This window comes from Phragmites australis, chromosome 21 (genome assembly GCF_958298935.1).
Source record: "Phragmites australis chromosome 21, lpPhrAust1.1, whole genome shotgun sequence".
Taxonomy (NCBI): domain Eukaryota; kingdom Viridiplantae; phylum Streptophyta; class Magnoliopsida; order Poales; family Poaceae; genus Phragmites; species Phragmites australis.
Window position 1 is genome coordinate 22,643,269 of NC_084941.1, and position 72,089 is coordinate 22,715,357.

General features: G+C 41.8%; 4 protein-coding genes across 8 annotated transcripts in view; 3 read left to right on the forward strand and 1 right to left on the reverse strand.

The window, feature by feature from the left end:
• The window catches only part of LOC133903099 (MDIS1-interacting receptor like kinase 2-like), a 3,577-nt gene extending 2,771 nt beyond the window's left edge, over positions 1 to 806 (forward strand). The window contains exons 1-3 of one of the 2 annotated variants that reach the window (XM_062344463.1): positions 1 to 101; positions 182 to 516; positions 602 to 803. The exon at positions 1 to 101 is cut by the window's left edge and continues 2,771 nt beyond it. In XM_062344463.1, the coding sequence (XP_062200447.1) occupies positions 1 to 101; positions 182 to 516 (436 nt within the window). In that variant the 3' untranslated portion in view covers positions 602 to 803. Of the gene's footprint in view, positions 102 to 181 lie in introns of both variants that reach the window. The other variant, XM_062344465.1, reaches the window with a different exon arrangement.
• A 6,895-nt stretch (positions 807 to 7,701) lies between these two features.
• LOC133903567 (NAD(P)H-quinone oxidoreductase subunit S, chloroplastic-like) lies at positions 7,702 to 8,669 on the reverse strand. The gene has a single exon (XM_062344985.1). The coding sequence runs from the start codon at positions 8,563 to 8,565 to the stop codon at positions 7,846 to 7,848; it is 720 nt and encodes a 239-aa protein (XP_062200969.1). The 5' UTR covers positions 8,566 to 8,669; the 3' UTR covers positions 7,702 to 7,845.
• A 21,064-nt stretch (positions 8,670 to 29,733) lies between these two features.
• On the forward strand, positions 29,734 to 38,415 carry LOC133903310 (uncharacterized ATP-dependent helicase C29A10.10c-like). 4 transcript variants are annotated; one of them, XM_062344616.1, is made up of 9 exons: positions 29,734 to 30,019; positions 31,888 to 32,119; positions 32,216 to 33,728; positions 34,230 to 34,418; positions 34,543 to 34,638; positions 34,783 to 34,951; positions 35,779 to 35,905; positions 35,987 to 37,762; positions 37,870 to 38,415. In XM_062344616.1, the coding sequence occupies exons 3-9, from the start codon at positions 32,333 to 32,335 to the stop codon at positions 38,263 to 38,265; spliced, it is 4,149 nt and encodes a 1,382-aa protein (XP_062200600.1). In that variant the 5' UTR covers positions 29,734 to 30,019; positions 31,888 to 32,119; positions 32,216 to 32,332; the 3' UTR covers positions 38,266 to 38,415. The 4 variants fall into 4 exon arrangements, with proteins under 4 accessions (XP_062200600.1, XP_062200601.1, XP_062200599.1 ...); XM_062344617.1 differs by having other exon boundaries at positions 31,888 to 32,017; XM_062344615.1 differs by lacking the exon at positions 31,888 to 32,119.
• Positions 38,416 to 40,035: 1,620 nt separating this feature from the next.
• Positions 40,036 to 41,881, forward strand: LOC133903246 (probable ascorbate-specific transmembrane electron transporter 1; the record flags this gene model as incomplete). The annotated part of the gene is made up of 3 exons (XM_062344553.1): positions 40,036 to 40,272; positions 40,338 to 40,386; positions 40,455 to 41,881. Coding segments are annotated over 3 exons (501 nt in total), but the record flags the coding sequence as incomplete, so codon positions are not given.
• Between the last annotated feature and the right edge of the window lie 30,208 nt (positions 41,882 to 72,089).

Here is a 72,089-nt window from a genome sequence, read left to right on the forward strand (position 1 = left end):
TTTCAAGGCTTATGTCTCGGATTTTGGCGCAGCAAGGATTTTGAAACCGGATTCATCAAACTGGAGTGCGCTAGCAGGCACTTATGGCTATATAGCTCCAGGTAATATATTTTTTCTCACAGCAGAAATATTTCTATATTTCTATAGTGATTCCTGATTATCATGTTATGTTTTGGTGCAGAGTTGTCCTACACATCTACTGTGACCGAGAAATGTGATGTTTATAGCTTTGGTGTGGTCGTGCTAGAGGTGATGATGGGGAAGCATCCGAGGGATCTTCTGGATCACCATGCATCATCAAGGGAGCATTATATGGAACTTAAGAAAATCCTGGATCAGCGACCAGCGGTACCAACCACAACAGAAGCGAAAGACGTAGTTCTCCTAATGAAGGTGGCATTTTCTTGTCTGCAAGCTTCTCCACAAGCAAGGCCAACAATGCAGGAGGCGTACCAAGCCCTTATCCATCAGCAGTCTTCCTGCTCTTCCCAAGACATTCCAGGAGAATCACACTAGGTGAGCTCTAGCACATAATCATGGGCTTTCAGCTTCAGAAAGCATTTCCGACTTCAGAAACCAACTCACTGTCACCCTTAAACAGCACATGCAACATTTGTCCAACAACAAGCAATCTGGTTTTCGGCTTTTTCCTTGCCTTCTTGAATTGCAAGTTTGGCATGAAGCCGTACCATTGAGGTGTCAGCAGACAGCCCTCCTTAACTGGAAGCCTACTCTCCACAGTTCCTCGGTACAGATGAGCTCTTGGCAGCACCATACCATCCCCTGCAATTCGACTGGCGTCATGTGTTGATAAATATCAACCAATCTTCAATTGTAACTCATTTCTACCATTATCATCAATCCATTGTCTTTCTTGCTTATCGTGCCAGGTTACAAAACTAGGTTTTTATTGCGCTTTGTACAGTATTGCATACAAAATGAGACCAGAAACATCCAAGAAACCAAAAAAAAAAATTCATATAACCTTTTAAAACTAAATGGAAATCATGGGGAATCAGCTATCCAGTAAGTGTAAATAACCAAAATACACACAACAGTTGCTTGTAAAGTACTATTGCATTTTTAAAGTCATTGCAGCAACAACAGAAAGCCTGAACATTTAGACAGTCTACATCCTTTAAAGATCATATAACTGTATTGAGAATTTGCAGCTCGATCTCTCACAGACATGGATACTGGCCATATGTCAGTGTGTAGCGAAAATAGCCCTATTAAGTTATGATTGTGATTTTAATGATTAATGATAATATAGTTATTAGGACTAACATACTTATCAAGTATATGCTTTAATAGGTCCCATAGATGCAACAAAAGAGAAGTCGCCGAAGCTGAAACAAAGAGATGAATGAATTAGACTTATTCCATGAATTTTGATATGATCAAATGGAATGGGTTTCTGTATAATCTTGTAGAGCTCTTCAAAAGATTTCCATAGAGCCAAATATCATCAACATCGAAGTTCGGAGTGAAAAGTTATACTCAAAATACATAACGTTGTTCTGCTGAAATTTGCCTGACCGGATAGTTTGGTGCTCACATAAAAATTAGTCTGGTGCTACATAGGATAGTCCAGTGAGTATAATGAAAAATAGTCCGGTGTTCACATAAAATTTGAAGCGGAATCTTTTGCCTCACCGGATGATCCGGTGTTCACAAAATGAACACACCGGACTATTATTTTCACAGAGCTCCAAAATGAAGATATGCATATAGGATAATCCGGTGAATTTATCCGGTATTCAATAAGTTATCGCAGGATAATCCGGTGTTCACAGATGAGTCTCAGTAGGTTCCAACGGCTAGTTTCTTCTGCTATACTCACCGGATGATCCGGTGTTCACAAAATGAACACACCGGACTATTATTTCTAAAGAGCATCAAAATAAACATATACACATAGGATAATCCCGTGCATTTTTCCGGTGTTCAATGAGTCATCACAGGACAATCCAATGTTCACAGAGGCTTGAGTGGGGTTCTAACGGCTAGTTTGTGAGAGTGTACTCACCGGATGATCCGGTGTTAGTATTACTGTTCTCACGGGATCATCCGGTGTTACTAGCTTTTTAGAGCCATTGGATTAATGGCTACTGCGTGAATTTAAGGCTATAAATACCCCTCCACTCGGTCATTTGAGCATGCTAAAGTTCAGAGAAGTTAATATACACCTAAGAATATATCCAAGCCACCAAGTGCTTAAAGTGATCATACAAGACGATTAAGCACAAGATTAGTAAGTGATTAGTGCTTATAGGCCTAGAGAGTGAGTTGCTAGGTGATTGCTGCCTAGAGAGTGGATCAAGGAGTGATCCAACAGTGTACCTCTGTGAAAGTGCATCTAGGCCTCCTAAGTGGGTTTTGGATTATTGATGATAAAACGATTAAGGAACTAATATGTTTATCGAAGTCATAAATAGATCTTAGTCTCAATTGTGAAGACTTACGACGATTGATGCCCCTCAAAAAGAAAAGAGAAGCAATGAGTAGTACTCAATAGGATTTAAATTATTTTATCTTTGAAATTGAGTCTAGGGTAACCGTACTATTAAGAGGGTTGCATTTGTTTGCTGTTATGGTGTCTCAATGCTCAAGATAACCATTAGAACCAATAAGTTGAGAGACACATTCACCCACGGACACCGTTATATTGGCAGAAGTTTACTGAGTCTGGAGTCTCCGGGGTTCACCGGATACTTCGGTCCTCAGTATTTAAGCCGGAGTCTCCGAGATAGACTCCGCCAGAAGAGGCTCAGTTCTGAATTTTTATTTGTCCAGAGTATCCGGTGTTCACCGAACACTCCAGTAGTTGGTGAGTTTTCAGGCCGGAGTCTCCGAGGGAGACTCCACCAGAGATCACTCGGTTAAGCATTTATTTTTGAAAGAAAAAGGCCGGAGTCTCTGGTGTTCACTGGATACTCCGGTAGGAAAAATGTTTCTGGCCGGAGTCTCTGAGAGAGACTCCGCCAAGGGTCGCTCGGTTAGTATTTATTCTTTTATAAAAAAGGAGACCGGAGTCTCCGGTGTTCACCGGATACTCCGGTACCTGGAGAAGCCGGAGAGTTCGGCAAGTCTCCGGACCTTGTCTCTGTGGTAGCTAAGTCTGGGCTGGAGACTTCGGCAGTTTAACAGAACCGTAACGGCTAGTTCTAACGCAGTTCTGTGACCGTTCTGATGCCGTTTTAGATTTTAGGCCGGAGACTCCTGTGTTCACCGAATACTACAGGGTAAGTGTATCAGAACAGCAACAGCTAGTTTTTAAGATTGAGCTATATATACTCCCACACCCCCAAGCATTAAAGACTTGCTGTTGCTACTGAGCTCCACATTCATAAAGCCTTCCAAGAGCATTTAAAAGCCCTCCAAACATCTCTGGTGCTTAGTTTTGTGCCAATTTTGTGAGATTGTATTTGGAGTGAAGTTGAGACATTTGAGCATTGAGTTCATCATCAAGCATTCGTTGTGATCATTTCTCTTAGAGCACCCAATCATTATGGAGCGCTATGGAAAGTTTGTAATCGAATCATCTTGAGTAAGGAAATTCTAGCTTGATCTTTATGGTCGTTAGAAGAGGATAGGGTTGGAAAAGACCCGGTTCTTTGTGAGCTCCTCAACGGAGACGTAGGCACTTCTTTGTGAGGTGGCCGAACTCCGGGATAATCCCTTGTCTCATCATTTGTGCAATTTCATTTAGTTGTGTAGTTTTGGGATTTTTCGCGTACAATTAGTTTTTGTGATCATCTTGCTAGTGTCTATTGTTGTTTAAGCTTTGTGTTGTTATTAGATCTAGTATCACCTTTTAGACTCTAGCTGTTCCTATTTATTTTTAGTTGTTCTCGAGTTCCTATATAGACCGGAGACTCCGGACTAGACCGGATACTCCGGACAGACTAGAGTATCTGACCTTCACCGGAATATCCGGCATCTGTTTAATCCGCTGGTTAGTTTTAATTTTTAGAAAAGCCTATTCACCCCCCCCCCCCAATCTAGGAACTTTTAAGTACATTCAATTGGTATCAAAGCCTAACCTCCTACAAGGCTTCACCGCTTGGAGGAAATCAATATGTCGACATCCGGAAGTCCGAGGGGTTTAAAAGATGATCCGTCGAAGAATGATGATGGTAATGGTAAGGGAAAGGGGAGTGAAATTCCTTTTAATTATGATTATTTAAATTCTTTGAGTAATTATATCTCCGTGCCATCCGGGCGTGCACCATTCTTTGATGGTACACATTATGCCGCCTGGAGGCACAAAATAAAAATGCATTTAATCTCTCTTCATCCAAGTATTTGGAAGATTATTTGCACAGGCTTTGATTTGCCGGATGAAGATCAAGAGCTCACATCAAATGAAGAGCAAAATATGCACTGCAATGCTCAAGCTACAAGTGTATTGCTTAGTGCCTTGAGTCCGGAGGAATTCAATAAAGTGGATGGACTCGAGGAGGCTAAGCAAATTTGGAACACTCTCTAAGTTGCTCATGAAGGGACAACAAGCATGAGAGAATCCAAGATAGAGCTACTTGAGGGTAAGGTAGGAAGATTCGTAATAGAAGATCATGAAACTCATCAAGTCATGTATGATCGGATGATGGTACTTGTAAACAAGTTAAGAGGGCTCGGGAGTGAGGACATTGATGATCACAAAGTGGTGAAAAGATTGCTTAGAGCTTTTGCTCCTAGAAATCCCACTTTGGTGACACTCCTCCGAAAGAGAAGAGACTACAAAAGGCTTACACCAAGCGATGTGCTTAGAAGGATACTTGCTCATGAGCTCATGGAAGAAGAAGCAAATGAAGTGAAAATTCATGTCAAACAAAGCTCAACCTCCAAGAATAAGGAGGTTGCATTCAAGGCAAGCAAAAGCAAACAAACTCAAGAATCAAGTACAAGTGAAGAGGAAAGCTCCAAAGATAAAGAGATGGCCTTCTTTGTGAAAATATTCAAAAAATTCATGAGAAAGGGAGGCTACTCCAAATACAAGAGAGACATGCCAAAAAAAGAACATCTAGAAGGGCATGCTATGAATGTGGCGAAATTGGTCAATTCATAGCCGATTGTCCGAACAAGAAGAAAGGAAATGACAAGAAGATAATAAAATCAAGCCATACAAGAAAGACAAAAACAAGACCCACAAGAAGAAATACTCGAATCAAGCATACATTGGAGAAGAGTGGGATTCAAATTCTGACTCCGACTCCGATGATGAAGGGATCGCCACCATTGCCATCCGCGAGTCAACACCAAGAAAATCACTCTTAATGAGTAATGATGACTCCCCCAAGTGCTTCATGGCTAAAAGCCGCAATGTAAAATCTCAATCCAAGCTCCTAGATAGCGATAGTGAATATGATAGTGATTGTGATAGCTTGTTTAAAGGCTTGAATAAAAATGTCATGGCTAAAATAAAGAAGCTAATGAATACAATAGATAGTCATGAGAAGACCCTCGAGAGACAACAGGACTTGCTCATCCTTGAAAAGGAGAGAAACCTTAAACTCGAGGAGCTCTTTGCTAAAGAGAAGGAGAAAGTTGAGAAATTATCAAATAATTGTGATTTGGCCAATTCCTCAATAGCCGATCTTAAGAGTAACAATTCTATACTTCAAGAGAAATTATCATGCTTGGATAAAAATTATAAAACTCTTGAAATGCAAATTGATACCCTTAAAAGTGGATCATCCAACTATAATGAAGCTAACTTACTATCCAGTGCATCCACTAGCAATGGATGCTCTCGTTATTTCAATGTTGATATAAATACTTGTATAACTAATGTTGAATCCTTGCAAGCGTTACAAAAGGATAATGAAAGGCTAAATGCTTTGGTCAAATATGGATGCATTAAAACCTATAAATCAAAAGATGCACTCTACAAGACCATCCAAGCCAAAGACAACAAGCTAAAGAGAGGTCTTAGATTTGACCAATACACGAGCAAGCCAAATAGTTGTGTGATATTGAATAGAGTGGAATGCCTCAAGTTTGTCAAAGGAGGCAAGTAAGTTGATCATACGGTTCAAGCAAAACAACCAAAGGCTCATGCTCCTCAATGCACATCATATGCCTCGTATATGCTCAAGAGAAATTACCGTGGTAAAGTGGTTGCTCTCTATGTTAATCTCCGCACAAGAGATAGAGTTATCAAAAGGAATGTGTGGGTACCAAAGGTACTTGTGACTAACGCTAAAGAACCCAAACAAATTTGGGTACCTAAAATAAAGGTATAACTTTGTTTTGTAGGCATACTCCTTCGGAGGATCAAGTTAGGTCATTGATAGTGGATGTACAAATCACATGACCAGAGAAAAGAGTATGTTTTCTTCTTTTGAAGAAGATGGATGATCTCATGAAAACATCGTTTTTGACTATATGGAGACCCTTGCCTTTGTGGGTCAAGCTCCGAAGTGATCACAGCGGCGAGGAACCGAAAGAGAGGCTAGTTCTGAGATCTTGTTTTGGTGGCTTGGTGGCTTGGTGGCTAATCTGGGTGGAGGTCTTGTTTTTGTGATTTGGTGGCTTAAAGGCTATGATCAGGTGCCGACCGGAAGCATATCCTTTGTGGAGCTTCGACGTGAACTAAGGGTGGCATTCATGCCATCGATACCACAGGAAAAAAAATCCTTGTGTCGAGTTTACTGTCTCTATCTTATTTACGTTTCCGTATTTACTTACTTCTAATTTACCTTCTTAGATAGGTTGCAAGCGCTTTGATCAGTAGAGTAGACATGCTAGATAAACCTAAAACATATTTAAATAGAAATTAATATAGGTTTATCTTGTATTGTTTTTGGAGCCGAAGTAGTTTTAAGTATTCTAATTCACCCCTCTTAGGACGTCACCCATCCCTACACAATGAGACAATGAAATGGAGTGGCAAATCCTTAAATTTCCCTTACCTGACTCAGCCTGACACATACTCTTTGTAGGAAGAAAGAAATGATCAGCAAGCTTGTCACACATCCTCTTTATCAACATAATCTGTACACAGTGCACCCTACCCAACTTATTGAACTCGTTAATGGAACCCCTGCATATTCCTTTTTGTTTTCTAGATCACACCTCAATCAATTATTTCATTTCCAATACTAGTAAGGAAAACCAATAAGCGCTGATAAGCCTTTGAAACCCTTTATAATGGACATATGACTAGTCATCAACAGGAGATGACAGCTCAATTCTTTGCTGCGTAGATTAGATGTAATGCAAATCAATATATATTCTTCATGTAAAGAGAAGTTAATAGTAAATATTTATAGAACTAAGTATGAGAAAAGCATTACGGTCTCCACTACACAGACTCTGGGACTAACTGGATAGAGGTAACATGCAGAAATTAACATAAAAAGAGGCGACTTATCAATTCAATGGCATTGGCGCCTAAAGTTGGCACTAGACCTACTCTAATCCACCTCCCAATCCTACACTTAGATAAGCACTATAGCTGAATTTACCTCTACAATCTGGCCAAGCAAACAAACAGATCCTGCAAAACTAAAAAAAAAATCCCCAATCATTTGTCCATCCTAGCGCGCCAAGCCTCCAAGCCTATATAACAGTTCATCACTATGAACCAACACAATTGAAGTTCTTGTAGCATCTGATTAGAAGAAGCTAAATCATCCAAGCAGTCATCCAGATCAGACGCGATATGATCGAACATATCGCAATTAACGAGAGAGCTAAATTTATCTCCAAACCCTTTATTCCATACTCTGAATTTACACTAGCATCCAAACTATACGTATAGCAATTATATCAGTCCCTCCCTTCAGCTCCAAATAGCTGTTATTACCGTATACATAGGGGAAAGATCAAGAACCCTGGTTACGCTGCGGCGGCGGTGCCTTCTTCCTTCTTCTTGGCCGACTCCTCTTTATCATCTCCGTCCTCCAGCTCGGCGGCGAGCGCCTCTAGCACGACGGACTTGGGGTTGACCATGGGCGGCCCCTTCTCCCTGCCCTCGAGCTCGTCGAGGTCGAAGGTGATGAGGCGGTCCCAGTTGCCGCCCTCGAAGAGCACCCCGACCTTGCCGTCGGTGACGCGCTGCACGATCCCGCAGTACATGTGGTAGGCGTTGTTGGGGTTCTTGACCAGCACCACCATGCCGGGCAGGAACAGGGGCAGCTCCGGCGGGCGCGGCGGCGAGGAGACGGCGAGCCCGGCTTGCTGCTTGGATTGGGCGGTCTCGCGGGGAGGGGGCGGGTTCTTGGTGACGAAGTCATTGAGGCCGATCTCGCCGCCGGGGAAGCCGCCGGTGAGGCCCATCATCTCCTTCTCGAATGCGTCCGGATCCACCCCCGGCGGCGCCTCCGTTGGAGAAGACTCCGTGGCGGGAGAAGGGGAGGGCGCGGACGAGGATGTGGTGGAGGTGGGGGAGGAGGAGAGTTCTTTGCCGATGCCGACCTCGCCGTTGCAGAGGCCGCGGCCGCCGAGGAGTTCGGCGAGGCGGAAGGAGGCGGAGGGAGGGGGCAGACGAAGGCGAGGGTGAGGGTGCTGGGTCAGCGGCGGGGGGCGGAGGAAGGAGGGTGTGGTGGGCAGCGCCATTGGAGGAGAGGAGTGCGGGCAGAGCAGAGCAGGAGGGAAGCGTGGATGTGTGGAGGTGCAAGGCGGGAAGGGGATGAGGCGCCATGCTCGCTGCCTGCCATGTGGCGTTGCTCCTAGGCTTTGTGTAGCAGCCTAGGCGACGTGACGAGCTGATGTGGCTGGCGGATGTGCTGTTTCTCTTTCTTTTTCTTTTTCTGCGAAAAAAACTATATGCCTATATAGAAAAATGATGGATGCATTTGATTGTCGTAGTGGTACAGAATTTGATGATTAAAAAGCATATATATAACAAAAATTGTATTGGAATCATCAGACAATACTAGGATGCCTATATATTTTAACTTTTTAAAGATATCTTTGTTGCAAGAAAAATGCACAAAGGAATATGCAGTATGTGCTCACGTCGCCACGAGAAAAGGCAGGATGAAAAAAAAAAGATGCACGTGTTAAAGCTGGATTGCTTCGGGGTAAAAGAGAAAAAAACAAGGCGTCGATCTCTACCTTTGCGTGTACGGCTCTCCATCGTGGAGATGATAATCCGTTCGGTGACGCCATAAAGGGATCCGTTCTAAGGATTGGATAGCTATTTTTCTAGGAAACAAATTTTGTACACCTAGTTATCTATAAAAGATTTTATCTTCCGTGATTGATACGTGTTTATTCTCTCCTCTTTAGTTCAGTTATTAAATCATAAAATAAATAGTATAGATGAGATATCATAAAAATCTTTTTAAATCAGGTTCTATAAAATTTATTTATTTCTTCTCCGATTAGCTTTTCACTCTAGCCGAACTCCGCTGCAGGGTGAAGAAAGCGACACCAACTGAATGCTTGCTACTTGCATGGCTTGGTTTCAACTCCGGTAGTGCTTCCAAATATGAAATTTCTGCAATAATTATGGTTCCGTTTGCATCTGTGGGTTGTGAAATTTTCACTGCGTTAATTGTCTGTTGATTACCAAACTTCTGCAATGATTGCTTGGAGAGGAGAAATTCTTGTTTCTTACAGCTGCACTGCTTTTGGAATGCGAATAGTAGATTTGGGCAACATTGCAATCTGATATCTTTGAGAATTTGTTGGAAACGGTTTTACCTGTACCATGGCGATCTGGACACTGTTGTACTGTTCATGTGGTCATTTAGAGCTTCAAATATTGACATCTATGGTAAAATTCGCCTAACATATATAGGTCTTTTGACACTGTTCTAAAGAAACGTAGGTGTGCTAAATGAAATATTGTCCTGTTTGGAATAACTTCTCACCAAGTTACGATGATAAAAAAACGTATTTTTTAACACGGGGAAACCTATTTCCACGGAACATAATACAGTCATAGAGTTTAAGATCCTAGGAGGGAACTAGAGAAGCCACCGGCTTCAGACAACATCAACAGATAGGAAGAACATCCAACTAGACATAAACAAACAGACTAGAACAACATAAGCAAGCACTACAAGCACCTAGTCACAAAAGTTTCATGGCTAAACATGTCAAGCAGTGTAGAGCAACTTCAGCTAGAGGTGTTAAGGTCATCTACTTCTAAGAGATCTTCTTCTCCAAAATCATCACTACTCAGAAGCATCAGGCGATTGCTAGAAGGAGGTGGAGATGGCTATTGCTAAGCCAGAACTTAAAAAACGGTCTGCAACAGGCTTTGAATACCATAGATCAGGTCATCCCTACTCATCTCCTTCAGAGCACCACGGATCAGATAAAAAACACATTTGGTCCTTTAAACATCGTGCTTGTACCGTATGACCTATTATTTACCATTTATATCCTAAATATATATATGTACCACATATACGAGGGGTGACTTCATGTGGGGCCCCACGTGAGTACGGCATGTTCTTAGCGTCGTGTTAACATTTTTACCAGACACTCTTCAACCTATTTATTGAACATAGATTATTTTTTTCACGACTACATCTTGTACGCACACTTGGAACAAAAAGACACATGAACAAGAATTTGAGTATGGGGGACACAAAGCTTTGCAGAAACATTGCATTTTGTGATCAACTTGAGCATGCTTATGTACACACATGAACACGCATGATCCGAAGTTGGGCCCCAAATTTCTTTCGAGCCCATATTGCAGAAATGGCTCCGAATTAGGCTAACGCTTCAAAACACAGCACAAAAGCTGTGGGCCTCCCAGGCTCCAATCACATCTCATCGGACCGTCCATCCAGGGCCCCTCAACTAGTGCAGGCAAGTTTTGACATTCAGGGAGAATTTTTTATCTCTTTTTTAGATGAAGGAATAAAATTATCCATGTCTCTGCATAACAAGCAGCATATAGTTGTCTATTGTTACAAAGACAAAAGAAAAAAACCCGACATGCCGAGTAAAAAGATGAAGAATCTCCAAAGCTAATCCACGAGAGATATTATTCAATCACAAATTCTATGACTACACCGCCACCCATGTCTAGCGAAGACTTTCATCATTGTGGTCTTAAGCGCTCTGCAAGCCACTTTTATATGGTGACGCTCCTCTAACTTCTGTAATATATGCCAAAAGCGAATCCAATATGTGCATCTGAATAAAACCTGCATAGAAGAAGGAACTTATGCTCTGTTAAAAATAACATCATTACATGTAAGCCATATAGTCCAACAAATAGCGCTAGCTTCAACCAACAATATGTACTTAAGTTTTTTGTTTAACCCGTTGAGCCAATTTCCAAACATATTAGAAACACTCGTGGGACTATTAAAACCAGACAAAACTTGTACCACAAGCCAGATTAATTTAGCAACACGGCAATCAAGGAATAAGTGTTGAATCATTTAATCGAGCTTACAAAAACAACATTTAGAACTTCCATGCCAATGACACTTTGTTAAATTATCTTTGGATAGAGTAACACATTTATGTAAGAACCATAGGAAAACCTTAATCTTCAGAGATATCTTTAGCTTCCAAATGTAACGGTTTGGGTGGATGAATTGGTCATTAATCAATGCTCTATACATAGAATGGACCAAAAACCGTCCATGTTGATGTAGAGACTATCTAAACCTATCCTGCTGATCACTTGAATGTATTGAGGCTATTTTAGACACAATATCATGCCATGAAATTAACTTGTTGCCTACTAATGCCCTACGAAAAGAGATATTAAGTGAGTCAGCATTCAACACATCCGTTACAGTTGCATTTTTACGGTGAACTATATTATAAAGAGAAGAAAATTGTTGTCTAAGGGTGGTTCGTCCTAGCTAAATATCCTCCCAAAATCTTATATGAGAACCATCTTGCATAGTGAAAGAGACTAGTCCGAGAAATTCTTGTTTACCATTTATAAGGCTTGACCAGAAATGAGAGTCTCCAACTCTATATTTCACTTGTGATATAGTTTTATTTCTCGAATACTTATTTCAAAAGAGGTTTTGTCATACTCCATCCTCATTAATCAACTTGAACAACCATCTACTAAGTAAGCACTTATTCTGTAATTCTAAGTTAAGGATGTCTAGACCTCCTTGATCCTTAGGAGTACAAAGAATGATCTATTTGGATAGCCTATAGTTCCTTTTGTGCCCGTCACATTGCCAAAAAAAAAATCTAGACCTATAATAATCCAATTTTTTCAGAACACCTTTGGGGACCTAAAAAAGGAAAGTATAAACATAGTTAAGCTGGCTAGAACATAAGTAATGAGGACTAGTCTACCCCCATAAGATAAGTGTTTACCTTTCCAACAACGCAACTTTATTTGAAATCTCTCTTCTATATCCTTCCCGTCTTTATTAAGTAATTTCTTATGATGCATAGGTATTCCCAGAGAACGGAAAGACGATTTTCCCAAGTCACACCCAAAAATCTGAAAGTAATCATTTCACATTCCTTAGCATTACCATAACAAAATAATTCACTTTTATGAAAAATAATTTTCAAACCAGACAGTTGCTCAAAAGCGCATAGCAAGAGCTTTATATTCTTGGCTTGGTCTAGCTTTTGATCCATAAAAATGATTGTGTCATCAGCATATTATACAATAGAAAGACCATCATCTAAGAGATTTGGAATGACACCTGAAATCTGTTCATCCTCTTTCGCCCTGATATCAGAATAACCAACATATCAACAATAGTATTGAAAAGGATCGGCAAGAGTGGATCCCCTTGCATCAATCCTTTCTTTGTCTGAAAAAAGTGGCTCATATCATCATTTACTTTAACACCTACACTACCCCTCGAAACAACCTTCTCGATCTAACTGCACCATAAAGACGAGAAACCTTTCATGCACAGGGTTTACTGCAAGAAGGTCTAATTAACTTTATCGTACGCCTTCTCAAAATCTAATTTGAGAATGACCCCATCTAATTTCTTCCTATGCATCTCATGTACTATTTCATGCAAGACAACCACCTCTTCCATTATATATCTACCAATCATAAAAGTTGTCTGAGTAGGTCTTATAACCTTCTGAGCAACTAAATTAATTCTATTAGTGAGGACTTCTGTAAACACCTTAAAACTCACATTCAAGAGGCGGATGAGTCGATATTGTTGGATACTAGTCACTTCAACTTTCTTAGGTAACAGAGTTATAATCCCAAAGTTTAGGCTATAGAGAGGCAAATTTCCATTATGGAACTCGTGAAACAACCTCAAAAGTCATCCTTAAAGACCTCCCAAAATGTTTGATAAAACTCAACTAGGAAACCATCTACATCTGATGCTTTGTTGAGTTCCATTTGGAAAATTGCTTCTCTTACCTCCTTCTCTGAGAAAGGTGCAGTTAACAGCTCATTTTCCACAGCCAACACTTGAGGAATATCATCCTGGCGAGTCTCATCTATTGTGAAATGATTACTGTCTGGTGGGCCAAAAAGGCCTTTATAATATTTTGTGATAAATCATTTAAGGTTTTCATTACCCTTGATAACACCCTCCTCTTGTGTAAGCTTGAAAATACGTGTTTTCTTATGTCTACCATTAGCTACCAACTGGAAATATTTAGTGTTCGCATCACCCTGTAGCAACTTAGTTGTTTTTTATATCTTTGGAACCATATAATTTCCTCCTCTCTCAACAACTTAGTAAGCTTGTCTTTAAGGTAATGCTTAAGCTCTAATTCCCGAGGTTGCAACATGGTTAACTTTGTCTTTTTGTCTAACTCATCAAGTTGTGCTATCAACATTTGCTTTTGCTTCCTATATTCTCCTAAAGCATTTCTGGCCCATCCACGTAAGTACTACCTTAACTTCTTGATTTTAAACTGCCATTTTTCTAAAGGGGAGGAACCTCGGTCTCATACCTCCAAACTTTGGCTACTATATAAAAAAACCCTCTTTGGTTAGCCAACTAAGTTCAAATCTGAACATTGGCTGATTTCCACTATGAGCAGCATCCATGGTATTATGTGGAAGTAGAGTGTGATCAGAGATCTCTCTAGTTAAGGCATGTACTATTGCTAAAAGGTACTTTTGTTCCCATTCAGTGCTCATAAGGATCTTATCTAATTTTTGGAAAGTAGGAATCTCTCTAGAACTAGCCCAAGTGAATTGTCGATCAGATAGCTTAAGTTCCCTTAAATTCAACGCATTGATAATCGCATTGAACAAGAAAGGACATCTGCCATCAAATTTGTTATTACTTTTCTCAATCAGGCTTCTAATAATACTGAAATCCCCACCTACTAAAATAGACAAATTGTCCATACAACAGGAGTGTACCAATTCTGACAAAAAGCAAATTTTGTATTTTATTTGTGCTGGACCATAAACAACCACTAGAACCCATTGAAAGCCGTCATCTTTGTTTCTTAATGTCAATTTCACATAGAAATCACCTATCGACACAGCCCCAATATCAAAGACCTCCAAATTAATTCTAAGCAAAATCCCACGAGATCTACCTCTAGGATCGAAACAAAAAAAAAAACTCGCAACCCCTAAATTTCTTTTCTACCAGTTAGAATCATATAAATCTTTTCTATCAGTTTCTAGAAGAGCAATAAAATCTAGTTTCTTAACCCTATAAGTATCAGAGAGAAATCTAAGCTTAGCTAAGTCTCAAAGATCTCTTCTATTCCAAAAAATTCCTTTCATTTAGAACTAGATTTTTTAGGACGCAAGTCTTCTATTAAAGTATTGAATTCTCAAAGATATTGTTTTGGATTTTATTTTATTTTTTGGTGCAGCTCATACCCCCTGGTCAAGAACTACATTGCTGTCATCCATAATCTCATCCGTCAAGCCACCACAAAGATGACCAAGCGCTAGATTATTGATGTCATTTTCCTCTTTATCACTATCATCATCACAATCCAATACCTTAGATTTGTCCCTCTACTTAGGAGTACCAATAAACCTATCCAATTCTACCTTCTTAATAAGCACAACCGATTCATCTGCATATTCACCCATGAGAATTCTAATGTATAGATGAAGGGTCAAGCGAAGTTAAGGGTGATCCTAACTGTACACATGAAGGTCAAGCAAAGCATGAAACAGAGGATATGGATGGCATGTTGACGAAGTCAAGCGAAGGAGATGCATGTGTAAGTGACAAGGTAGCCCGAGGGATCAAGAGCGGGAGAGACTTGCCGACGTTCAGGATCACAAGATGGAGGACACACGTTATCATCGGAGTGCTTGCTTCAGGTGAAAGCAAGTGACAGCTAGTCACGCTTTGAGAAGCGTGCTAGGGTTTCACGGTTTAGCCTTAAAACCGTGAGAGGACTAGATGAGTATATGAAACCATTGTGAAGCTTGCGTCAAGGCGTAACTAAGTCATAAAGGCGATGTGGCCATCCGATGAATGAAGAAAATGAACTAAAATGCTCTTAGTGGTAGGTAAAAGTGTACTGCAAGAGAGGGGTATTTTAAGAAAAAAACTAGTAAACTTAGGAGTCAAATTTTCTAGGCCTATCAATAGAGGGGTAGAGCTATGGGAGAGAATGAACCAGCTATTTGAGCCCCTTGTGCCACCCATATGAAAGCATTGTGTTAGGGTTTTAATAGAGAGGAGGATGAGTGCTTAGTCTATATAATAGGTGAGAGTTTTGAGAGAAAAATCTTTATAATCCACCTAAAATAGGGTTGACCTCTTTGAGTAATGAAGTTTATTTTCTTTCATATGCTTGAATTCCCCTCCTTCTAGTTTCCCTCTCTTGGTTCTCTTGCCTTAGATGCAAGTTTTTTCCTTCTGGTTTTGATTTTCATTTTTGTTTTTGGGCTGAAATTTCAGCACCTTGTGAGGTCTTTTTCTTGTTGCTAGAGACATAAAATTCACATACACACGCTTATGTGATGAGATCTTGAATTTTTTTGCCTCTAGATAATCAACTTGGAGAGTTTCGTTGCTCGATATTCTTCTTTTCTTATTTCTTTGCTAGTTATGATCTTTCGAGTGCTAATACATATGGATTGTTCTTAAATGGAACCTATGATTCATATACTATCCGTGATGTCGTGTTGCCTCGATTTTCTCTTGTTAAAACTTCTCTCGATTTTTGCTTTCGCTTGAGTTTTGAGGTGCGTTGGGTGATCCAAATAGGAGAAGGTCATCAATTTCGCAAGAAATTTATTGAGACACCTATTAACCCCCCTTCTAGTCACCAATCTCATTCCTACAATTGGTATCAGAACCAGTTTGATCACTTGTTGACATTAACCAGCTTTATGATCCATACACGACATGGAGAGAAGTGGAAAGATTCCGCTGTTTCATGGTCGTGATTTTTCATACTGGAATGTGTGCATAGAGGATTATCTTCTAAGCTAAGAAAATGCAATATAGGAAGTAGTTGATTCCAACTACGAGATCCATGTTGTTCACACGACTACAATTGAAATCAAATAGTATGAGGCCAACAATAAGACTAGAAATATTTTGTTCACTAGCCTGAGTCGAAATGAGTTTGACAAGGTCCAACACCTCTGTACTGTGCGGGAGATCTGTAATACTCTGAGTGTCTTTCATGAACACACTAATCAAATTAAGTCCAGACGTCAAAGCACATACAACCAAGAATACCAAATGTTTGTGCAAGGCCCCAGAGAGTCTTTAGATGCAATGTTTGCTCGTTTTCATGGGATTGTTAGTATTCTTCGATTAACTGGTGTTTTGCCCTATTCTGACCATGAGACAACGATCAAGCTTCTATATGTTCTTGACCGTAGCATATGAGAAGTGAAGATCTCGAACATGGAAGAGTCTCCAAGTTACAATACGTTGACTTATCATGAGCTCTTCAACAAGCTCAAATCCATCGAGATAGCCAAGGCAGCTCGGATCAGTCTCGGAAATCCCCTGTCTCAGAACATGGCATTGGTTTCCGGACCTGGTGGTGGCAATCTGTCTGCAGCTGGCTTTTCTTGTGCTAGCACTTCATCGAGTGGATTTGCTTTGTCTTCCTTGGTTTCTGTCACAGAGGAGCAAGTGAACACGCTGAATGATGAGGACCTTGTGTTGATCATGAAGAAGTTCATCCGCTTCTACAACAATCATCGAGACCGGAGGAGGGGTGGTTACCCACTTCAAGACGTACTGCACCAAGCTCAAGAAGAGGGAGGACGGCGACCATAACTATAACAAGCACAAGAAGAAGAATAAGAAGCCATTCTTCAAGAAGAACCATGACAAGATGGCCAAGAAGGCGACCAATGTGGCTTCTAGGGCGTTCGTAGTGGCTCTTGGCGACATCGACATTTTTTCTAACGATGAGGAGAGCTAGGAGGAGGATGAACCGCAAGCAAAGAACAAGAAGAAGGCCAAAGACTTCGCTGGCCTCTGCTTCATGGTGGACGACAACAACGACGACAGCAACCCCGAGCTGGATCCTTTCGAGGTATCGCCTTTCTATGATTAGTTTTCCATCTAAGCCAATACCTTAAATGATTATATCGTTAGCCAGGAAAGGTTACTTAAGAAAGTTGTGCGTGAGTTAAAGGATCTTAGGCCTAAGTATGAGTCTGTCTCTACTGAACTTGCATTACTTAGGTCTAGGTCCAATGTTGAGGAGTGTGAGAGTTGCCTTATTGTTATGTCAGAACTTGTCGAGCTTTGTAATGTGCATGCTTAAGTCGCCAATTTTCTTGAGAGTGCCAAGAAGAAGCTCCTTAAGGAGGAGTCTAGTTCTACTCTCTTAGGTGCTTATAAGAATTGTCCTTTGCTTGTAAAAGATGTTAAACTGAAAGACAAGCGTCTGAAGGAGCCAGAGTCTAGATTGGATAGTGCTGGAAGTTCTAATGATGTACAGCTAAATTGTTTCATCTGCACTATCTTTCAGGACAAACTCAGCTGGGTTAGAGGGAAAGTTCAAAAGCTTTTGACTGAGAATGAGTATCTCCTTTCTCTGGTGGAGAAGTGCTCATAGGACAAAGGAAAAATAAATTTGATCTTGGTCAGTCTAAGATGTATGCTGACAAAACGGGTTTGGCTCTTGGGTTGGGTTTTGAGAGGGTGGCTTATAGTGGGAAGAGTAAGACTGTGTTCACCACACCTACTATCCTAGAAGCTGAGAAGTCCAAAATCAATGTCACAACACAACCCATCAAGAAACTCATTCCTCAACCCACAAAGAAGAAACTCGCACCACAATCCAAGAGAACTCCACAGTCTAAGATGAGAGAGCCCCGAGTGACCAGCAGTCGAGTTCCCGAGAGATGCTACCACTACACCTACTAACAGAAAGAGTGTCACTTGGTTGGGTTTTGCTTTCGTTGTAGGAGAGATGAGTGGCGTGAGTTGGAGTTGAGCATCCGAGACATCTACCACCCCTCTGTTGGTGTACATGAGACTTTTCCTCGCTTTCACTCACGAGTCCCTAGCACTTTTTAGTCTCTTCCTAGAGGTGTTTCCCGGCGTGGATTTTGCCATGACTCATATGGTTTTGTTCCACGTGTAAGAGGTTTTGAGTCTCAGCGCTTTGGTGGATCATGTTTTCCTCATCGTGGTACTCGCCCTCAGCATACTAGACCTGTTTTACCTACCCCTGCTTTTACCACTTCAGGACGGATGACCCAATATTAGATGCCCAAGAGTTTTTTTGACTAACCCTAGTATTGAGTCATCCAACTATTATTCTTCTCATATGTAGATGGCAGGCGAAGGCCTGGAGAACAAGTGGCTAATTGACTCCGATTGTTCATGACATATGACTGAAGATTCATCATGGTTCTCCAACCTCACCCCCCCCCCCCCCCGTGAAGCGACACGAGTACATCACAATCAGGGATGATCGGAAAGAAAGGGTGAAAGCCAAAGGTATGGTAAGGGTGAATGAGAGTTTTACTCTCAAGGATGTAGCTTTGGTGGAGCATCTGGGATACAACCTTCTCTATGTATCTCAATTGTTAGATGAAGACTTGTAAGTGCGTTTCAAATACGATACTTCTCGAGTTCTCGATTCTTCTAACTCTTTTATTTGCAAGATTTTTCTAAGTATTTTGGTTCTTCTCGTTGCTTGATTGTTCAACCTTCTTCTGAGCTTTGGATGTGATATAGGAGACTAGGATACATGAGCTTTGATTTGCTTACTCGTTTGAGTGACCTAGGCTTGATCTGAGAATTGCCCAAGGTCAAGTTTGAGAAGAATCTTGTTTGTGCTCCTTGTCGATATGGCAAGATGGTTGCTACCTCCCACCCACCAGTCAATCTAATGATGATTGAACGACTGAGAGAACTTCTCCATATGGACACTATTGATCCTTCTCGAGTTTATTTGGTGGGTGAGAAGTGGTATGTTCTTATTATTATTGATGATTTCTCTCGCTACTCTTAAGTCTTCTTTCTTGTGAGCAAGGATGAAGTGTTCTCACACTTTTGGAGCTTAGATTTGAGACTGTTCAAGGAACTCTCTGGTACATTGAAAGCAATTCACAGTGATAATGGCACCGAGTTCAAGAACTATCTGTTTGATGCTTTCTGTCTTGAGCATGGCATTGAGCATCAGTTTTCTGCCTAATGCGTTCCTCAGCAGAATGACGTGGTTGAGAGAAAGAACATGACTTTGTTTGAGATGGCTATGACGATGCTTGACAAGCATAGGACTCCTAGAATATTTTGGGCTAAGGCCATTAGCACAGCATGCTACATCTCAAATCGGATTTTCTTACGCTCGATCTTGAATTTGACTTCTTATGATTGTGCTTTAGGAGGAAGCTGAAGGTTTCGCATTTGAGAGTTTTTGGGTGTCGGTGCTTCATCCTAAAGCATGGGAATCTTGACAAGTTCGAGTCGCGATCTTCCGATGGTATTTTCTTGGAGTATTCTCTTCATAGTCATGCTTACAGGGTTTACAATCTTGATACTAACACTACTATGAAATCTTGTGATGTGATTTTTGATGAGTCAATCCCCTGTGCTAGTTCTGTTTTTGAATGTGCATGTGATCAAGAGATGAGTGAGAGCACCTTTGTATATGGCAAACTTCTAGCTCTTGGTGTTCACGAGGATGATACACTACTTCTCTCTACCACACCTGCTCCAGAGTTGACTCCGGTTTCTTCTACTTCAGCAGAGGGTCCTGCAGCATCTACTTCCACTTTAGCTGCTCTCGAGCCTGCACCAACACAAGTTGAGGGGGAGTTTATCTCTAGGCGTGAGGCTCCTCAACACATTCAGCGGCAACACCCTCCACACATGATGATCGAAGATCCTGATGAGAAGGCAATGAGGTCCTAGACCGCTTCTCATGCTCATTTTCCTGATTCTGCATTTGTTGCTTCTTTTGAGTCATATGATGTTGGACATACTTTATCTGATTCGAGTTGGGTCAATGCCATGCATTAAAGGCTTGAAAGTTTTTAGAGAAATCAAGTTTGGGTCCTTATAGAGCCACCCTCTAATGTTCACACTATAGGCATAAAATGGATTTTTAAAAACAAACAAGGGACGGATGGGTCTGTAATGAGAAACAAGGCTAGACTAGTGGCTCAGAGTTTTACTCAGGTTGAGGGGATAGACTTTGGAGAGACTTTTGCACCCGTAGCTAGGATAGAAGCCATTAGGATCCTTCTTGCATTCGTGACATCCAAGGGTTTCAAGTTGTATCAAATGGATGTCAAGAGTGCTTTTCTAAATGGTTTTATTCAGGAAGAGGTCTATGTTAGGCAACTCATAGGCTTTGAGCACCTAAATACTCACATAGAGTTTACAAGCTTAGAAGGGCTTTGTGTGGGCTTAAGCAGGCACCTAGAGCTTGGTATGATAGGCTTAGGTCTTTCTTGCTAGAGCATGGATATATGATGGGGTCAGCTGATAAAACTTTGTTCATCTTAGGCATGGCAATGATTTCTTACTTGTTCAGATATGTGGATGATATCATTTTTTGTGGCTCTTCTCATGCACTTGAGGGCAAGTTTGCAGAAACTATGAGTAGGGAGTTCGAGATGCCGATGATGAGCGAGCTCAATTTCTTCCTTGAGCTGCAAATCAAGCAATGCAAGCAAGATACATTCGTCCACCAGACGAAGTACACTAAGGATTTGCTGAAGAAGTTCGACATGAGTGATGCGAAGACCTTGGCAACACCTTTGGCTACCTCGACGGTGCTTGATCCAGATAAGATTGTGAGAAGGTGGACCAAAGGGAGTACAAGAGCATTATTGGCTCTCTCCTATACTTGATGGCGATAAGACCCGACATCTACTTTATTGTCTGCTTGTGTGCTTACTTTCAGGCTTCACCAAGGATGTCTCACTGCCAAGCGGTGAAACGCATTCTGAGGTACCTCAAGCACACTCTCGAGTATGAGCTTTGATTTTCTGTTTTCTCTTCGCTTTCTCTTCAAGGTTTTTCGGATGCGGATTTTGCTGGTTGTAGAATTGATAGGAAAAGTACCTCTAGTACTTGTCACTTCTTGGGTAATTCTCTTGTGTATTGGTCTTCTCGCAAACAGTCTAGCGTTGTGCAGTCTACTGCTAAAGCTGAATATGTAGCTGCTACTAGCTATTGCTCACAGATTTTATAGATGATTTCTACTTTGAGGGATTTTGGGTTGAATTTTAGGAGTGTGTCACTTTTATGTGATAACACCAGTGCTATAAGCTTAGCCAACAACCTAGTTCAGCACTCCAGAACCAAACATATAGATGTGAGATTCCACTTTCTGAGAGACCATAATGAGAAGGGAGATATTGAGTTGAGCTACATAGATACCCAATACCAGCTAGCTGATATATTCACCAAGCCTCTAAATACCACAAGATTTCAATATTTGAGAGAAGAGCTTGGTGTATTTCATTCCTATGGTATTGTGTGATGGGGAGTTATCCGTTGTACATACTCTATCTTACTTTTGTTGTGTTTGCATTACATTTCATTATCTAAGATAATCATAGTAGTTGAGCTTTGACTTGTATGTATTTAGCAATTTTTATTTCTAGATTTAAATTTGGACTAAGTTGAGTAGTTGTGTGGAGCGATCTTTTTAATCTTAGCCTATTCTTGATGCTTTGACATGATACCTTTCAAGCAAGTTTGCTTTTCTTAAGATAAAATTTAGTAATTTTATAAATCATGTAGGCTATGAAATGCTACATTCTTGATCATTATGTTCGTAATTGCTTAGGCTTAGTCAAAGCTTGTGTTAAGTCTAGTCTGATGAATATCTTGCTCTAGGTCTTCTTAGTTCACGACAGTGGATTGGGGAACATTACACTATATTTTCTATTAAATTCAAAGAAATGTGTTTTAACTGTTTAATTCTTTTTAATCACTTGATCAATCTAGGTCTTAGTTTCATATATGAGCGTTTGCAAAGTCTATAGTCATGAATGCTTGTTTGCCTAGTTTGATATTGAAGTTGACTAGTTCTTAATGCTTGTATTGTCTCAGCACGAGTGGATGCTTATGTGGTGGTCACTTTTAATATGATTTAGCTATGTGAACTTCAATGCACCAACCAATTCTTCGGGTTTTGCTTGTAAAGCTTCATGTTCTTGTGTCACTATCTCTTTTTAGCCTCTATGCAATTATGAGCTCCACTTTCTACTCTTCAGAGCCTTTTGATGTTTCTAGCTTTTGCCAATGCTTTGTGGTATACTTGTGAAAGTTTATTAGATTTGCATATTCATGCATTGCATAATATTTTATCCTTGATGTTTGCATTGTCAAAGGGGAGAGCATATATACAAAAAGAGAATATGCTACAAAGGAGGAGAAATTTGAAAATTTTGCAACAAATATTAAAGAAAAATGAAAAATATGCATTCATCCAAGGGAGCATTTGTTTTTAAGTTTTTGAGCTTTTTTTGATCTTTTATGGTTTTAGCTTATCTTTGTCTATCTTCAGCCTTTTGCAACCTATTTTATGCCAAGTGATTTGTGTTTACTCTTTCTCGAGTTTTTGTCATTTGGATGTGCTTCACTTCTTCTATCCTTAATCTTTATGCTTTTAAGGTTGTCAATGCACTCATCAAGGGAGAGATTGAGAAACAAAGTGAAGAAGTGCCTTGGTTTGCATGTGATGAGGCATTGACAATAGTTGATATGTCTTGAACTTGGGTAGCATGTGTTTGTATATGCTTATTCTTGTTCATGTCTAACTCTAGTTGGTAGTGTTTAGAATTGGTGAATTCTTCTATGTATGTAGAAAAATTGCACACACCGGAAGTTCCAGTGTTCACCGAAAATTCCGGTGTGGGCAGTGTATACTCGCCGGACTATTTCTTGCAGAGAGTAATTTTTCGGGTGAAATTGGAGATCAATGCACCGGAAGATCCAATGAATGTGGTGACTACACCGGAGGGTATCACCGGAGCATTTTCAGTGCTGAATAAAAAATGAAAGCAAAACACCGGATGGTCCAGTGATGGACTTTGAGCGCCGGAGTATTTTCTGCATAGAGGAGATTTTTGCTGTCAAATTTGATTATGTACGCTGGATAGTCCGGTGATGTAATTGTAAACACTGAAGAATGCACCGGACTTTTTATTGTGGAGAGGTTGCAGAAGGGTGTTTCGGTGAATTAGTTCACACCGAATTATCCGGTGATGGACATGAGATCACCGGAAGCTTTCACCGGATCTTTTTTTAGAGAGCAAAATTTTCCTGAAACAAATAGTGTTACACTCATCGGATGGTTTGGTGTTCAGGAGCAGAACACACTGGAACATTCGGTGTTCACGTTTTCTACAGGATGTGCTCTGAGTTAAAGTTTTTGATTTAATGCTAACCTGGAGATGTTTTAGAGTATGGAGAAATATGTTTGTTTGTTTTATGGTGTGTATGTGACGAATGCAACTTGGCGGTCGACGGCGGGTGATCGGGTCTAAGCGGGTGTTTGGTGCTGGACGATCAAGGAGGGTCAGGCGGAGTCAAGGGTGATCCTAGTTGTACATATGAAGATCAAGCAAAGCATGAAACGGAGGATGAAGATGGCGTGTTGATGAAGTCAAGCGAAGGGGATGCCGATGCAAGTGACAAGGGAGTCCAAAGGATTAGGAGCGGGAGAGACTTGTCGGCGGTCAAGATCGTCAGATAGAGGACAAGCGTCATCATCTAAGCGCTTGCTTCAGGTGAAAACAAGTGGTGGCTAATCACGCTTTGAGAAGCGTGCTAGGGTTTCGTGGTTTGGCTTCAAAACTGTTTGAGGATTGGAGGAGTACGTGACACTATCGTGAAGCTTACGTCGAGGTGAAGCTAAGTCGTAAATGCGTCGTGGCTGTCCGATGAATGGAGAAGAAAATAAACTAAAATACCCTCGGTGGTAGGTAGAAGTGTATTATAAGAGAGGGGTATTTTGGAAAAAAGCTAGTAAATTTTATGATCAAGTTTTCTAGACCTATAAATAGAGGGGTAGGACTATGAGAGAGAATGAACCAGCTATTTGACCCCCTTATGCCACCCATATGAAAGCATTGTGTTAGGGTTTTAGTAGAGAGGAGAATGAGTGTTTAACCTATGTAATATGTGAGAGTTTTAAGATAGGATTGACCTCTTTGAGTAATGAAGTTTATTTTATTTCATATGCTTGAATTCCCATCCTTCTAGTTTTCCTCTCTTAGTTCTCTTGCCTTGTGTGTAAGTTTTTTCTTCTGGTTTTGATTTTTGTTTTTGGCTGAAATTTCAGTACCTTGTGATGTCATTCTTCTTGTTGTTAGAGGCATAAAATTTATATACACATGCTTATGTGATGGAGTTTTAAATTCTCTTGCCTCTAGATAATCAATTTAGAGAGTTTCGTTACTCGGTGTTCTTCTTTTCTTGTTTCTTTGCTAGTTGTGATATTTTGAGTGCTAAGTTACGTGAATTGATCTTAAATAGAACATATGATTCTTATACTATCTGTGGTGTCGTGTTGTCTCGATTTTCTCTTGTTAAAACTTCTCTCGATTTTTGTTTTTGCTTGAATTTGAGATGTGTTATGTGATCCAAATAGAAAAATACTATCGATTTTATAAGAAATTTATTAAGTCGCTTATTCACCACTTTAATCATTAATCTCATTTCTAACTAAATAAAAAAATTCAGCACAGCGGAGATGCCCTTCTGCCGTTTTGCCTCCTCTCCTCCCAAAGGATCGCAGGGATCACACTCCCTGCAGACTGATGACACTTTGAGGCCCAAAACAACCCAGCCCCATTGCGCATAAATGGACCCGTCCTGACCTCAAAGAAAAGTAGAAGAAAAGACAATTGTTGGCTCATGGGCCATGGTCTTCCAATTAAGCTAACCTCAAAGACTCCAATCATATATATGGTCTGCCCAAGTCAATAGTGGAAATCCTACATGTCATTTACCCATTTTTTTTCGTGGTATTGGTAGCGTCATGCGATTGGCTGGTGAGTGGGGTTGGGATAGTTTTTTGGTCATTTTCAAACTTGCAACGCATTTTTTTGGCAAATCAGGTACGCATTTTTTAACCGATGAGCGTCGCGAGATTATTTTGATTTCTGACGGAGGAGATATTTACAACAAAGTGTCCTCCCTTCGCTACCAAAGCAAGCTTGAACGACTTTCATGGCCCGGAATGTGAGCCCATTATGCACACATGCGCCTCTTCTATTTGCTTCTCAAAAGAAGAAAAAACTTGAGAGAAAAGGCTACAATGTAACAGGCTAGTTCGGCCTGTCAATGAGGCTAACTAACGTCACAGAACAGGCAGCTGTGATTTGTCTTTTTCCAAATAAAAGAAGAAAGAAACTCCAGTCGTATCATCCAGCTTGTCCACCCATTCTCTATAGCATGGAAATCCGAATGGTCACGCAACAGGCAGCATAGGAAAGGGGGAGACATGTTGCGCGTTAGACCGTCGTGTTGACTGCAGGAAAGCTTGGGATTCAGCTGTGATACACCGTCGGAAATAGGGGAGAAGGAGGAGGAGAAGGTTATGGTAGCGGCGACGATGGTGCCTTGTGAGTCAGATATAGAAATAGATTTTATTTTTGACGAGCATAGCAGAGCAGTATTTAGAGTGTCATTTAGAGGCTCGTCCATAGAACATGTTATAGTAGAGCGCAACATACCAAACTAAGTAGACCGGGAAGAAGGCATGGAAGGCGCACGACCTGACCAAAGTTGTATACTTGTAGCGGGGAACAAGTTATCGCATCACCTCACACCGTCCCCATGCTGTGCATGCCTCTTTTTAGTCCTTTTGCAATTGGCATAGCAGTGCAGCGGTACAAGCATACTGGGAGTAACAATAATTGGTTTTTTTTTCTTTTTTCTCCTTTTATTTCGTAATAAGACATTGTTCCTTTATTACACTAATTTTCCAGTTTGGCCTTTTTCTTACGTGGACGGCCAACAAGCGTAGCGTAGGTGCTTCTTGGCTTGCAGTTTGCAGTGATCGATTCAAAGGGGCTTTAAACAAACACCACGGCGGGCCCCACTAAAGTCCTTGTCCACGTCCAGATCCAAGCGCAACGTCACTGACACGGCGGGCCCCACCAAAGCCCTTGTCCACATCCTGATCCAAGCGCAACGTCACTGACATGGTGGGCCCCACCACACGCAGGCTTCACGAGGAAGGCTGGAAGAGAACAAGCTCTGATCGACACCTGTCGGTGGAAGGGGTGCGCGAACCCGCCTGCTTTTCGGTCCCTGACAACGTGGTCCCGTGGGGATTCTTTTTTTTTTTTGGGTTCAGTTCAGTTAAGTTGGTGGCTGCGTCAGGTGGGGGAGATCAAACTGGATCCGTGCAATATTTTTCACCCTACCTCTCGTTTTTCCATGAACTCTTTGGTCAAAACGAACTTCATAGGAACTTCGGACCAATAACAATTTCTACAAAATTTGACTCTACTGTATCATTTATAAACTACCAAATAAAATCAGTAGATTTACATAAAGTTTCATATAAACCACATGGGTAAACATCCGCTCCGGCCTCTTTTTAATCGGGTGCATATAGGGATGAGGCGGCATCATTTTCATTTCTACATTCTATCCATATAGCCATTTCTAATGTTTTCAATGTTTTTATTCTCGCCTCACTTGCATTCACATTAGATCTATGTGCCTATTGTGTTTACATGTTTTCTTGTTCTCGTTTCAACTGAAACTTGAGCATAAATTAGCCTTACATATAGAAAGAGAGAGCTTGGGACCTTAATCTTTAATACTTTGAAACTTGTTAGAAAGGTGGGGTGAAAATATGGGACAACCTTTTGGCATCATAATTGGACTAAAGTGTGTTTAGCATGAGAGAACAGGGTATAACACCAAAGAAGTCATGATAAATGGTGGAGGGAAATGATGGTATATTATACAATAATGTGAAGATGATAACACAAGAGTTAAATTTGCAAGTGGTGTTTTGTGTTCACATTTTGGGTATGACACCAAAGATATTTCCATAAACAGGGATTAGTTATTTTACACCTATATATACGACAATAGAAAATTTAAATAGACGTGAGAACACATACCTCCTTGACTAATGACTAGTATGAATTTGTCGGAGTCACACACATAGAAGCGAAAGAGGTGATGAGATTCTATCTAGAAAAAAAGAAGCGAGTAACTTGAGCTTCAAAGCACAAGCATAAGGGATCAGCGAGTTATTGGTTGCAACACCAAAAAAAGTAGCTTCTCTTGGTTGCAACACGAAGGTAGATACTATTTTCAACCCCTCGTCACTTTGAATTTAGTGAGGTATTTGACATCCAGGATAGTAAAAGAAAGGCACAAGGGTTAAGGGGGAGGGGGACCTTCTATCTTTCTGTCATGCATGTCGCTAGCCATATTTGGTTGACTGTTTCTTTTATCATGCATTAATTGTTTCTTCACCTATCTGTAACCCATCAAAATACATATTAAGTTAGTACCACAAATCCGTATGCTCGCTCTAACATTATACAACTTTATTGAGCACAAGTCCAACAAGAAAATATCCGTTCCCGTAACATAATGTCGAGTTACAACACGAAGGCATATACTATTGTCCTTCAACCGGGATAGTAAAAGAAAGGCACAAGGGTTAAAGGGAAAAAAATATTCTATCTTTTTGTCATGCATGTGGCTAGCCTGATTCGGTTGAGTGTTTCTTTGTCGTGCACTAATTGTTTCTTTGCCTATCCAAGATTAAAATACGTGCTAAGTTAGTACCATAAATTCCTATGCTCGCTTGCTTGTACGTACATATCGTTATTCTAGGTACAAGTTCATATTCACCTTCATACTTATACGATTTTATTGAGCACAAGTCACTATCCGCTCCCCAAAAGAATGTCTGTGTTAGATATGCATAATCAAATTCTCTGCAATCGGTTATTGATGCCCTTTCCAACAGTTAGACATAATAAAATCATATTCATATACTTGTTCGAAAAGTTTAACAATGATCGAAAAGTTCAACAATGATAAAGTTATATCACTACCAATATCTTGATTTACACGTCAATTAATATATGGATATGGTCTTTAATGCACATTTTTCGACAATTACTTTTCAAAGTAATGAAGATTGAACGGAATTATAATGATATGTAGGTATGCACTGTTAACATCATTCTAATGAGAGAAAATCTGAATTCTATTCTTTTGTGTAAAAACCGGATTCTTTTTATAGTTTTGAAAATTTAAGGACACACATTTTAGTACGAGATCTATTTTGGGCTAAAATTAATTTGTTTTTCAACCGGTGAATTTTGCTACTGTTATTTTCTAGCTTTTTCTCAAAGGCGTTATAGTTATAGTGAAAATTGACCAGCAAGTCTTTTTGGTGCATTTGCTATTAGAAACAATTTAACGTTTATCGAACAGCAAAAATCACAATATGACAGTCTCCCACAACAAATTTTCCTTTTCAAATATACTCTAAATAAAAGTTAGGGGCCAAAATTGAGCTTGGGATTGCGACAAGTGTGGAGCTCGGTGGTAACGCTTCCGAATGGAACCGAGTCTACAGGAATTTAAGCCTCCGTCCCGCACTCCTTACGGTCTCCAACGAAGACCACAACGTAGGGAAGCGCTGTTTAAAAAAAAATGTTGAGCTTGGGACAAGGAAGCAATATACCACACCAATAATCAACACGCTGAATGCTATATCTTAAATGGCCGAATCCGGACGCAGAGACATCCCCATCCATTACCAGAAAAAAAGATACTAAAAAAGCAGGAGCAGCAGATTCTTCCATTCCCCGTTCGCTTCCAATTAATCCGCCGCTGTGAGTGACTGACACCCAATCCAATCCAATCCCCTCCTCCTCTTTGCAGCCGACGCCATCCCAAATCCAATCAACCAATTAATTTAATAATTAGCCTATTATATATGTTTGATAAAAGAAGAGATGATAATTAGTCAGAAAAGGGCGCGTACGACCTAGGAGTAGGAGCCCAAGTGGAGTACTACTCTCTCTTACTCACTCACTCACCTACAGCTCTTTCGTTTGCTGCACTTAATAATCTCTCTCTACTTTTATTTAAAAAATGTAAATACTTTTTTTATTTTATATTAGAGAAATGTGACGTGTCAGTGTGGAAAAGAAAAAAAAGAAACGAAAATAAATTCCAACCTGATGCGACGCACCCAGTCGCCCACGCGCCCCGCTCGGCTCGGCCATCCCCAGGGCCCACGCCCTGCCGCACGCCTGACGGACAGCTGGCTCCCACCAATCCCGGGCCCGCATGGCAGTGAGACGAACAGATGGTGGCGGGATTAGGTTGGTGCGCGTAGCGGGGAGACTGGAGCGGCGGCCTCGAGGGCTATAAATGGAGCCCCGCCCCTGGCCTCCTCCCTTCACACCCACCCCCCTTCTCCCTCCTCTCCAAGTCGTTCGTCACGCAGAGGGCCGACCGCTCGCTCGTGAGCAAGCGAACACGCAAGCCCTCCCCCACCCGAAAACCATACCGAAAAGGAAAAAAAAAAAGAATTGGAAGAAGAAGGAAAAAAGAAATAGAAACTCTCCAGCGCATCACAGAGGAAGGTGGAAGCGGAGGAGCAGGGCGGGCGAGCAGGGGAGGGGAACGAACCCTAGTCAACATTCGCCGCCCTCGCCCGGCTGGATCTGGACGACGCCCCAGCCGACGACGATCGCCTGGTACGGAGATCCCACACCCGACCTTTCCCTACGGTTCGGCGCTTCGATCGGGACCATACCCTAGGACTGCGGCGGAACGGATGGATGAACGGAACCGAAACCCTAGGCCCGCGTGACTGCGGTGGGTGGGACGCGGGGTTGGTTAGCGAACGGGACGGGCTATTGGTTTAATCCCTTTTCCCTGGACGGGCTGGGGATTAGAGGCTGCCGTTCGGGCTTTAATGTCGGAGGAAACTTTTCTCGATGGGATTTTGCCGAATCTGGAAGCGGAATGGGGATCAGGGTGCAGCGGGGGTTACCGAATCTAGCAACTGTTCGGGCGCGATCCTTGCTTTATGGGAGGAATTTGGGCGAGATTTGCTGATTTAAGGCGGGCTATTAATACGGTGTCCTGGTGCAGATCGAGGAAAGCAGAGGAGGGGGTTTCTTGTTACTGCATCCTAGTGTAGCAGGGAGTAGTTAAGGCCCCCTTTTTCGGAGTGAAATGTGCGGTGTGGTTCGGTTGGGAGGGTCCATGTGCTGCTGTTCTGCCGTTCCGTTACATTTTCTGCTCTGAATTTCGTGATAGATTCTAGTGCTTCACCTAGGGTTAGCAGCTCTTCATTGTTTTTGCTGTCATTAGCGTTGTTCCTTCTCTTAATGTTCAACAGCAGTAGCTTTCAATTGATTCAGGGTACGTGTGGATCATTGTAGCTTGAGGCTTTATCTTGTCAGTTATACATGCAGGGATACACTGTTCTGTTTTAGTTAGGTTTTAAGTTGGATTAACTGTGATCATTTATGTGTTTTAGTTAGGTTGTGTCAACTGTCAGATAAGTGCTCATACTTAAGTGCCCTGTTTTGTTAGTTACATTCCCGGTTGCGCTTTAGCTGAAATTGTGCAGGGATTGGACTGATTCTGGTTGTATTTATTGGATGTGATTAGCTGACGTCCTTCTGTTTTAGTATCTTTTCGTTCGGAGTATATCCGTATCATTGTAGGTTGAGGTATTACTTAAAGTTTATACATGCAGGGAACATTGTGTTCTCTCTTAGTTAGGTTTCAAGTAGGAGTAGCTGTGAGTCATAGATGTGTTTTGGTCGAGTTTGCATAAAGGTACACAGTGGACTCTGTTTTAGTTAGCGTTATAATTCGGTGTAGCTTTTGATTTGTCGCATTTTGGTCAAGTATGTACAAAGGGTCATTTGTCAGTTCTAGATACTGGAGATTAGCGTATCCTGTTTAGTTGGCCAGGTGGCTTTTAATTAGAAGAAGAAACATGTTGTTGTTGTGTTTTCATCAAGTTTAAAAGGTGTCATTTGTCGTTTATAGACAGCATGCATATATGTTCACATGTACCACTAGATCATTTGGCTTGCACCTCAGGTGGCATGTTAAGCATGGAGATGATGTTTTTGTTATGTGTCAATACTCTAGGATTCGGTGGAGTTTCTGGAAACTGATTCATTGAACAATGTTATCTTTTTGCTGTTCCTTTCTGTACCCTCTGTTTGATAGGCAAATTGTTTTATTTGAAAAAAACTTAAAACTAGCCCCATCACGACCTTTAGTCATTCATGTGTTGTTGATTTTGGATAACTTATTCTATTCACTGCAAAACAAATTTATGTTAAAGCCCTGTGGCATCTTTTTTCTTTTTTAAAAAATGGATGGTAAAATGTGTTGCCTCTTTTGAAAATTGTAATTTGTATACTTATCACATTTGTCATTGTTTTTATGGCATTGCGTTATGGCTTTCCTTTGGATCTAGACTAGCTTATCCTCTTAATGAGCCACATGAACATCTGCTTGTATGCAATAGGCTTATGGACAATCTTTCTTTTGTTCCCTGGTATGCCTATGTACTTATTTACTTTGTCTGTAAAAGGGTTTGCCTAGATGCTGAGATCCTGTATCGCTAGAATCCAAATTCTTGAGATGGGTAGGAAGTGGACAACAAGAGGATGAAGTGGCCTGGGTTGGAACATGAAAAGAATCCAGCGGAGAATGATATTCAGGTTGCACCACCTGATTGAAATTGTTGACTGCAGTATCAAGCAATGATAACTCTGCTCTGCTGTAACTGCTCATTTCCTGGTTCATCTCTACTAATCTTGTTGGTGGGCTACCTCGCCAGCGGACCGAAGCATCCATGCACCCCTTGAAATTCCTGTTCTTGTTATATTACTGATATTTTGTTCTGGTTTGTGTTGCAGATGTGTTTTTCAACAGAAGGGCAATAGTAACTTACCTCCAGTGGGCGCTGTTATCCTAGAAATTTGTTACTGGTTCAAGTAGTTGAAAGATTCAACCTATATGCATTTACACATGACATGGGGTCTCGTGGTAGGATGTTATTTGACCTTAACGAACTCCCAGAAGAAGCAGCTGCTGTCGTGCCACAAGAAGCTGCCGTTGTCGTGCCACAAGAAGCTGCTGTTGTTGTGTCACAACCTCAGAAATCCCTCCCTGCTCCAACAACGTATGCCCCAACTCTGTTTCAGTCTGGGGAAGGATCGCAGTCGCAGGGTATATTGAACAATAATGCCTTTAAGCATGCATCCTCTGGTTCTGGTTTTCAACCTTTTGTGAGGAACAAAGATTCACAGAATACCAAAGAGTCGATGAATGTGAAAGTTGATCTGAATTCTAGTATAGCATCTGCATCCATGGTAGCCAATCATATCTCTGATAATGTTGTTCCAAGGGCTGAGCCTTGCACTCAGGTTTCACAAGCAGTTGAAAGAGAAGAAGGGGAGTGGTCTGATGCAGATGACATTTCTGACAATGCAGGGAGTAGTGTTAGCAACAAAGATGAGTCAGCTGTTACTGCAAGTAATCATATGAAAAAAGAATCCCAAGAGAGTGAGCCCAGTCTTATTAAATCTGGTGATGTGACTAAAGATGATACTGCTGCTGAGTCTACTGACACTGAAATGGCTGATGCATCCAAAGATCCAGTTCCTGGTTCCACAGGACCAGAGAACATAAAATTTTTGGAATGTAAAGGAAATCAACCAGGGGATGATTTAGACCCTTGCAACAGGTCAAAGGATGTCAAAGGAGTGGAAGCCAATTATGCATTGAGGTTTGCGAACAACCCAGCGAAGAGACCCAAGTTGGATGAACACAAAGTGGCAATGTTAGGTAAAAAACGAGCTAGGCAAACTGTTTTCATCAACGTTGAGGATGCAAAACAAGCTGGCACAATGAAGACATCAACACCCAGGCGACAGTCATCCTTTCCAGCACCGATTGTTACACGTACTGTGAAGGAAGCTTCTCGTGGCGCTGGTGAAAAAGCCGTAGAAAAACAAAGCCAGCAAGCAATCAGGGATCAGAGGCAATCTGAAATGATGGGTTCGGAACGAAGCAATTCTGCAGATCCTAGTGACCAACATGCTGAATCCAATGGTGATGCTGAGTTGGGTGCCCAGGGCCGATCAAAGAAAATGAATGCAGAAGAACCTTCCTCAGATGGGTATCAACAATCTGTCCAAAGGCAAGCTTCATTGAAGCAACCTGTTGATTCCAAGCAACTAAAGGGCCGGCCAGTCTCTTCTCAGAGAGCAGTTGTAACAGGACAAAATACTGCTGAGCAGAAACAAGCTAACAAAAGGTCTATTATTTCCAAAAAGCAAAATTCTTCAAACAATACACAGTATCAGGACTCATCTGTTGAGCGACTTATAAGGGAGGTGACAAGTGACAAGTTCTGGCACAATCCAGGTTACTTCTTCACCATTTTTCTTCTGGATGTATTTGATTTTCCAAGATACATTTATTATGCGCTTGCAAGATTAGTGGAATTTGTCTAGGTTCTGCTTTTTCACAAATGCTGTCCCCTGTTTTAGTGGCTCCCATTAACACAATGAGGACCATCCGATCATGACATGATGCCAGTAGATTATACCCCTGTTCACGAACATATTGTTTAACATATTAAAATGTGATAAACTATAAGTTACTCTTCACTCTTAGTGTTCTCTACTGAAGACTGTTCACATTGGGTCAAAGTAGAGTTCCATGTTGCTTCTTTCATGGTTTGATAATGTGGCTATTGGAATGTCCAATGATATTTTTGGTCAATGCATTCCTCACTAGTGATTGCACCTTTGCTGTTCCCTTGTTTTCGTTCTACAAGTTGCAAAATCACTATTGTGTGTGTTTGCACGTGCGTGTACATGCGTTGTCTTATTGGTATTGGATTTTTTTTACTTATCTAAACAGAGGAGGCAGAACTTCAGTGTGTTCCTGGAAGCTTTGAATCTGCTGAGGAGTATATTAGAGTATTTGAGCCTTTGCTTTTTGAGGAATGCAGAGCACAGCTATATAGTTCATATGAGGAGAGTCTTGAGGCTGTGGCACGGGATGCACATGTAGCAGTGCGAGTGAAAACTGTGGATAGACGTGAAAGAGGTATGGGGGATTGTTTTGTTGCTGGCAGATTTTGTAGAACAAGTTTAAAATCTTTGATCAGTGCAAACACTTGACTGTACTTTGTTTTTTTATTCGCTGACTGTTCTTTGGTTGATGCATACAGGATGGTATGATGTTGTTGTTCTACCAATGCATGAATATAAATGGAATTTCAAAGAAGGTGATGTTGCGATTCTGTCATTCCCGCGGCCTGGTTCAGGTAGCCCCGCTGAATTCTTCCTTTTGTATTTGTAGTTTTTGTATTAAGCACACAGATCTTTTTCTCATAGAAAATCTTTCCTTTAAAGCTATTTCCGAAAAAGTTTGAAGCTTTGCTTATTTGCCTATTTCTTTGTTATTTTAGCTGCCCAATCAGGCAGATCTAATAGGAAGACTGTTGGTTCAAATGAAGATGCTGAGGCAGAATGTGGACGAATTGTTGGTACTGTTAGGCGCCATATGCCTATTGATACACGCGATCCTATTGGAGCAATTATCCATTTCTATGTTGGAGATTCGTTTGATTCTAACAGGTACTCCAATGTTCGCCATATGATTATCCTTTTAGCTGTCCTATCTTACAAGTATACCTTTTCACAACCGCAAGACCACATTTTTATAACATCTGAACGTGCATTTGTTAAAAGTACTTTTCTTTTTGGAAAAATCTTGCTACTAGTTCATGTGTTATTCCGAGTATTCATTGGTTCTTATTATGTTATTTTGCATGTTTGTGTCACTGAAGTTGTTTTGTGAGCAATATTTCTTCGTCCAGTTATGTGTTGTTGGTACTTGTGCATTGTATCGACCATAAGCTATACTTTCTGCAAGATTGACTCCATTGTATCACAGGCATATGATTAGAGTTACATGCTAAACTTATTTAGGTTCAGTATGCTTAGGGATATGCCATGTTTAGACTTGCCTAGAGCAATATAGGGTTAATTCATAAACGGTAGTTTTTGTGAGTACAATAAGCAACATGCAAATTTGTCCTCTGCATTTGTGTTCATATTCTTGGCACTCACAACTACATTGAATAGTTGACTTGCACACCAAGCCCATCTATTCTGCATACCATTGTAGTTTCCTAATTCTAGTTTCTTTTGGGCACAGTAAGTCCGTGGCCTATTTAGATGTGGGTAGTGGTGCCTGACTTTGACCCTGACAGCCTATTGAATGAAATCGAGCTAAACCCCATTTATGAAGTTTTTTCTTGTACACTTGATTGCTAGCTGCAAACCTGCAACTCCGTACTGCTTTGCTATCTTTGCTTGATTTCTCAACAATACTGCTGACTTGTCTCTACTGCTTGCATATTTGGTCACTAAGTTGTCATATTATTCTGTTGTATTCATAGCAGTGAGGCTAATGTTCTGAGGAAACTCCAACCTCGAAGCACCTGGTATCTAACTGGTCTGGGTTCTCTTGCAACAACACAAAGGGAATATGTTGCTTTGCATGCGTTCCGCCGCCTTAATGTGCAGGTAATGTATATTACACTTAATTTTATCTAGCTTCCTTGTCTATTGTTTGCAGTCGATTTTAACAAAAAGATTTCCCATCAGATGCAAAATGCGATACTTCAACCAAGTCCGGAGCATTTCCCCAAGTATGAAGAGCAGCCACCTGCTATGCCTGACTGTTTCACTCCAAATTTTGCTGATCATCTACATCGTAGTTTCAATGGGCCTCAACTGTCGGCAATTCACTGGGCTGCAACACATACAGCTGCTGGCACAAACAATGGCGTGGTGAAGAAACAAGAACCCTGGCCTTTCACATTAGTACAAGGTCCACCTGGGACAGGGAAAACTCATACTGTATGGGGGATGCTAAATGTTATCCATCTTGTTCAGTATCAACATTACTATGCTGCTCTGCTCAAGAAGCTTGCTCCTGAAAGTTACAAGCAAGTTAGTGGTAGCACTAGTACCAGCTCAGAGACTGTTGCTGCAGGGTCAATTGATGAACTTTTGCAGAGCATGGATCAGAATCTGTTTCGCACTCTTCCCAAGCTTTGCCCTAAGCCACGGATGCTTGTGTGTGCCCCATCCAATGCTGCAACAGACGAGCTCCTTGCTCGTGTTCTTGACCGTGGTTTCATAGATGGTGAGATGAAGGTCTATCGCCCTGATGTCGCCCGTGTTGGAGTTGATTCACAGTCTCGTGCTGCCCAAGCTGTTTCAGTTGAGCGAAGGACGGATCAGCTTTTAATGAAGGGCCGTGATGAAGTAATTGGGTGGCTACATCAGCTAAAAATCCGTGAGCAGCAGTTATCACAGGAGATAGCATATCTACAAAGAGAACTCAATATGGTTGCAGCAGCTGGTAGATCCCAGGGTTCGGTAGGGGTAGATCCTGATGTTCTTGCTCAAAGGGATCGTAACCGTGATATTCTACTTCAGAAACTTGCTGCCTCAGTGGAAAGCAGGGATAAAGTACTGGTGGAGATGTCACGGCTGCTGATATTAGAAAGCAGGTTCCGTCCTGGCTGCAACTTCAATATGGAAGATGCTAGGGCTAGTCTGGAAGCCAGTTTTGCCAATGAAGCAGAAATTGTCTTTACAACAGTGTCAAGCAGCGGCCGTAAGTTATTTTCTCGCCTTACTCATGGCTTTGATATGGTTGTAATTGATGAGGCTGCTCAGGCTAGTGAAGTAGGAGTTCTTCCTCCATTGTCACTCGGTGCAGCTAGATGTGTCTTGGTTGGTGATCCACAGCAACTCCCTGCTACTGTTATTAGCAAAGCAGCTGGAACTTTGCTTTACAGCAGGAGTCTTTTTGAGAGGTTTCAGCAAGCTGGTTGCCCTACCATTTTGCTCTCTGTGCAATATAGGATGCATCCTCAGATCCGTGAATTTCCATCAAGATACTTCTATCAAGGGCGACTTACAGATAGTGAGAGTGTTGTCAAATTACCTGATGAAGCCTACTATAAAGATGCACTTATGGCACCTTATATTTTTTATGACATGTCACATGGTCGGGAGTCTCATAGAGGTGGGTCATCTTCATACCAGAATATTCATGAAGCGCAGTTTGCATTGCGTTTGTACGAGCACCTTCAGAAGTTCCTGAGAGCTAATGGCGCCAAGAAGGTATCTGTGGGTATAATCACACCATATAAGTTGCAGCTGAAATGTCTTCAACGGGAATTCAAGGAGGTTATGAATACTGAGGAAGGGAAGGATATCTACATAAATACAGTTGATGCTTTTCAAGGTCAGGAGCGAGATGTAATCATTATGTCATGTGTCCGTGCCTCTAATCATGGTGTGGGTTTCGTTGCTGACATACGTCGTATGAATGTAGCTCTAACTCGAGCTAGGAGAGCTCTGTGGGTATGCCTCTGCTTCTCTTCAAGAATATGCATTGAGAGCATGTTCTAATGTTCTACAGATGATCCTTGATGTATGCCATGGTACTAATAGTCTTTGTTGCTTTTCAGGTTGTTGGTAATGCCAATGCTCTCACGCAGTCAGAGGACTGGGCGGCACTGATAGCAGATGCGAAGGCCAGGAAATGTTTCATGGACTTGGATAGCATTCCCAAGGACTTCCAACCCATGAAGGTTCCTTCTATTACTCCAGGCAGGAATCCTTCAAACAACATAAGGAACTTGAGGACTGGTGGACCAAGACCAAGACATTCGGACATGCTTCCAGAACCCAGACCTGGCATGGGCATGAGGGCTGATGAGGATGAGCGTCCCAATTCTGTTCCAAGAAATGGTAGTTACAGGAATTTGGATGATTTTGGACGTCCTGGTGATAGGCCCAGGGATAATCTGCAGTTTGGGATTCCCAGGAGGCCAAATTCATCTAATGGTAGGAGAGAAGTGTGAAGAGAATGCATTGTTATCTACAGCTCCAATACAGCATGGAACAGCTTTGGGACATGGAGGAAGGTGCTGTTGCCTGTTCAGAAGATCACTTGCTTGTGCATCAGATTCCTTGCATCCTGTGGTGGAATGAGCATAATAAGACATTGCTATTGCCTATTGGCAGATGGCCAGAGGTTCATTCACCATGAAATGAGGCCTCTGGTCGGTTGACTGAGATGCCGTCATGCTGGAGTCTTGATTGCTGGTTGCAAGACTGCCTGAAGACTGCAGTGTTCTGGAATTATGCAGGAGCCTCTTTATTCGAACAAGGCTGTCAGCTCAAGTGATTGTGTCTGACATCGCAATACTTGCTTTCGCGTGACTTAAAAGGATCCATTAGCTTTCCGTAGATATATACATGCATGGGCATTTCCATTTTAAAACACGCCAGGAGAAAGCTCACTGGCTCTAGAGCAGGGTAGGTTTCCAGCATCGTTGGTTGATTGCTGCTGCAATCGTGTATGCTTGATGTCTGGTAGGATCAGTATGCTAACATAGGCAGGGCTTCTGTACCATATGACCTAAGCTCCTTCTGTATACAGAGTCGGCATCTAGAGAAAAAGGTTCATTATTTGATTCAGCTCGTGTTGTCATCGTCGTGTTTGTTGTGCTTGTAAATGTTGATCTGCGGTTTAGTTTTGGCCCTTTGCAGTGTCTGAGATGTTGCACTGTTAATGTTTCTGTCAGTCATGTATTTAGTTTTGTCCCGTTGCAGTGACTGATGTGTTCTAGTTTGATGCTTGTGTGTACTTGCTGACATAAGTAGCATGTTGAAGTTGACAGCAATGTTAGCTGTTAGAGAAGCAGTTATATTCAATAATTTTTGTTGGGATTTCTAAGATAAAATCTAACGCTGGTGATGATATTTCAGGCTTCCAGGTTTGCTGAAGTCCTGAAATTTGAAGCTTTGCTTGTATGCTGGAGGTGTTGTGGTTATAGTCTGAGAAGAGACCCCAGGTATCAGCACTTGCTTGCCTGTTGTGCACGTATTTTTGTTTCGTCACTATCAGATTATCTAGTGTTCGGTTTACCCCCGATTGCGTCTTGCACTGAGCTTCATCTGTATGCCAGTATTCTCAGGGCCCGTGATGTCTGCTGATGATGAGTTCAGTTTCGCCAGCTCACGTGACCGCAGGGCTGATACGTGATTGCCTGCCTGATGGTTGTGTTCAATGTATCATTGTCTTTTTTTCTTCTTAATTTAAAAAGGTATCATTCTGTAGTGGATATATCGATTCTTTTGGGCACAAAAATCAAACATTATGTATCTTTGTTAGCAGAAGCACGGTACTCTTTACAGGTCCCGACTGTAGTTCCAGAAGACACGGGTGGTCCAACCTCTGTGACCGGTCTGCTGCAGTGTGCGATGAATTGGTGCTTGGAGTTGTGCAGGGCATCAGGCCGTGTTTTGGCGCTTTGGTTCAGCAGATGCACTCCAGTATAACCAACTATCTTTTGTTCCAAATGCTCTGCTCTTGGTTTGTTAGACTGTCCGTTTCTGCATTTTCATGGCATCTGAAGATCGATTGGACGGCGGCAGTTTGACTCAGCCAGGTTGCTTCCTGTATCTCTTTTCGTCCAAACTATTTTATTATTCGTCTGCCGCCCGAACAGCTTAACGACAACAAATTATCTGCTGAACCAAATTAAACCCAAGCACAAGCGGACACTCCAAATCACAGCTTTTTCTCCGGTTCTCCCAACCCGACCCTGGCCTAGTCTTTAACCTGACCGTTCTTCTGCATAAGCCTGGCCTTGGGTCCTTCACCCACAAGCGCCCGCCCATTGTCAGCCGGCTGTGGTGGTGGTAGCAGCGCGAGCTTCAGGCTGACGGCGCCGCCGATGGTGGTCACGGCGCAGCTGCTGGCAGCCGCCGTGCACACGCTCACGCTCGTCTGGGTGCTGCACTTCCGCGGGGGCGTCTCGTGGTCGTGGGAGCGGACCTCCGGCTCACTCTTGGTCTACACGGTAATCGCTTGCTAACCAGAGTGATTATTATCTGTAGTTTCACGATTAATACTCCCTTTTGACAGGCACCTCCTCTTTTCATGGTGCTTGGCTTTGTCATCTGGACCGGAGAAGGTAAACGAACCAACCCATCATGCTTTCTGCAAGCTGTGACTCGTGTATATATGGTGCCCCGCACGCAGCCGTGATGGCGTACAGAATCATCCTGGATCCAACGGCGGCCAAGAAGGCGGTGCACCTGCTGCTGCACCTCGCCGCCCTCGCCTTCGCCGCCGTCGGCCTCTACACCGCCTTCAAGTACCACCACGATGCCGGCCTCCCCGACCTCCACTCCCTGCATTCTTGGCTCGGGATTGCCACCATAGCGCTCTATGCTTTTCAGGTTCTTCCCAGGTAAGATTTGTAGCCCACAAACAGCGACACTTCCGGAAGTCCATGGGCCAGCCGGAGCCGGGTCAGGCCTATCATCAAGCTCGGCCCTAAGAATCATGCCCTTTGGCCCATCTCAGCAGAAAAAGCACTAAAGAAAATTATTAAATATATTAACATATGTATATATATATTCTGCTAGAATTGATATATTATTATAAAATAAAAAACTTAATCTTTTGGGCTACTTTCGGTTGTGGGTCAGGCCTGATCGGTCTGGGCTGGGCTCAGAACTAACTTTTTCAGGCCCAGTCTGGCACACGAACATGTCTAATTCATTCGGATATATACTCCCAGTTCCATGTTGTTCAAGAGGTTGTATACTTTATGCACTTATTACAAACTGATTTACTAGTACAAGTGTATATATACTACTATTGCAAGCACATAAAACTGGACACATGACGAATTCAAGTACACACTAATCTCTAAATCGGTAGAAATGATAAATCTGTATTATCTAATAGAAGCCATGCCATCAACACTTTCCTTCAGTAATATATAATTTAGTGGCATGGACATACATATACTGTGGCTCCAGTGGCTGGTGGCATTTGTGTACTTTGTGTTCCCCGGGGTTGTGATGACAATGAGGGCGGACTACGTGCCAAGGCACATCTTCTTCGGCATCGTCATCTTCCTCATGGCCATCTACACCGCCGAGACTGGCCTCGCAAAGTTCATCTTCCCCGGTAACAGCTACCCAAGCGAAGCGTTCGTCGTCAACTTCACCGGCTTCGCCATCCTCATGTTTGGCGTGGTTGTCGTCCTGGCTGTCATCCTTCCGTCGAGATACTAGCAAATGAAGGATAGCTGATGGTTTTCTTTTAGGTCATCTCCAGCAGATACTCTAAAAATTCATCATCTATAACACTATTACAACATCCCATAACTTTTCTATCTCCAACAGCTACTCTATTTCCTATCTTCTGTTACTCTCATCCTCCTTTCGGACCCACGTGTTAGCCTCAGTGAACAGTAATAAGGAGAGGAGAGATAGTACCCTAAATTTGAGGTACCTAGCCCCCTGTCATATCACTGTTCAACTGGATACCGGTGCTGTTGGACATGGCAGCCGGCCCTCAAAGTACTACTGTAGCATTGGATGTCCACATTACTGTAGCACTGGATTTCGATGCTGCTGGAGATGCCCTTAACCATTGTTGGCTTTGGAGTGCTGTGTGTTGACATGACTGATATTGTTTGATTTACAAACATTGTTACATTGCTGTTGTTGTTAGTAGACACCCGATATGAGTAATGTCATCCACTTAAGTTAAATATCTTGAAAACACGTCTTTCTCTTTATTTTGCCGAGCTAAAGTGCTATCGCTTAAACCCACATGTCATACTTACTTTTAGGCACTACTGTAGAACAATTTGTCACTGTCGATTTTAAACAATTTGTCACCGTCGGTTTTGGAACAGGCAATGAATTAGCGACAGTGATAATCACAAATTATTACTGTTGGCTTCGGAACCGACAGTGATAGTAAGTATCCTTACTGGTTCAAGACATGAACCGATAATGATAACTTAATTATTATTACCGGTTCATATTCTAAATTGATAGTGATGTATACTGCTAATTCGTAGTTAGAATTAGCAGTGATAGTGGTTATCACTACTGGTTCTTAATAGTTCAATGTTAGATATACCGTTTCAGTTTATAAACTAGTAGTAATACTTTATCACTGTCGGTTATTACCGAATTGGTAGTGAAAGGAGAGCAGAGATGCCCTTTTTGTAGTAGTGAGGATAGATTGCAATAACAAGTGGTAGATGACATACATATTTAATGAATTTATTAGTATTTACAGTGAAAATAAAATTATTTGTGTACAATCTCGCAAACAATACATCAGTACTGTTTTGCCTGGCATCATGCGATTCCATACATGTAACCAAATAACAAAGCACTTAGACGATATGCAATACATGCACCAACAAGTATACGAATTCATCCCCACAAACCAAGCATTGATGAACTGAAACTTAACTAGGCTCAATGTTCTCTGCCACTGAGTTCGGGATATCAAGTCAAGAAGAATGTGAAAGGATTATGATTCCTTACATTGGTCCGCAAAAACAAATGCACCATATGATCGGTCATGCCCTTATTGATGTGCGAACATATACATTAATTTCTTACAAGTCATATCATGCTGACCTGAATTTATCTAGTTTGTTGAATGTACAAAATTTGCCCAGCAACTATTGTGACATGTATTCTTAGTACAACGCCGGTGTCTTTGTAGCTAACTTTTCAGCCAGTGGTAAAGTTACACTAACAACACTGTTTGTCATCATTCACAAAAACTTGATGCAATCAGGCTGTTGCAATCTATGTATTGAAGAGAACACTCTTAGCTACGTCAAGTAAGTGTTTGGCTTGCTTTAAAAAAAAAAAAACTCAACCACGTGCAGAAGACACCTCTCTGACTTTATTTTAAGAGAGTAAAGTACCGAATCTTTTAGAGAGTTACTCATATAATATACGAGCACCCGGGTGGACGGCCTCTCAACTGAAGCTCCACCAAGAGTTTGGTTTGCTTATTGAATTACATGCGCCAATCAGTTCACACAAAAACATTTATACTTCACACTCACTCAGTGTAAACTCCCTCAACCCTAAAAACTGAAATGGTGGAAGCGAGCTGCTTTTTTCTAATTTAAATCGTACGAGCCATGATTCGAACGCAAAATCTCTTGGTTCTGCAGATACGATATTGCATCTGTGTCAATTTGTACAGGTTGATAGACTCATCCTACATGGGACGTCCAAGTGATTTTGTTTGGTTGAGGTCTTGATCAGCAATAGACCACCATTAGTACCTGCTTTTAGTTTGAGTAATAGTACTGAATGAACGAATAATACCAAATCATTCCATCTTCACACCTTTCGGAGTCCATGACAGTAGAAAGCAAAATGCTATGTGAAGCTAAGTAGGATCAAGATCTTTGGGCTGTTAACTAAATTTTCAGGCATAGGCAATTGAGACATGACTCGATATAGATTATCATGAGATAAGCAATCTTATTCAATACTTTATTTCTGATCAGTCACACACGATGGCATGTAAACTTTATTCTTGGGGTACAACACACAAAAAAAAAAAAAAATCTGTCAAGAAGGCACAACCGGGAATGAGCTGCTGGCAATAGGCTGCAGTGTTGCACATATATGGCATCTGCATCGCCATCCTCATCTGCTGCTGCATTATGTGGCACATGGCGCCGCAGTGACACTGCGGTGACATTCCCTGCATGCAGCACTGTTGCTGCAGCATGGCCAATGGTTGCTGCTGCATCATCATGGCTAGCAAGGGTGAGCCTCCCATGGCGAATGCCTGTTGCGTCATGCAGGATTGCATGCAGGGGTCCATGTCACCCATTCCCATCATCGACGAAGGTGAGCCTCCCATGGTGAATGCCTGTTGCATCATGCAAGATTGCTACACGGGCCAATGGCACCCATCCCCATCATCGGCGGGGAGTACTGCGGGCAAGTGGCTGTAGTAGTAGTAGCAACTGCAGGAAGAGCGAGGAGAGCAGCCAGAGCTAATGCTATGGTGTTTGATTACTATCTTGCTGATAATACGATGGATCTATTGATGTATATGGAATGGATGAGAGTGAGGAACGAGAGAATGATACGGGCAGTATTTATAGCAACCAGGTAATGTAAGATCTTTGCCTTATGCAGAACTGAATGTGGGAGGACAGATAAGCTAGAGATTACATGGCATTTGGTCGATTTGGACATTAGCTCCTCCTTCTTTGGAAGAATATGATAGGTACCATGATAATCTGCACTAGCTAGATGATTTGCAAAAGTGATGCCTTTGTTGGTCCTTTCTTGATAAATGGGTGAGGGTGGCATGATAGTTCCTTTTTGTGGCACGACAAGGCCACATCAGATTGGTTTGTTCATTTTTTTTTAAAAAAGGCTTGTAGTATTGTGAGTTGCTGAGGTGGAGTAAGTAGTTTCTCCAACTGAATTTTGTCCAGGCCTTAAGACTTTGGGTTACGCAAATAAGAAATCACACATGTACTTAGATTTTTCCTTAACGGATCCGGACGGTCTGGCTAATTGAGTAGTACTTGGGTGTTTCCTTTTCTAAATATACTTTAATATGATTCGTACATGTTAATGTCGAGATGTATTTGGAGTTTTGCTAACAAACTAATGAATGTGCAAGATGATGGTTGAAAAGGTAGTACGTACTCCATTTGGGAAGACACCACTGGTTGATTAAGACAAAGAGTGTTGCTTTGATGAATGTAAAACTAAAATTGTACAAGGAGAGACTAGACTGGAGGGAAGTGCTCCTATGAACACTACCCTGCTGAAAGTTACTCATTTATGTGCAGATCGGGTGGGTCTGGATTGATGCCTAGACATGATTCATAGGCCCTCCTCAACCAGCAGAACAGTAAACTTAATTTTATTTGGGAAAAACTGTTTTCCGGCTATGGGCAAGGTCCGAGGCAAAAGTTCACTTTTCTATGCAAGTTGTCTTCAGAACTACTCACTGAATCTGTTTTTGTGCATTGCTATAGAAGGAGCGCGGCACAATGCACACCACATGCCCCATTTTATAGATAACTACCATGGACCTCTTCACCAAGAATGGGTGAATGTTTAGAAATGGAATGGATATTTAATGTTGAATATTTGCTATTTGTTAAACCTTTATTGTTGGAGGATGGGTGGTGGCTATGTGGTAGATGAATGTCTACAGCATAGCAAAAACATTGGTAATAATTTTTGGATATGTACATCGCAAGATGTAGAAGTCATCATACTTTCATTATTTTGATAAAATAAACATTACTACAAAACATGTTATAACTGACACAATATAGCAGACGGTTTCTAAAATGCGCATGCAATAAGCTTATCGTAGATGACTCTATAGGGCATTGCAAATAGCCAAGCAAAAATTGGATCCAAAAGGATAACCGACTGAAACCATAATGTAGACGCTTGCTACGTATAACATGCAGTTGATGAAAAGATTTGTTTGCAAGCAGAGGAGACAAAGCATGCGGCTGGGTTGTAGCCATTGGGAACATATCGCTGATGATCTCCTGTAGTATCTGTTGGCATTATGTCAATGTATTGCATTCGAATTTTATACTGAACTGTCTGCCATATGTGTGGAAGTGAGTGCATTAGGTCCTAAGTGGGTTTTGGTGATAATGACAAAATAATTAAAGAACTAATGAGTTTTATGAAGTATGGACAGGTATAATTCCATCAAGTGAGAATTTGATGAATGGTGTATCCCAAAAAGGAAAAAGGAAAGCGGCACATGAATCTTATAGCTTTTAAATTCTTTTATCTTTTGAAATTGAGTTTAAGATACCATACTATAAAGGGGGACATGAAATTTACTTGCTTACGTAGAAACAGTGCTTAAAAGTCCAAACAAACCTATAAGAGACATAAAACCCATGCTTACACCTAAGATAGCCCCAAATCTTTTAAAATAGGGAAATGCGGAAGTTCCGCAAAATTGTGTGGAAGTTCCGCACTTTGGCTGTTTTGGGTTAACTTGCGGAAGGTCCGCACTTTTGCGGAAGTTCCGCACTTTTCAGAGAGTAATAGCTAGTTTTTGGCTGTGAGGTATTTATACCCCCACACCTTTTCAATCCAAGGGGAGTTAGGCATTCATTTCGACCAGCTTTAAGACAAAAAGGCTCTAGCTCCTTAAAAGCTCCTCTCTCACTCCTCTTTGTGATTCTTAGTGAGATCTTTTGCTAGGATTAAGTGAGATTAAAGAGTAGTGCTTGTGAGATTCAAAGCCATCATTTGAGCATTTGTTTCTTCGTTAAACCAGTGGATTTCTTGTTTGTTGCTCTTGGTGGTTCATCCACCTAGATGGCTAGGCATCGCCCGTTGAGCTCCCAAGCTTGTGGTGAGCCCCAGGATGTTTGTGTCACCCCGACGAAGTGAGTAAGTAACCTTAGCTCGATCTTTGTAGTCGCTTGGGTGAGAGAAGGGTTGAAAGAGATCCGGCTCTTTGTGAGCTCCTCAACAGAGACATAGGCACTTCTTTGTGGAGTGGCCGAACTCCGGTAAATAAATCCTTATGTGTCTCTTGTCAATTTCTTATATTTGGTTATATACTCTTGTTTGAATTGATTTTTAGGGTTTCAACCCAATGTATCTCTTTGTAAGGATTGAGCTGCAGGTACTTGGATATACAGGTTGAAAGACATCTCCTGGTGCTTGGTAAATTGCGAAATTGAATCACTTTGTTCTTGCATAGGCGCAGATTCATTTTCTTTCAGGAAGTTTGGAACTTCCGCACATTTGCGGAAGTTTCAGAAAAATCTGCGGAACATCCGCACCTTATTTGATCTGCTGCTTTAGTTTGTTAAAAATCAGATTACGCCTATTCACCCCCCTCCAGGCGTCATTTTAATTGGTATCAGAGCCCAACCTCCTACAAGGCTTCACCGCTTGGAGGAATTCAAGATGTCGACATCTGGGACGAAGAGTCTGAAAGAAGGCGGAAGCCCGAAGACTCCAAAGGATGATCCTTCGAAGCTGGGCGAAGGTAGTGGTAATGGTAGAGCAAAGGGAACTGAAATTCCTTTCAATTATGATAGATTAAATGCTTCTAACTCCTACATCTCCATGCCGTCTGGGCGTGCATCATTCTTTGATGGCACACATTATGCCGCTCGGAGGCACAAGGTGAAAATGCATCTAATCTCTCTTCATCCAAGTATTTGGAAGATTGTTTGCACAGGTTTCTATTTACCGGATGAAGAGATGGACCTCACTTCCGAACAAGAGCAAAGCATCCACCATAATGCAAAAGCCACAAGTGTATTGCTTAGCGCCTTGAGCCCTGAAGAATTCAACAAAGTGGATGGGCTTGAGGAGGCCAAGCAAATTTGGGACACTCTCCAAGTTACTCATGAAGGTACCAAAAGTGTGAGAGAATCCAAGATAGAGTTGCTTGAAGGCAAGTTGGGAAGGTTTGTCATAGAGGATGATGAGACTCCACAAGCTATGTATGATTGGATGATGGTGCTTGTCAACAAGATTAGAGGACTTGGTAGTGAAGAGTTTGATGATCACAAAGTGGTGAGAAGATTGCTTAGAGCTTTTGCACCAAGAAACCCCACCTTGGTCACTCTCATCCGAGAGAGAAGAGACTACAAGAGACTCACACCGAGTGATGTGCTCGGGAGAATTCTTGCTCATGAGCTTATGGAGGAGGAAGCAAATGAAGTGAATAATCTAGCCAAACAAAGCTCCACCTCCAAGAACAAGGAAATTGCATTCAAGGAAAGCAAGAGCAAGAAAAAAGAAGAATCAAGCTCAAGTGAAGATGAAAGCTCGGAAGATGAAGAAATGTCATTCTTTGTTAAGAAGTTCAAGAAGTTCATGAAGAAAGGAGGCTATAGCAAGTACAAGAGAGATATGCCTAAGAGAAGAACATCCTAGAGGGCATGCTATGAGTGTGGCAAAGTTGGCCATTTCATAGCCGATTGTCCTGACAAGAAGAAGGGTAAAGATAAAGATAAAAAGAAGAACAAGCCATTCAAGAAAGAGAAGTACAAGACCCACAAAAAGAAGTATTCGGGTCAAGCTCATATTGGCGAGGAGTGGGACTCTAACTCCGACTCTAACTCCGATGATGAAGGAGTCGCCACCATAGTCATTTGCTCCTCTACACCAACAAAGTCACTCTTTGGCGATATGAGTGATGAAGACACTCCAAGTTTCTCATGGCGAAAGGGCGCAAGGTAAAATCACAACCCAAGCTCCTAGATAGTGATAATGATAATGATTGTGAAAGCATGCTTAATGGTTTAAGTAAAAATGCTATGTCTAAAATGAAAGAGCTAATGGAAACAATAGAGAGTCACAAGGAGACCCTTGAGAAGCAAGAGGACTTACTCATCCTTGAAAAGGAGAGAAACCTTGAACTCAAGGAGCTCCTTGCTAAAAAGAAAGAGAACGTTGAGAAATTATCCAAAGATCTTGATTTGGACAATTCCTCAATTGCTAGTCTTGAGAGTAGCTATTCTACACTTCAAGAGACATTGTCATGCTTGGATGAAAATCACAAAACTCTTGAAGCGCAAATTGATGCCCTTAAGAATGGCTCATCCTCCTCGAATGATGCAACTTCACTCTCTAGTGCTTCCACTAGCAATAGTTGCTCTCGTTGCTATAACATTGATATAAATGCTTGTACTACTAATGTTGAATCTTTGTAAGCATTGCAAAAATAGAATGAGAGGCTAAATGCTTTGGTCAAGTATGGGTGCATCAAAACTTACAAATCCAAGGATGCACTATACAAGACCATTGAGACCAAGGATAATAGGTAAAAGAGAGGACTTGGGTTTGACATACATACAAGCAAGCCTAATGGGCATGTGATGATCAATGGAGTGGAGTGCCTCAAGTTCATCAAGGGAGGCAAGAAAGTGATCCCACCGCACAAGCAAAGCAACCAAAGAGCTATGCTCCGTAATCTACTTTTTATGCATCTTATGTTCTTAAGAGAAACCACCGTGGTAAAGTGGTTGCTCTCTATGTTGGAGCCCGACAAAAGACCGAGTTGTGAAAAGAGTGTGTGGGTACCAAAAATGCTTGTGACTAACATGAAAGGACCCAAATAAATTTGGGTACCTAAAACAAAGGCTTGAACTTGTTTTGTAGGCATATTCCTCCGGTGAATCAAGTTGGGTAATCGATAGTGGATGTACAAATCATATGACCGGAGAAAAGAGTATGTTCTCATCATTTGAAGAAGATGGAGGTCCACATGAAAACATAATTTTTGGTGATGATGGAAAAGGAGAGGTAATTGGTCTAGGTAAAATTGCTATTTCCAATGATAATTCTATCTCAAATGTTTTGTTGGTTAAATCTCTTAGTTACAATTTATTGTCCGTGTTACAATTATGTGAGATGGGTTACAATTGTCTTTTTATTAATGAGGGTGTGACCGTCTCTAGAAGGAATGACACCTCAATAGCTTTCACCGGTAAGTTAAAAGGCAAACTTTATCTTGTTGATTTTTCAACGGATGAAGTGATGCCTAAAACTTGCTTGATTGCTAAGTCTAGTATGAGTTGGCTATGGCATCGCCGACTAGCCCATGTTGGCATGAGGAATTTGTCCAAGCTTCTAAAGGGGGACCACATTGGACTAACATATGTTTCTTTTGAGAAAGATAGAATTTGTAGTGCATGTCAAGTGGGAAAGCAAGTTGGAGCTCCTCACCCTACCAAGAACGTGATGACAACCACAAGGCCATTGGAGCTTCTTCACATAGACTTATTCGGGCCAATCGCCTACATAAGTATTGGTGGTAACAAATATGGTTTGATTATTGTTGATGATTATTTACGTTTCACTTGGGTGTTCTTTTTGCATGATAAAAGTGAAACACAAGGAATATTCAAGAAATTTGTGAGAATAGCCCAAAATGAGTTTGATGTGAAAATCAAAAGGGTGAGAAGCGACAACGGAAGCGAGTTCAAGAATACACAAGCTGAGGAGTTTCTTGATGAAGAAGGGATCAAGCACGAATTCTCGGCACCCTACTCCCCTCAACAAAATGGGGTTGTCGAGAGGAAAAATAGGACTCTCATAGAGTCGACAAGAATAATGCTTGATGAGTACAAGGTATCGTAATCAACACCGCATGCCATGCTATCAACCGACTATATATCCACAAGATCTTGAAGAAGACCGCCTACGAGCTCCTAACCGGTAACAAACCCAATGTGTCATATTTTAGAGTTTTTGGTAGTAAAAGCTTTATTCTAAATAAAAAAGCCAAAAGTTCTAAATTTGCTCCTAAGGTTGATGAAAGGTTTATGCTTGGTTATGGATTAAATGCTTACGCCTATCGTATTTTCAACAAAACCAACGGTTGTGTTAAAATCGCACGTGACGTGACATTTGATGAATCTAACGGCTCTCAAGTGGAGCAAGTTGATCTAAATGTTGTAGGTGACGAAGAACCTCCTTGTGAAGCAATCAAGAAGCTAGCCATTGGTGAAATAAGACCCAAGGAAGCTCAAGATCAAAAGGAAGTCGAAGAAGATAGTGAAAAATCATCAGCTGCTGCGAAGTCCGGAGGTTTCGCAGAAATGTGCGGAAGTTCCGCAGATAGGTGCAGAAGTTCCGCACATTGCCAGAAAAATGGGGAGAGCCATATACATGCACAAGATCAAACACAAACTCAAGTTAGTGATCAAGTAATTGAAGAAGATGATACTGAAGGACAAATTCAAGCTCATTCTCAAGTGCCACACCCAAGAGTTCACCAAAGCATTCAAAAAGATCACCCGATCGACAATATTCTTGGTGATATACAAAAGGGGGTAACTACTCGTTCAAGAATTGCAAATTTTTATGAATATTACTCCTTTATTTCTTCTTTGGAACCTTTGAAGGTACAAGATGCTCTTGAAGATCTGGATTGGGTAATGGCCATGCAAGAGGAGTTAAATAACTTCAAGAGGAATGAAATCTGGTCCTTGGTGGAAAGACCAAATCAAAACGTGATCGGCGCCAAATGGGTCTTCCGCAACAAATAAGACGAGAACGGGATCATGACAAGAAACAAAGCAAGGTTGGTTGCTCAAGGCTTCACACAAATTGAAGGTTTGAATTTTGGTGAGACTTATGCTCCCGTAGCTAGGCTTGAATCAATTCATATTTTACTTGCCTATGCTACTCACCATGATTTCAAGCTATATCGAATGGACGTGAAGAATGCTTTTCTTAATGGACTAATCTTCGAATTGGTGTATGTGGAGCAACCACCCGGATTTGAAGATCCTAAGTATCCTCAACATGTTTATAAACTCCATAAGGCGCTCTATGGGCTTAAAATAAGCACCTAGAGCATGGTATGAATGCCTTAGGGATTTTTTTTTGTTAAAAAGGGATTTGAAATAGGCAAAACCGATTTTACTCTTTTCACTAAAAATGTTGATAATGATTTATTTGTTTGCCAAATATATGTTGATGACATTATATTTGGTTCTACTAATCAACTCTTTTTTGAAGAATTTAGTAGAATCATGACCCAAAAGGTTCGAGATGTCTATGATGGGTGAATTGAAGCTCTTCCTAGGATTTCAAATCAAACAACTCAAGGGAGGAACTTTCATATGTCAAACAAAATATATCAATGATATGCTCAAAAAATTTGACATGGAGAATGCCAAGCTCATCAACACCCCTATACAAGAAAATGGGCATCTCGATCTAAACGAAAAAGGCAATGCCATAGATCAAAAGGTATATCGCTCCATAATTGGTTCTTTACTTTACCTTTGTGCATCTAGACCTGATATTATGCTTAGTATGTGTGCATGTGTGCAAGATTTCAAGCCACTCCAAAAGAGTGCCACTTAGTGGCCGTTAAGAGAATTCTTAGATATCTGGTTCATACACCTTACCTTGGCTTATGGTATCCTAAAGGGTCATCCTTCGACCTCATCGGCTATTCGTATTCCGATTACGCTGGTTGCAAAATGGATAGGAAAAGTACATCCGGGACTTGCCAATTCTTGGGTAGGTCCTTGGTGTCTTGGTCATCAAAGAAACAAAATTCCGTAGTCCTATCCACTTCCGAAGCCGAGTATGTTGCCGCGGGTGCTTGTTGTGCTTAACTATTTTGGATGAGGCAAACTTTGAGAGATTATGGCTACAATATGACCAAAGTCCCACTTTTGTATGACAATGATAGTGCCATCAAAATAGCCAATAATCCTGTGCAACACTCAAGAATCAAACACATAGACATCTTTTATCATTTATTGAGAGACCACTCAACCAAAGGGGATATCAAAATTCATATGTGAGAACCGAAAAAAAACTAGCCGATATCCTCACCAAGCCACTAAATGAGCAAAGGTTTTGCGAGTTGAGAAGAGAGCTAAATATTCTAGATTCTCGCAACGTGGCTTGAATTATTGCATATACTTGATTGTTGTAGATTTCTAGATTTTAGATAGGGTTTTTCAAAAAAGATAGGCATAGAGTTGTGTGTTTTATAAAATTTGGATCTTTGATCTTTAATAACGTCATGTCACTTGTGGTTATTGTTTTGATTGGTTGACTGATGGCTAATGACAAGTGATATGATCTCTCATATCTATCAATACACATCTCTTTCTTTTTCTCCTCCTTATCTATCTTTTCTTTGCTGCTGGTCAAAGTGCGGAACCTTCGCATAATTATGCGGAACTTCCGCACATCTGCGGAACCTCCGCATAATTTTGCGGAAGGTCCGCATTTCATCAGTTCTTATCTTCTTAATCTTTTTAACCCTCCCTTCGGGTTAAAATATCCTTTTACCCAGCAGTTGTTCCTTTTACCACCGACCCCTCTCTCTCCCGCTCTCGTGCCCTCATCTCCAACTCGAGTTTCCCCTCTCCAATCCAAATCTCCGGTGTTTTGGAAGGCAAATCTTCAGAGGCTTTGCACCTTCATCAAGTTCAACAACCCTAGTGTGGTTTCTCCATGAAGTTTTTCTAAGATCGGCTTCAAGTTCATCTCCCCTCTCTCTTTCAAGGTAAAAATCGAGTTTTTGCCCGATCTCCTTGTTGAATGCCCTAGAGTGTTATTCCTTTGGCAGATATCTTCCTTAGGTGCCTTTGATCACTTACCTCTAGTGGCATTTGCTTCCCATGATGAAATTCCTTGAAATCATAATTTAGGGTTTGGGCTGTGAATTGCGGAACCTCCGCACATGTGCGGACCTTCCGCACATTTGCGGATAGTCCATAGATTTTTGCAGAACTTCCGTAGTTTGCAGAACAAATTCTAACTTGTGATTTCTTTCTTCAATCTTGTTCCTTCTTGTTCCATAGCTTATACACCCCCGTTATCTTTCAGCTGTGATGGAGCATCTTGATCCAAGGGATCCGGCAGAGGAAGCACGCACCAAACGCCGCCTTGATCCTCTAGTTCAAGGAGGAGGAGATGACGCCCGTGGCTCTGGCACGACTAGGCCTCATGGTGGTAGTGTCAAGATTGCCTCAAGGAAGGAACCGGCGTGGCGTGTTGGGAGATCCGGTGCTCAAGGCATTCAGATTGAGGAGCCTAGTGGTGGTAGTGGTGGTGATGATGCTACCGCCGCCGCTGCTGCAGCCGTTGCTCAAAGGGCAAGAGGTTTTAAGACTCAAGCCGAGAGGGATGAAGAGCGCTTGGGCAAGAAGATAGATCCAAGGACGTGCCCTCGCACCCCTCCTCGGATTGAACTCACCTTTGGAAGGGATCAAGTGCAGTACGATGAGTTTCCATAGATGCATACCCCTCAACTTCTCATGGGCTCTGATCCTCGGCTATCCAAGAGCTACAAGAATCAAAGTGTAATTGTCAAGAAAGAGAGAAAGAATGATCCTTTCATATGGCCAAGAGACGAGTCTTTGGATGCAAGGTTTTGGAATCATTTTCACTTTGATTTCTATATCACGTTCATGTATCAAAGTAAGATCAAGCCAATCGTGCCTATGCAATACATTGATTGAAAGTATATGGAAGAGGCCGAAGATCCTATCTTTGATCAAGTGATTGATGCATGCATGGAGAAAGGTATGAAGGAAGTCATGGGGTTCAAATACCATTGGAATGAAGAAATTATTGCTCAATTCCATACTTCTTTCTTCTTCAAGGCCAACAAGAATGAGATCCATTGGACAACTCTTGGCATCCATTATTACATCGACTACAAGACCTTCTCTCGCCTTCTTGCCCTTGGAACAAAGGATGATAAGTATGGTTCCATTCATGTGGAGAAAAAGATCAAGAGTACAACATGGGCGCTTTGTATGAAGATGGAAACATGGCCGATGGCACCACTCACGGATTGAAGTTGTTCTATTTCCATCTCAATAACCTCTTCCGTCAAACCATATATCCAAAGAAGGGAGATGCGACCAAGATTCATGGGTTATCTCAAAACTTTCTCCTTCGGATGGGTATCGGTGGAAGACCATTTAGTGTTGGTGACTTTATATGGGTTGCGCTAATTGACACCATAAATGATGCAAGGAAGAGCCTCCCATATGCTTCATATGTCATGTATATCATTGAGAAGGTCACCAAGATCTCTTTTCAAAAGGATTGTGTTCACGAATCCTACCGCCTGAAGAAAATCAAGATCTCTAGCGGTGGTGCAAGTTCATCCCATGCCGCCCCACCTCATTCACCCTCTTCACAATCTCATGGTGATGGTGGCTCTCGTCGCCGTGGCTCTCGTGTCAAGTCCATGCTCCGCTCCATCTTCAACATGTGCAAGTATAATGCCACGAAGGTGAATGAGATGAGAAGGGAAGTGAAGGAAATCAAAGCACATTTAGGGCTTACCACTTCTCCTCCTCGGGCTTTGCCTGATTTTGACGATCCTTTTGCCGAGTGGAACGCAGCAGAAAAAGAAGAAGAGGCACCTCCGATTCCCCGCTCTCACCGTACTCGCTCGACTAGTGAGATCGAAGAAGAAAGTGAAGAAGAGGGTGAGTATGAAGAAGAAGGTGATGATGATGAAGAGGGTGAGGATGAGGATGATGACGAGTAGCTGCTCTTCAGTATTTCCTTTTCTCCCTTTTTGGCGCTTGATGCCAAAGGGGGAGTGAAAGTCTGTCTATCTATTCGTGTTTGTTTAATCGTCTCGTTTGTAATAACTCTATCCGTGTGGTGGTGGACACGAGAACCTTTATTTGTGATGTGCTAGAACTGCTATTTATTTGTTGGAACTAAGTTTATCATGTTAGTGTGTTTTAAAAATTCCTATGCTGAGATCTGTTCTTAGAGTAGAATCTGTCAAAGTGCGGAGGTTCCGCATTTTTTCACGGAAGTTCCGCATTTTTGCGGAGGTTCCCCATACATATACGGAAGTTCCGCATATTGATAGGATTTCAATTTTCGCTGTGTATAACATGTCATGCGCATCTCGTCTATTCATGATTTTGCACACATATTGTTGTTGCACCCCACGGATGCTATGATATAAGGGGACACTATCCCAAAATTGTGCAATTGATATTTTAGGCCAAAGTTTTGAAGTCTATTCAAATGCACATTTTTAGGGGGAGCTCTCTATATCATAAGTATTCAAAACTTTTATCATTTATACATCTTTTATAAGCTTTAATTGAGTTGTCATCAATCACCAAAAAGGGGGAGATTGAAAGTGCATCTAGGCCCCTAAGTGGGTTTTGGTGACAATGACAAAACAACTAAAGAACGAATGAGCTTTATGAAGTATGGACAGGTATAATTCCATCAAGTGAGAATTTGACGAATGGTGTACCCCCCCCCCCCAACAAGGAAAAAGGAAAGCGGCACATGAATCCTATAGCTTTTAAATTCTTTTATCTTTTGAAATTGAGTTTAGGATGCCGTACTATAAAGGGGGATATGAAATTTACTTGCTTACGTAGAAACAGTGCTCAAAAGTCCAAACAAACCTATGAGAGACATAAAACCCATGCTTACACCTCAGATAGCCCAAATCTTTTAAAACAGGGAAATGCGGAAGTTCCGCAAAATTGTGTGGAAGTTCCGCACTTTGGCTGTTTTGGGTTAACCTGCGGAAGTTCCGCACTTTTGCAGAAGTTCCGCACTTTCCAGAGAGTAACGGCTAGTTTTTGGCTGTGAGGTATTTATACCCCACACCTTTTCAATCCAAGGGGAGTTAGACATTCATTTCGAACAGCTTTAAGACAAAAGCTCTTGCTCCTTAAAAGCTCCTCTCTCACTCCTCTTTGTGATTCTTGGTGAGATCTTTTGCTAGGATTAAGTGAGATTAAAGAGTAGTGCTTGTGAGATTCAAAGCCATCGTTTGAGCATTTGTTTCTTCGTTAAACTGGTGGATTTCTTGTTTGTTGCTCTTGGTGGTTCGTCCACCTAGATGGCTAGGTGTTGCCCGTTGAGCTCCCAAGCTTGTGGTGAGCCCTGGGACGTTTGTGTCACCTCGACGAAGTGAGTAAGTAGCCCTAGCTCGATATTTATACCCCACACAATGCTAAATGGGGCTTGAAGACCGGCTCCATTAGTCATCGTTATTCGCAAATAAGAAGTACGAGGTATAAGATAATCCTGTTGGTAATTGCATGCCACAAATGTTTTTTCAATCTGTACGTGGCAGAGAACTGCTCGAGCCTAGTAAAAAAGACAAAAAAACCTTCAACCTTCCGGCCGGTTGTAGGAGCACCGGCCCGTTTGTCATCATTTTTTTCGTGAACACTTCAGAGAACTGCACGTCATTATATTAATTATGAAGTAGAATAATGTTTTTTAAATACAAACACAATGCATGGTGCCACACACCCTTACTAGGCGGCAGAGAACTGCCGCAAAGCGTAACAGACTACTCCTAGATCAAATGACCTATGTGACACGCACTAGCCGTGGTCCAGAGCTCCGCGTCCGTCTTATTCGCTCGAGAAGCTACAACACTATTGAGGAGCGATGATCAAAAAGCCTAACATTGCGTTTCTTCTAGAGATGCCATGCCACAAGCATGATGAGCATGTTGGTGCCTTTTCGCTTGGCAGCCGACTGCAGTGAGACACCAGTTCTGCAGGGAAGCCTATGCGATAAACGCACAAGCACGGTGAGCCCATGAAAGAGATCCCCACCAGATCGACTTCGAGTAGGAGCACTCGAACATGAGATGGTTTGCTGTCTCCAGCTCTTGATCGCAGAGCCAGCAAGTGTAGTGGACTTCCAACTCGTGCCTGCGACGTCTGTCCGCTATCCATATACACCACTGCGATGCTAACCAAATGAAGAACTCGACGGAAATTATGCTGTTGCAGATATCTATTATATAGGACACCGAGGCTAGCAAAGCTTCATCAGATAAGTGTTGGCGTATAGAGTTGCATGCATCAATCAAAATTTGCACAAAAAGCCTACTATACGGTAATGGCAGCTAGTTAGGTTAATTAAGCACCGTATCAATCTATCCATCGCAGAGAATTTGAACACGCTGAGCCGACTTAAGCACATGCACGTGACGTAGGACATCTCGGTTGTGTTATTAATCAGAAAAATATAGCATCAGTAATTAGAGTGGGTGAAAGCAGGCGAAAGGTTTCATAAGATCCGTCACTGATAAAATAGCTAGAGATGATTGTTAAAATAGACGTGTCTGTAATACGACTGACCGTCTCGGTGTGCCAAAAATCATAGACGATTTTCGATAAGACATAGACAGATATTAAGAAAAAACATCTGTAATATGTTATAAGCCACAAACGGACATTAAGAAAAATCATCTGTGATGTGTAAGACACAAAATAGACATTAGCAAAAACCGTCTGTGTTATGTCATAAGATATAGACGAACATTAAGAAAAACTATCTGTGATATGTCCTAAGACACAGAAAAATATTAAGAAAAATCATTTGTGATATGTCATAAGACAAAAATAGACATTAAGAAAAACTGTATGTGTCTGTAGAGTAAATATTTTATGAATTTCCAAATGGCGTCAAATGAAGAAATTTTTTAATAAAAATTGTAGCTCTCGATGAGATCTATGACTTTATAATTTATAACTTTGTGATTTAAAGTCATTTATATGTTCAAATAGTTATCAAAATTTTCAGACAACAAGCATCAAGAGGATAAAATCTCCTAATGCTATCAGCATTGATATATAGGTGAGATGTTAAAGAAGCTACGCGCAAATCCGAAGGGCACAGGCTTGATTCCTGCAAACCACATGTGCACGTATTTCATGCGAAAAATTACGTGATTTGTGACGACATGGCCTGTGTGCGAAAATATTTTTTTATTTTTCTTGTGTCAAAAATTCTTTTTTTCTAAAACTAGTATCATAGATAGATATTAACAAAAAACTATATATGATGTGTCATAAGACACAGACGGATGTTACGAAAAACCGTCTGTGATGTGTAAGACATAGACGTACATTAGCAAAAATCATCTATGATGTGTCATAAGATACATATAGACTTTAACAAAAATGGCATGTGTAGTTATGTTACAGATATAGTTTTATCTGTCTATGATAAACTTGATATGCATATATTTTTTTAAGATAGAACCTAAACCCTTCTATGATAAAGTTTAACATCTATGTATGATAACTGTTCTTAGATAGTGACATAACTAAAAGAAACACACACAATGCATGGTTTGCACATTACATGCATGGCTCGGGTAAGCAACTATACCGGCACAAGAAGCAAAATACAACCATCTTATCGTAGCATCTTGAATAAGCATGAGATCACATTTAGCGTCATTGTTGCCCTCAACAGTGTAAGGCTCCACCATCTCTCCATTGTCGAATCATTCACGGCTGAGATGGCAACACTGCAAAGAAACACCACTATGCTCTCTCTCTCTCTCTCTCTCTCTCTCTCTCTTACAAGAAAAATAAAAATTAAAATAAACAGAATTATGGGAAATATAATCCATATGGAGTTTATTATGCAAAGGGGAAATACAAGCATGGTTTGCAAGTGAAGATGAAGGAGCTAGCTAGCCTCTTGCAAAGCTTAGAAGCAAAGCGACAACAACGCCATATCCCAGATGCAATCCCGTACGTTTCTGTAAAAGGGAAAAGGTGGAAAGGAAAACTTGCCTACTAAGATGGGGTGGGACAATCCCAATCTCATTTGTGCTACCCAATGTCGTATAATGCATGAGAGGACCCGGGTGGCCCAGCTTTGTACGTACTCACCTGCTATACTTTGTGTAATACTACAAAAATGAACTATACTACAAAATCGTTCTATCTCTGCACTTCTGAAGTCTATCACTGTAGAAAGAAAAACTCTATGTCAAGCTAACTAGGATCAAGAGATTCCAGTTCTATTTAAAATATAGGGCATAGACAATTACGAGACTAACAAAATATAGGTTACCACAAGATGAGCATCATATTCAATACTTTGTTTCTGGTTAGTCACACACGATGGTATGTGAAACTTTATTCTTGGGGTACAGCGCGCACACACACAAAAAGATATCTGTCTAGAAGGCACAACCGGGAATGAGCTGCTGGCAGTAGGCTGCAGTGTTGCACATATATGGCATCTGCATCGCCATCGTCATGTGCTGCTGCTGCTGCATCATCTGGCACATGGCGCTGCAGTGACACTTCGGTGACATCATTCCCTGCATGCAGCACTCTTGCTGCAGCATGCGCATGGGTACCTGCTGCATCATCATGGCTAGCAAGGGTGAGCCTCCCATGGTGAATGCCTGTTGCGTCATGCAGGATTGCATGCAGGGGTCCGTGGCACCCATTCCCATCATCGGCGAAGGTGAGCCTCCCATGGTGAATGCCCGTTGCATCGTGCAAGATTGCATGCATGGGTCCATGGCGCCCATTCCCATCATTGACGGAAAGTACTGTGGGCAATTGGTTGCAGTAGCAGCAACCGCAGAAAGAGCAAGGAGAGAAACTAGGGCAAACATCTTGGTTGTGTGCAAAACCATGGTGTTCGATTACTATGCTGCATATAATAAGATGAAGTATATGGGTGAGATGAGAGTGATGGAGTAGAGAATGATTAGAACCGTATTTATAGCGCATACATGCTACAAAGACCATGTAAGATGTTTGGCGCTTGCAAAACTGAATGTCGGTGGCTGGATAAGCCATGGATGACATGACATTTGGTCGATTTGGACATTATCCCAACAACTTGCTTCTAAGAATATGATAGGTGGCATAATAATCCGTGCTATATGCTTTGCAAAAGTTGTGCCTTTGTTGGTCCTTTGCTGGTAAATAGGTGAGGGTGGCATCATGTGAGCTTTTTTAGCATGTCAAGGTCGCATCAAATTTGGTTTGCTACCTTTCTAAAGTAGGCTTGTAGGATTGTTAGTCGCTGATGTGGACTAAGAAATTTCTCCAACTGAATTTGTCCAGGTCTTAATACTTTGCGTTACACAATCCATTTTCCTTTGCAAATATACTTTAATGTAATGCGTACATGTTATTGTTGATATGCATTTGGAGTTTTGCAAAGCATCTAATGAGTGTGCAAGAACATTGTTAAAAAGTTAAATCGTAAAAGTAGGAGATAAATGTACTCTCTATATCCATCGTAAAAAGTAAAGGTATATATGTTCTTGCTGAGATGTAGATCTACCTTCATAAGAATCAGCTGTTTAGATTGATTTCTTGATTGCCAACAGTGCTAGCATGGTATATTTTCCATGTAATTACGAGTTACTGTACAGATGAGAATTTATCATGGGCCCTTGCGCACACGGATACTCATAGAAGAAGATGTTTATCATACTGTTCTGTCGTAATGGACGATCACTCAAGACCATCAAGAGTCAGTTACTGGCGCACCGAGAATGGCATCAGATAGTCACTCGGCTGTTCCTTGCATTGAGCAGATGGAAGATCGATGAAAACAGAGGAGCTTATCGGTCACCGGCTCGCCGCAGTTTGCCTCATGCCCTCAAGTTGCTCCGTTTATTTTAAAAAAGTGTAAATCCAACTTATTATGAGCCACAGAAACCGAAGCAAAAATGTACAACGCATCACATGTTTATTGGAACCACCAGCAGATTGATCAGCTAGCTAGTGCTGCCACTTGTATCTGGTCGGCACAAGCACGAGCAGCGTCTTGTTATGGACGGTGAGTCATCCTGCCTCTTCCATGCTCATTTCCGCGCTCCTCACCCCTTCTGGAGGTCCCAGTAGAAGCAGTAGAGCTGGTTGGCCAGCGTGAACTCCGTTGGAGCCACTCCCATGGTCATCCCTGGGCACATCCTACGCCCGGTGCCGAACGGCACAAACTCGATTGCTAGTTAATCAATTGTTGCTGCAGTTCGTTAGTCCAGGTCGTAGGAAGTTTCAGTTAGTTTTCAATTATTTAGCTCGGTAAGAGTCGGTCAGAGTCTCTGTTGAGCAGAATCCGCGGCGTGTGCGGTTCATGCGTGTCAGTTGCCTCCCAATCGGAGCTCGTGGGATGGCGCAAGCAAATCGCTGATCTCTGGGTGTGCATGTTGTTCCATTTTGCCAATAAATAGAAGAGAAAACCCAAAAAGGTTGCAGCAGTTTGCAGCGCAAAACCTCTCTGAAGTTCATCAGTTTCATCAGTTACTGTAGCTGGTCCGAAACTCTTCTGATTTTCGCCAGATTGAGTGAGCTGAGTGAAATTCGATCTGATTGCTTCCAACAGAAATGCATCCCGTGGAAGCTGACATCCTTCCCCTCGAACTTGTCCGGATTGAACTTCTCAAGGTTGTCCCAATTTGCCAATTGCCCATGTGTTCACGAAGCGCCTTGTCTCCACTGGCACATTGATGAATACTGGATAATTATCTTATCTGAGCACCCCAGTGTTTTCTGCAATTTTCGAGGCATAAAATCTCTATCTCCAGGAAAAAGATCCCTAGACAAAAGAAAACTACCCGTAAGTATCCAGAGTATTCCGTAAACATGAAAGTTTATCTCCTAGAACGGGAAGGAAGAATCCAAAAGACGTACGACGCCCCCTATATATACGGAGCCTGAGGACCCTGCGGAGGACAAGTCTTTCTGCAAGCTATTATAGGAGCCACCAAGAGACATAAGACTACAAGGTACTAGAAGCCATTCGACTAGGTTGGATCCATCTAAGCTAGCCATGCCTCTTGTAACAGTCTCAGATCAATATAAGATAAATATGATGTAGGGTTATTATCCTAAGAGAGGCTAAACCCGTTTGAAAACCTCTCTGTGTGTTCTATTGATTTGCTTACTCGAGGCATCCCTCTTCTATTTTATAAATTCATAAGATCGACGGTTCACCAATCATCGACAGCTGGCACCATTCGTGGCGATCATGACAATAGGCATTGAAGATTCTACACATAACATGATGTCGACTTCGCCCAAGCCTACGTCGAGAACCGGTTTCTCGGATGAGAGGTTCTACAACAACTTCACCCCTCCCAACGACGAATCAGTGATAGATCGGGTGAATTTCGACAAAGATTTCTTCGGTGACGATTCTAGCAATGACGACCAAGAATTACGGCATCAAGTTTGAACTACTCGACTGCCAAGACAACTGTGAATGCCCTATTCACCGCAAGTCGGGATCTTCCCCTGCAAATTCTGACAACATGGATTGTCAAGACACCTATCCAGAGCAATCCGATGAAGGATGTGGACACCTCATCTAGTGGAGGTTATCCCCGAGAAGTCTTCGCTATCAGTTACGGGGTGATGGTCTAGACAATTGTGATGATGACCCTACGAACGTGCAGGGCCCTTGGCTCCAGGTCCAGGTGACAGCCATCAATAGCGGAGCACGCCACCCCGGATCTTAGACCCTAATGGGGCATAAGATTTACCATCAGCAGGGGGCTTAACCTCAATGCTTTAGATTTGTGATGCCTGAAAGGCTCCTAAGTCTACAGGAGGCCCTCATGCATCCTCCGACTATAGATCTGATGACCCTAGCTGGTAAAGGCTGGATGGACTCGGTGATTGACATGACCAAATAAGTTCTCATTCAGGCCAAGAATTCCCATCTAGCCCTAGCCAGGAATAGCACTAATCGGGGGAGATTGCATAATGCCTTGTCATGAGAAGTATCATACTCAGAGAGGCATAATCCTCAGAACAAGGCGTCCCGGGATGACAACCGGGTAGCTAACCGCAATAGGACCTCACCAGTCAAAGGTCATCTGATAAATGACTTGCGCGAAGTTATCAACAGTGGAGACTCTCGAGGACACCCGAGGTGGCATCATCCACCCCTTGATGATTTGATCAGAGGGGGGGGGGAGCGTCCTAGCTCCGTTCAAGCTGGCGCTAATCCCCAACCCCCATAGGTAAAGCACCTGAGGCCGCTAGAACTAAGAAAGATGCCTTCAATGGATGCCTAGCCTTTTCTCCAGATCTAAGAAACGTAAGCTGGTAGGCTAGGTTCTGCCCCAGGTCAATCGAGAAGTACAATGGGAGTACGAACCCTGTTGAGTTCCTTTAGATCTGTACAACGGCCATCCAAATGGTTGGCGGGGATGAGAAGGTAATGACAAATTGCCTCCTCACAGCTCTTGAAGGGGCAGCCAGGACAAGTTGACCAAAATATCGTCAGAGACAATCTACTCATGGGAGCAGCTTTGCGATGTGTTCTGAGCTTTTGAGCTAGCTTACAGGGTACGTATGTTTGCCCCAGCATGAAAAACGATCTATACCATTGCGAGTAGATGAAGAGCGAAACCTGCTTTAGTAACACCTGGAACACCATCCCCAAGATCAGCGACTATGATGTCATCCAAGCATTCACTCAGGGGGTTAGGAGCTAGAGATGTGTTGAAGACATCACCAATAAAGAGCCCGAGATGGTGAAAGAGGTCATAAAGATCGTTGATAAGTCTGCCAAGGCTGAAGGCACACTCTTCTTCATCAAGGAGAAGGCCCAGGGCATCAGGCATCCTCAAACCCAGGCTTGATGACGATGAGGTCAAGAGAGGTAAGGGTAAGAAAGCTAAATCTGATGAAGTCTTTGCAGATCTGCTCGACATCCATTTTGACAAGCACTCCAGTTCTTCCTAGGGCAAAAGCTTCACACCGGGCTTTGGCACATGCGATGGTAAGCCTTGGTGCAACCTCCACCAGACCGATAACCACAACCTCCATGAGTGCCACCTCTAGAAGAAGATGACTAAAGAAGAGGTTGAAAAAGCAGCCAAAGGAAGAAGACCCATGTCATGGCCCAGAGCAAGAACTCTAGCTCTAGCAGCAGTGAGGACGATAGAGACCCGATATCTTTTCAGTCGGATGAGAGGAAGATCGACCACATGTTTGGTGGTTTTGCCTCCAAAGGTGGCCCTAGAAGTCTTAGTTGTCGTCTCCAAGGGTCGCCAGGCCAGTAAGTGGTCGAATGTTGAGATCTCTTTTGTCTAAGATGGTTGCCCAGAGAATTTTATATGGCCAGACCACTTCCTGATAGTGGTAGAGCCTACGATCAACAAGTGCAAGGTCACTCGAGTGCTTATCGACGGAGGGATTTCTATGAACATCCTCTTCGCTGGCGCACTTGAAGGGATGCAGATCTCCTGATTTGCCATCAAGCTGGTTACACAAGCCTTCCATGATATAGTTCCTGAATCTTCAGCCACTCCCATCTACCATATATCGCTCCCTATTACCTTCGAGAAGCATGATAACTTCCAGACAGAAAATATTTTGTTCAACGCGATCGACATCCAGACAACAATACAACACCATCTTGGGATGACCAACTCTGGCCAAGTTCATGGCCACCACGCACACTTACCACTGCATGAAAATCCTGGGACCCGAGGGAATCGTTACTGTTCGAGGCTACCCCAAGGCAGGTCTCCATTACGACAATCAGATTCTTGACATGGACATGTAGCATCAACCTGATAAGGAGATAAAAAACTTGAGGCCTAAGGTGGTCGTGAAGTCCCACAATGAAGTCAAAATAGTTCCTTTGGACTCGGCAAAGCATTCCAAGACTATTCGGATCGGTTCCAACATGGATCCCAAATAGGAACTCACGTTCGTCACCTTCCTCCAAGCAAATGCCGATGTGTTTGCATGGCAACTATTTGACTTGCTTGGTATTCCCAGGGAGGTGATTGAGCACAAACTAGATATCCAGCCTGACGTAAAGCCGATCAAGCAGAAACTCTGGTGGTTCTCACCTGATCAGAGGGAAGCCATCAAAGAGGAAATCGAGAGGCTCACTAAGGTAGAATTTATTCGAGAGGTGGATTATCCTAAATGGCTCACTTAACCTCATCATGGTAAAAAAAAAATCAAATGGTAAGTGATGAATGTCTGTTGACTTCACTGATCTCAATAAAGCCTACCCTAAGGATGCTTTCCCTCTAATGTGAATAGATCAGAGAGTCGACTTCACCTCTGGCTACGACTATCTAAGCCTTCTCGATGCCTATTCTGGCTATCCCCACATTAGCATGCATCTAGAAGATGAGGATAAAACCTTGTTCATTAATCCATTTGGAATCTATTGCTATGTTAAGATGCCCTTTGACTGAACATGCCGGTGCCACATATTAACGAAGAATGCAGATAACACTGCATGACCAAATCGACCAGAATGTTGAAGCCTACATCAATGATCTCATCGTCAAAACAAAAATGAAGATCTCATCTCTAACCTTTAAGAATTGAGTCACGCTGAGCCTAGAGAAGTGCGCATTTGGAGTCGATGCAGGGAAGCTACTCGGTTACCTGGTGTCGTACCAGACGATCGAAGTCAATCCCCAGATAATCAAGGCCATTGAAAAGATGCCACCCCCAGGTTATTTCGAGAGGTTCAAAGATTAACCGGGTGCATGACAGCTCTTAGCCATTTTATCTCTCGAATAGGAGACTGAGGATTTCTCTTCTTCAAGCTGCTATGGCAACATAACAAGTTTGAATGGTCAGAAGAGACAAATGAGGCATTAAAAAATCTGAAGAGGTATCTTTCGTCTCCCCATGCGCTAATCACTCCCAACCCAAATGAAAATCTCCTCTTATACATTGTGGCCAGACTTCATGCCATGAGCAGGGTATTTGTGGTGGAAAGATTAGTGCTAGACAAATGAGAGAAAAAATAAGCAACCAGTGTACTACATTAGCGAAGTACTCCACGATCCTAAAGTGTGCTACCCGCAAGTGTAGAAGCTATTGTATGCTGTGCTGAAGTCCTCTCAGAAGTTGTGACATTATTTCTAGTATCACAAGATCACCGCACCATCAATATTCCCACTCGGTGAGATACTACATAACAGAGATGCAATCGGCTAAATCACCATGTGGACTATTGAGCTCAGGGAATTTTACATCCGCTTCGTGCCTCAAACAATGATCAAGTCGCAAGTACTCGTGGACTTCATGGCTGAATGGACAGAACTCGACCAACCCCAGGACAACCGCGATGACTTACTGGATGTATGTACTCTACACTTTGACGGATCACTCATGCTTTAAGGTGTGGGGGCTGGGATTATACTAATATCTCCCACGATAGAAAGCCTACAATATGCTTTGCAGATCGATTTTCCAGCTAAAAATAACATAGCCGAATATGAGGGTCTACTCACCGATCTCCGAGTAGATTTTGCTCTTAGTATCCGTTGTCTAATCGTGAAAGGGAATTCACACTTGGTGGTGAAGCAAGTCAGCAAGGAGTATAAAACCTCGGATAAGACCATGACAGACTACCTCGTGGAGGTGAGGAAACTAGAAAAGAAATTTATGGGACTCAAGGTCAAATATATCCCAAGAAAAGATAATTGCCTCGCCGATAGTCTTGCGCGTCTAGCATCCTCACGATCTCCAGGATAAATCAGGATTTTCATAGAGTAACTCTCAAAGCCATCTGTAAAATTATCAGATGCCACAACCGAAGGAGTGGAGCTCTATGAGACCTATAACCAATTCGGGGGCTCTCCAGGGGTCGATGCACCAAAAGGAGTCACGGGGGAACTCGTGGCTTAGCTTAAAATCAAAATTTCATGGATGGGCCCAATCCACATGTACCTTCTAGATCGAGTTGTTCCTGAAGATGATGCACTAACCTAGCAAAGTGGTAGTCGACATGGTGCGAAGGTCACCCTCGCTACTACGGCTGCCTCTACCCCTTGGGTACAGCCTCTCCCGAGCCAACTCGCGGCCGCCCTTGTTTCCTCGAGCCCTCACCCTATCTCTCGAGCCCATCGCCCTATATCCCCATGTCCCCAACTAAATGAGTGGCAAGTTTGAGTGTTAAAGATTGTGGCAATAGGCAGATATAAATGAATGACAGAAAACACATTCACTTCAAGTTTTTGTGTTTTTGCCATTCATTTAGACTGACTGTTGTCACTCAAATATCGCAAGATGTAAAACAGATTGCGCAGAACTGTTGTATCAGGAACTCTTTGACTTGGAACGTCGAAGAGATCCTGGTACAACAGCTTCACAATATCTATTCCTATTTTCATTAAGAATGTAGATTTATATATAATATACTCTACCATAAACATTTTGGTATGAGGCTTTTGTCTCAAGTTTGAAATCTTGAGACAGATCCCCATGTCAAAAAGTTCTCGGTAGAGTATTTTTGCACATGTGGATATATTATCATTATCTGTTAAAGGCTAAAATTGGCAGTGATAGTCTAACTATCACTGCTGTTTCAAGCCACGAACCAGAAGTGATACTTACTATAGCTGCGGGTTCATAAGCCTTTTCTATGGTAGTGAGAGGTGTAGTGCTAAACTTGTAATGTCAAGTCAATAGGAATATTATGGAAAGATCATGAATCTCTGCATTATATTGGTCTAGAAAAATAAATGCATATACCAGATGATCGATCAATTGTTAGTGGTGACTGTATCATGTGACCTTCAATTCATTTTTGTTGGAACAACCTTCAATTCATTGATGTTTGAATGTATCCATTTCTTACTTGTCATATCACATCGACTGAGTTAATCTAGTTTCTCAAACACACAAAATTTGCACTGCAATTTATTGTGACATGTTTTCTTAGTATGACACCGATGTTCAAGTCCCACTAACTACACTTGTTGTGTAATTTTGGGTTTTGATCCTGTGACCACTCAGCTCGTAAGACTTAAAGCAATTTTGTTGTTGTTGTTAATCTTGTTTTTACAATATTTTTATTGATCTTAAAAGAATATGGTTTCAACTAATTGCTATATCTAACAATAGAAAAAAATGAATTGTCACCACAATGCCAAATGTAACTATATGACTTTGAGACACTACGTGAAAAAATGACATAGGTGATGTGTGATAACCATTATGGGTGACGGGTCCTGTACCCGTCACAATGGACGCGTCACTAATAACTAGTCATAAGTGATGGGTAAGGACACATCACTAATGAGGTCATAGGTGATGGGTCGTAACCGTAACCTGTCACTGAAGTGCGTCTCCCATGTGCTGGGGAGGAAGACATAAGTGATGGGTAAATTAGTTACCCGTCACTTACATAAATGACGGGTAACCTCTTCATCCGTCACTTATGTTAAGATATAAGTGACAGGTTAATAGGTTACCTGTCACTTATATTAAGACTCAAGTGACAGGTAAACTCTTCATCCGTCACTTATATTAATACACAAGTGACAAGGTTACCTGTCACTTATTACTTAACAAAAGTAACGGATTGTCCTATTTCATGGCTATATCCTGTAGCATAGTCAAGATTTGGCAGCCATCTTCTCCCTGCAAACAACAACAATGTATCCAAATCCATGTCAATAAACACACTTATATAAGAACTCACTTCATCACAGAATCGCAAAGGTTACAAAGTTTGTATCAATTCATCACATAATAACAAAGGTTATAAAGTTCCAAACAATTCATATTACATAAGACCTTACAACCTAGGGTTTTTATAGTGCAACTCGCCGTGTGGATTGATGACTTCAGACATTATAAACTCGACAATTTGTTGTCAAATCTTCGGGAGTGCACCATCGTCGAAAAAACAAGCTAAAAAATACTACATAATATGACACGTAACCAATCTCATGTTATCATGGAATTAAACTAATTACTGAAATTAGGTACGAATAATCTTGTATTGAACTTACATCGGGGGATTTTATATCCTTTACTCAGATTGTGAGGAGCATGTTCCATGCGACATAAAATCCGCAGGCGTTATCCAGTGGTTATTGGTGGCACTATTGAATTTTTTTTTACTGTTAGATGAAAAGGAAAAAAAGCAGCAACAAAGAGCATTTGGTAATATGTTTGATAGTATTTACTGTGAACCCGGCCTTGTGTGTTAGTTTGTGACCGTCTTTCGCGTTGTAGTTAGGATTAGCTTGAAGGTACTTGTTAAAAGCCCTGTATAAAGAGCGACAGATTAGAGAACATTTGAATGTTAGAAAAGTTAAATATGTAAACTAAGCCAGATAGAACTTACACATTGATTAATCTTTTACAACGCTGTAATCATGCTCTTTATGTTTGACTTTTGGTCCTACTGGTCTTGATGAGTCTAGGTACCACACCAGTTTCCACTTGAGGCAAATGACTAGTAAGACCCAGTGGCCACCGGTGTTGTGGGCGCCCAACAGGTAGTCCATTTTGGAATATTGTTGTATTACCCTGGCCATATAGTCCATAGCGTGGACGCTATGAAGTTGGATGACCGAGATTGTAATGGCCTTAGGGTCAAAAAAATCCGATGGGCTCCTAGTTCTTCTTTGTTTCTTTGATCATGTGTCTACAAATAAGAATATAGTTAGATTTAAGACTTAGTGGTATTAATTAATGAATGTACAGTTTCAAGGGACTTACAATGTGAAGATCCGTAATAACGATACATCCATGGTATTAAGGTTGAAGAGGTCATATAAGTCATTGCAACTCACAAGGAAGTAGCTATCTTCAGTTAAGAAGTGTCATCGTTTGTACTGTACGACTATGGATTAAGCATTGGTGCCTCTAGAAATCTGCATGTAGTAATTATGCAGGTTGACACATGCTTGCCCTGCCCTTATTAGGTCATCTACCGTCATCAAGGGCTTCCTATATTGGAATTTTGTGCTGGCACTAGTCCACGTTCCTCCAATGTCCGTGGACTTCTTCGCCGGTACAATGGCTTTCGACCTCTTCAGCAGGTGCTTCTTAGAGCCTTTCTTCTTGGCTCGCTTTTTCTTCTTCTTTGGGCTCTTTGGGAGAGATAGAATTGGAGCTGGAAGCGAGACTACCTAATGCGGAAGAGAAGATAGTGCAGTCGGCTTCTGTGGAGGAGGAGAAGGAAGTAAAGCCGGCTTCACTGGAGGATGCCTTCTCTGGAAGTGAGGGGTGAGGTGGTTGTGCACTTTAAGCTCGTCTAGACATCGATGCACTATAGACCATGATCTCGCCCCTCTTGTACTGGATCCTTTGACAAAGACATTCACCTAGAGTTGTGACATCATCATTCGAGGGGAGCTCCAACACATGATCGATGGTATTGCTATGTAGCATGTCCACCGTAACCACGACACAGCCAATACGTATCAGGACCTGGCCCCTTGGAACCTCGATGTAATACACACCAGGCCTAATTACAAGGCTGCAGGGTGTGGACCCTTCTAGTAGGTCAATTGTATCTGGTACAATCATGGTGGCTACTGGTTGATTGACCTTCTTGGAGGCGCAACTACTCTTCCGTGCAGTTCTGGGGCTAGCTTCCACTGGGATGGAAATCTTTATTCCCTGTACTACAAGCGTTTGCATGATATTTGCACAAACTTTCAGCTGATGTTCTACGTCAATGCATCCACGTCCTCTACACCTAGCCTCTTCTTCTTCTTGTGCATTCCGAGGTCTTCAGGAAAGTTGTATTTTTAGCCTTGGGAATTGGACACACCTTGCACTCAACCTGGGTGCTCCGGGTTTTCCAGCGCCGTTGAGAGAACATCATGTTTCCTGACCCCAGTGAAAAAACATTGGCTAGCTTTGACTTCCTTTTCTTTCATTTTGTTAGCAATTGACTGGGTTTCGCTATTTCTAAATGTGATTTCTCTGCTTTCGGATAGCTCACCCCATTTACGTAAATATGACTGTGATTGTCCCGACAATTGCAACCAAGGATTCTCATGGCCTTCTGGTTAACTTTTCATCATCTTCCTGCCATTTCACCCTTTTCCTCATGTACCCGCTTGCGTCGGTCCTATGATTGTGCTTGTTCCTAGCCCGAAGCTGCTTCTTCTCCTTACTCCTTTTTGAACTACTCTAAATTCTTCATCTACACAAAAGCATCACAATCTTCCTCTTTCAAGTGCTTGTAGCTCTCGAAGGGTGCCACCCCTTTAGCCAAGTATTGATTAACAGCTTGCCCTTAAAGCTTCGGTGAAGTTTCACGATCGCTTTCATTGCTCACTCATGTTTCTACGGTACTTTAGATACTTCTTGACGACATTATCGAACAAGTCCCTCTTCTTTTCATCACTGAGGTCATAGAACTTAGTCGTTATTGGCACCCTCTCCCGAGCAATGAGCCATGCAACCCTCTGTAATCTATTCAATGCCTTTTCATCTATAGACAGCTCATCAACATCGATTCCCATGACAATAACCTTATCCGTCAGCCACTGTGTTTATGTCCTTGGCTTTCAGACTCGTGCACCACTACCAGTTGTTTGGCTTGGAGAGTGCACTTTCTTCATCTAGAGAGAAAACAAGGGAAATTGACATAAACAAAAAATATTCCTCTATTTAAGAAGTATAAAATGCATTGACTCAAATTAATACCTCTTCGGTGGGATCGTATTCGGAGCTACTTGCCCGACGTCGGCTCTCCTGCTCTCATGGAACAGGGTTCGGGCTGTGATACCACCTTGGCTTTCACTGTTGCCAGAGGAGGACGTTGGGTGCGGGATTGGGCT

Bases quoted from the DNA above. Each gene is read 5' to 3' on its own strand.
- LOC133903567 (XM_062344985.1), bottom strand. From the start codon at position 8,565: ATGGCGCTGCCCACCACACCCTCCTTCCTCCGCCCCCCGCCGCTGACC.
- LOC133903310 (XM_062344616.1), top strand. From the start codon at position 32,333: ATGGGGTCTCGTGGTAGGATGTTATTTGACCTTAACGAACTCCCAGAA. The intron at 33,729-34,229 runs GTTACTTCTTCA...TTATCTAAACAG, and splicing joins CAAGTTCTGGCACAATCCAG to AGGAGGCAGAACTTCAGTGT. The intron at 34,419-34,542 runs GTATGGGGGATT...TGATGCATACAG, and splicing joins TGTGGATAGACGTGAAAGAG to GATGGTATGATGTTGTTGTT.